Genomic DNA, 72,089 nt, shown 5'->3' with positions numbered 1-72,089 from the left:
ACATAAATGAGTATTTCTAAATGAAACTAAAACATGGCCAGCTCAGCATCCTGCTGTTAGGCCATGTTTGCCAAGCACACAGCTTAAGAACAGTATGCAATTACACAGTGCTTTTATTATCTCACGAAAAATATTGTTCATCATAGAGAATCCTACATTTCCCAATTTCTGAAATTAAAGAACCTAGAGGCTGGTTTCAATGTGATAAGAAAAATCCATGTTCTTCAACATTCATCTTTATATTTAATTACCTACAAAGCTATAATGTGATCACTTTATCATATTTCTTTTCAGTGTTCTACTAAATCTATATATTGTGTGTGTGTATGTATATGTGTGTGTGTGTATGTGTTCATTGTGATTATTTGGAGTATGAGATCATAGAAAGTCATCATTATTTGGGAGTTTTTTGATGAAAATATTTCCATCCTAAAAGTTGACCCTACTGGCATAGCTTTTCCCATCAAAGATTTCAGTTGACTTCTCACCGTTGCATGGAAAATTAGTAAATTGTCAAAGTAGCATGCTATTCTACACACTAGTGAATTTATGTTGTAATACACTTGCAACTGTGACTGACTTAGATCTTTAACTGTTCTCTATGATAATATTAAAACTGAGTTGTTATTTAAAGATTAGAGCAATTTTATGGCTGATTGAAATGTTTAGAGTAGTTATTTCTCCTTTCTTAGAAAACTATATTTGTTAGGCACACAGTTTTTTCCAAGTAATGAAGTTTCAAGACATTAAAAATTTATATATATATATATGTATATAATCTGTCTCTTTATATATGTATATAAAGAGACAGATTCAGCAAAAGAAAAACCCTAAAAGGTAGCCCATTATGAAATTTATATTAAAAAATTCCTGTTGAGAATAAGCTGAGAATAAGCTACACATAACATTTATTTATTAGCATGTGCTGACAAAAGGCTTTTTTCCTTGCAGTAGTGAAATTTAGGAACGTTTGTAAATTAAAATACTAATTTCCAAAATAGGGTGCATTAGTGTTTTTGAAAATTATTGTCATCAGCGCTCACTTATGACAGCTAATTCTTATCACTGTTTCTCAGACTAATGTTTTCATATTTGTTATTATAGATTCATATCAAGCTGTATGAATGAGAGAAAATGTCTTTTTTTTAGGTAAGAACATGTATTTATTTTATGTCTCCTCTGTGTCACAAAATTTTGATTTCTCTTTTAGTGAGGATCTGTTTTTCATCTTTCTGATGCTACACAGACCTTACAACCTCTTCTTAACTGAACCCTCTTTATAATCCTCCCTCCAAAAGTCATCTTCTTTATTACATAAGAAGTTCATATTAAAAGACATGATGAAAAAATTAACACACTTTTTTGTTGAATGAAAGTAGATTAGCACACTATTACAAAACAGAGTTTTATTCTTTGATTTGGGGGAATAATGTTAAATATTATGATTTAATGGATCAGAACTTCAATATTTTCCATAGTTCTAAAACATGCTCCAACTATGAAATTTGAAGACGATGATTCCTAAATCACTTATGTTCATCACATTCATATGCCTAAATGCACAGGTTCGAAAGCTCCAGAAAAGCTTCAGGTTAAATGATACCTCTTGTTCTTATTTTTGCCAAATGAATTAAGACTCTTACTGAGGTAATTAAAACTCTCAGTGAGGTGGGAAATAGCCACATTATCAAATAATCAGTAACATCCAACTGACTACTAAATTAGACCACAATCAGACTGGTCTCCAAGACACCCCAGAACATGGCCTCACCACAGAGATCCAGTGCCATCTGCTACTGTTCTCTTATCTGCAACTTAGGCTCCAATTGAATTGAATTATATTTGATTATCAAAATAATTTCCTTTGTGAATTGCTGATGCTCTCTCTCTGTTCTGTTGCCTCTTGGTATAATAATAATAATAATAATAATAATAATAATTCTTTAAGTTACTTTAATCAAGGCTTGTCTTAATCATATAGATCTTCCCACATAATCTGCTTCTCCCAAAATGCTCACATGGCATCCCAATCTTGAATGAAAATGTGAGATCCAGATCGTACAATGAATGCAAGGGAAAACTAAACAGTAATTACAGAGAAAATGACTTAAATGATAAATGTTTAAGTTGAAAATTTGGAAAAAAATCTGTGCTTTGTACAGGGGATTAAACTCAGGGCACTTAACCACTAACCACATACCCATCTCTTTTTTGCTATTTTATTTGGAGATGGAATCTTGCTAAATTGCTTAAGGCCTTTCTAGTTTGCTGAGGCTGGCTTTGAACTTGTGATCCTCCTGCCTCAGCCTCTGCTGGGATTACAGGCATGCACCACTATGCCCCCACAAACTTATTATTATTATTTTTATGACTGTTATTGCAACAACAGGCTAACTATTTGGGAAAAATAAATGAAGCTGCTTCTCAATTTATTTGTTATACTAAATAAGCTTAACGTGATGGAAACGTCAAAGGAATAGCCAACCAAATAATGAAGGAGAGGAATGAAGCTGGAGGACAACACTATTTGATTTCCAGAGTCAGCATGCAGCTACACCAGTCTGCACTGTGTGATGTTGAACAAAGATCAGACAAAGAAAGCAGTGGAACAGAATAGAGGACATAGAACAAGAACTATATGATCTGAAACTGGACAAAGGAGTAAAGGCAACACAAAGGAGAAAATGTGGACTTTTCAACAAATGGTGCCAGAACAACAAGAAAATTTTTGAAAGAACGGAATCTAGACACAGACCTTGGGCTCTTCACAAATACAAAGCCAAAAGGAATCACTGACCTAAATATAAAACACAAGAGTACAAATACCTAGAAGATAATATAGGAGAAAATCGAGATGATTTGTGTTTGGTGAATGACTCATCCACCAAATGAATTTGGCTCATGGACTATGAAGGCAAGAGTTGATAAGCTGGACTTTACCACAGCTAAAATTTCTTCTCTGCAAAAGCTATTATCAAGATAATAAAAAAAAACAAGCCACCTCTTACTGGGAGTAAATATTTATAAAAGATATCTATGATAGAGGACTTCTATTAAAATAAACAGAGAATTCTTAAAATTCAACTATAAGAAAACAATGTGATTTAAAAAAAATGGGTCAAAAACCTGAAACTATACCCCCATAAAGAAGATAGGCAAATGGCAAATAAACATATGAAAAGAAGGTCCATATCATAGAGTGTGAGAAATAGAAAGTTCAGTGGTCCATTTTCTTCAGAATATAGTATTTAGCCTTAACTGGAATGTAAGATCCAATTATAGCCATTTTAAATATAGCCCTTCCCTTTGCCCACCTCAATTTTAAATTTTGTCAATCACACAGATCGTAACTGGGTGCTCCTCCTATGAAAGCAAGGGCAGTGCTACCTTAGAGTAAAAGCAGGTGGAATGTGTGCCCAGGTGCCCCTGCTAGTCAGGTTCAGAAGCACACTCTTCTGGCAGAAATAAAGTTTGCCTTGCTCAGCTACTTTTAAGAGCAGGCACTTGATTCCTTGATTCCTTGCTGCACAGTATTATCAGAAAAATGAAAATTGAAACATCAACAAGATCCAATTATTCACTTAATCCCATGGTCAAAATCCAGAATACTAAAATCCCTACCACTGGTGATGATCTGGAGCAATAGAAACTAATTGATTGCTGGTAGGAATTCCAAATGGTACAACCCCTACCAAAATGGCACTACCAAAATAGGAAAAGCCAAACTGCCTATGGAAGGCAGTTTAGTTTCCTTCAAAACCTGTAACCCTGTTTCCTACAATATACCCTTACCCTGCAATCCAGCAGTCACCTTCCTTGGTATTTATCCAAAGGTTGTCAAAACTGAAGTTCATAAAAGCTTGCACACAGAAGTTTATAGCCACTTAATTCATGATTGCCCAATCTTGCAAATTGTAAACAAGATTTCCCTGACCAGATGAATGAATAAAAAAAAAATCATGGTATATCCACACAATGCAACATAATTCAATATTAAACATAAATGGTCTGTCAAGCCGTAAAAGACAGGAAAAAACTTTAAATGCTTATTAATCATTGAAAGAAGCCAATCTGAAAAGGCCACATATTGAATAATTACAATGATAATGATATACTTTCTGGAAAAGGAAACTGTGACAACAATAAACATTTTAGTGGTTGCCAGGTGTTGGACAGGAAGGTGGGAGAAAGAGGCAGAGCACAGGATTGCCAGGCTATGGAGCTACCCCTTATGGCACTGCAGTGGTAGACACATGTCATTTTACACTTGTCCAAACCCATCAAACTTACAGAATGGAGAGTGAACCCGAATATCAACCATGGACTCTGGGTAATAGTGACGTGTCAATGTATGTTCAGTTGGAACAAATGCTTCCCTGTGTGCCACAGTCCGGCTGCAGCAAAATAACCGGGGGGCGACAAACAACTTGTGTACATTGATACAGCAGGAGTGGGAGCTGTTTATTGTAGGACAGGAGGCATATATATACATTCCACACAGCTTATCTTAATTAACATAAACTCCATACAGCAGTCAACCAATAAGGAATCTCCACACTTAATGGCTCGCTGGCGTTACTTCACAAACCACTCCCTCTGGCAATTTGCCAGGTGCCATCCAGACTTGTTTACAGATTCTTAACATTCCCCTGGCAAAATACCAGGCGCCATCCTGACTTGTTTACAGACTCTAACATTTCCCCCTTTTGTTTAATTTAAATAACGACCATAGTGGTTTTTACAGAAACACCATAAATAACCTGCTACAAACAGAAAGGGAGAATACAAAATGCCACAATACCAAGCCAATTGATGGCTCCATGCAAGAAGCCCTTGGAAAATTATACCAGCAATGACACCGTTAGCAAAGATACCGAGTTACAATCTGTTGTAGATTACAGTTTGTTGTCTCAGTCCAGATAAAGCAGTGTCTCAATAGATTAACTCACAGTCCAGGTAAATCACAGTCCAGGTAAGCTCTGCAGGCAGCTAGTTTAAATCACAGTCCAGGTAAGTTCTGCAGGCAGCTAGCTTGATCCGAAGTCTCCTCCGGTTTTCAGCAACACTGGAAATTCTTCCATCCTCATCCTCACTGGCACTGGGACGAAAGCAGGAACTAGCTTCCAGGTGTGGGAGAACCATTGTAGTTACTGGCCTTGGAAACATCAAACTTCAGGGACGCAGGCGTCTTCTGCCTGCAGCGTCCCGGGTAGCCCCAGATGGCCCCCGGGAGAGTCCAGGGAGTGTCCTGGACACAAACTGCCACTGGGCACAGGGAGCAAGAGCCTGCGAGACTGTGCCTCCGGGTCAGATTTGGATTTGGGCTCTTGGCAGTAGCATCTTGCTCCCTGGGCAGGGGGCGGGGAAGAGCCAGCTGCCTGCTGCCGATGCTTGGAAATTCCTTGCTGTGCTGTGACCAGCTTGTGCATGTGGCAGCCACCATTGTACTGATTCACGCACCCTCCGGTAACGAAAAGTATTTAGTAGTAGCTTTTTGCAATTTTTTTTTTTCTGATAATCCTTCCTCCTCTGAACTTTCTTCTTTTTGACTAGAGTTCCTGGGCTTCCGTCAACACATGTCCTAACTATTCTTGGTTCCACTGGGGTGCCTCTTTCCCTTATCAATTTACTTCTCACCCCTTCCATATTTTCATCACAAAGACAATACAATACACTGAGACAAAACAAGACAAAAGCATACTGCATCAATCTTTTCCATTTTCTCAAAATGGCTATTCTTTCTCTCGCCCTATCTGCCTAGAGCAGATTTGCTCCCATCCTATCTATGGATTGGCAGCTTTTTTTTTTTGTCACTTACCCCACCACTCCCTCTGGCATTTTGCCAGGCGCCATCCTGACTTGTTTACAGACTCCAACACCTGTGGTCATGGATGCTGATACAAAAGAGGCTGTAGTGAGAGGCAGAAGGTGTATGGGATATCTTGGTACCTCCTACCCAATATTTATGTGAATCTGAATGCTTTTTAAAATCTGTGTTTAAAAAAAGTTGAAGATGAAATAAAGACTTCAATTTTGAAGAGTATGGAATAGAGCTACCAAAATGAAACATGAATAATGACTTCTATAGGTTTTGAAAAAGGATGGAGTTTCTAAATATGTTATATAGCAAAGAACACAGAAAAACAGATCTGAGTACAAAGATTAAAAAGAAGAAAAACTATGTAAGTACAAACATAATTGGCAGACAATGCAACAAGCAACCACAATCAAATGAAATTTGAAATGCAGAAAAATGTCAACTTGTAAGATCATCTTGTACCTACAAATGAGACAGTAGGAACATGATAATTCTTCCTTCAATACGGAAGTTGACATGTACATGTTTATGGACTTCAGTGTTTATGTAAGTAGCCTGCACTATAGGTGTCTATGCAGATTGTGTGCATTGGGCATTATTTATTACTTATAGCATTGGTATTATCTACACATTGTGGAATTTTAATGTAATTTTGACTCTTTTTGTTATTTTATTCTTTCCTCTACCCTACACACATATAAAAACCCAATCTGTTTTTATGATATATTTTCAAAACAAACAAACAAATGTGGATTTAATCACAACCAGCCTTCATTAGTGTAGACACAGAATCATTCATGATATTTAACACATTGAAGAAATCTATGCTGTTATTCTGTGCTAATCTCTTCTCATTTTTTGCCTGCTCTGGTGAACATCATCAAATTGCATTCCACTGGCATAATTGAGAAGGAGCCAAGATAAGGGTTTCTCAAGCAGGTTAGGAGACTGTGTTTCAAACTCAAGGAAACAGAAACATTAATAAATTTAATCCAGACAATAGCCATCTCCTAACTGAAACAAAAAGAATAGGCATTGGAATGATCTATCAAACTAAACGAGGAAATTACAGCTAAAGCTTGGGTGGAGAGGCAGAATATAACAATGTGAGATATCAAATTACTTCCTTCAGCTGGCAGTTGTGGAGATTTCCTGACATTACTTGATGACTTCTCTTGAAATGAGGAAATAGCATCATTATTGAAAAATTGTATAACAGTGTCAGCTTTTTGTAAAAACCAATTTGCAAACAGAGCTTTGAACTTTTAAAAAATCTATATTAATGTTACCATTGTTTTCATCTGCATGAGAATTAGCAGAATGTTGCTTTTGAAATCCTTGCCATTAGCTTGCCAATTCTTTCCTCCCGAAACAGGAATTTAAAAAGTGGTAGCCTGAGTAGGAGGGAGACAGAAATGCACGTCACATGTGTCCAGCAAAACTGTCCTCCTCCCCACATGTTGTCCTGTCTTCCTCTTTCTGCCTTAGGATGACCAAGCAACCAAGTGATGTCTGAGCCATGATCATCCTCCTGCTGTGCCCTCTGGTCCCCCCTCCCTTTGCTGCCTCATGCTCCAAGCCCTTTCCTCTCTGTTCTGCATTCCCACTTTTTCCTCTGTAGTACCCTGGGCAGCAACTAGGTCCTTCTGCCAACTTAACGAAGAGACAACACTCTCTTTATCAACTGAGCATGATAGTGAAGAAAGGGATTACTTCCGTTAGGCCTAGTAGAGCATCTTAGTGACAAAGAATGTGTTGATATTTTTAGACATGCAGACTGAAATACATGTAGGCACAATAGCATAAGATCAGAGTTTGCTTTACAATGTCTCAAACACTAGAAAAAAAAAGAAGATAAATAAAAGCAAGTGCAGCAAAATTATGATAATTGTTGAAGCTAAATGATGGGCATGTAAGAGATAGTCATACTGTTTTCTCTTCTTTGTAACAAATGAAAGTAAAAACAAATAAATGCAAAGATGTTTTCCCAGCCCACCAGCTTCTTCTCTCTCAAACTGCAGGGAATTTCTCCTGCAGATCATCCATGTACATTATCTTTAATTACTCTATTCCCATTCTCCCCAAATCCCACTTCAGCTGAACTCATCACCTCAACACTACACCAAAATTTTCCCTACGACAGCTTCCAGAAATATTCACACTGATACATTCAAGAGACTATTCTTGGTTATTTCCTGTTCTAGAGGAGCATTGACCACAGATTCATTTTGAAACATGATTTGAGGAGTGTGTTTCACTTTCCTACTCTGAGCATCTCATCTGTTGGCTTTTTTATGTCCCTGGATCCTGAAATGTGGGAGCATCTTGGTTTTTAGCTTGGATTATTTTCCTATCTATGGAAATCAACAACCTGAGTTCATTCAGGCTCCTGCTACTAAACTCTCTACATATCGATGGTTCTTAAAGTGATATTACAAGTCTTTGTCCTTGTCCTTCACTTCAAACCAATGTATTGAGTTGCCTACTCTGTGCCTCCGACTGCATATCAAATAATTATTAAAACACAAATGTGTCCAAAACCAAATGCCCTATTTTGCTCACCTAACCCCTTCCGCTTGAAATCTCCACCTTTCATAGCTTAGATCTTTGAATCTTTCACCTCTCCTATCTCCCATACAAATGCACAACAAATATTCAAAGCATTTTTTAAACTATATTTAGAAATTTTTAAGAACTTCATCCCCTACTCTCTGAGTCCTCACCTCATAATCTCCCACCTGGATGATTAGAATGACCCGTATGTGGCCTTCCCAATTGTGCCTGACCCATTATTCTGTTCCAGGGTATAGCCATCTCGGCCCTGAGCCAAACCCAGCCCACTACATATTTTGACTTGGCGCTTGAATTAATAATATTTTATGTATTTTTAATTTTTGAAAACTCTCAAAAGAAGAATGTTCTGTGGCATATGGGCAATATTTGAACTTCAAAATTTAGTGTCCAAAAATACAGTTTTGTTGCAACACAGCCACTGTCATTTGTTGACATATGGCCCGTGGCTGCTTTTTCTGCTACAAAACAGAGTCAAGACATTGTGACAGAGACCTTAGGGCTGCTGAACCTAAACTATTCATTACTTGGCTCTTGTAAGGAGCAGAGGCAAAGTTTGCCAGACCTGTTCTGTTTTCCACACATTACCCAGAATGTTCCTTCTCTACACATTTCTCTAAATCGTTCATCACCGCCCTCAAAAGAGAATTCTTACAATGGTGTAGGGGTAAGATGACTTTATGTCCAAATGGCTCAGTCTGAGAGCAAAACAGGGAATTAACAACCATGACCTCTGAATGATAGGCAGGAAGGGAGACCTGGGGCAAATTGATGTTGGATCTCCGTGATGACCCTCTTACCGCTTGGATCTTGGTTAAGTGTGGGCTACCACTATCTTCCCACAGTTCTGGAGGCTGGAATTTCAAGCTGCAGCTGAGTCAGTTCCTGGGGCAGAGACAGCTGCGTTCTATACCTGTCCTCACATGGCAGATAGTCAGGATGTTCTCTGGTGTCCCTATGAGTACACAGATCCACCCTGAGCTCCTAACATCCTTTAGTTTTTCTCTTCCCACAGCAAAGACTGTCACTGTAATACGACGTCCAGGCTGAATTTTACATGTTTTCTTCACTGCTGTTTACCTTGTTCTGAGACTAGTGTCCAGAGCTCATGGCTGCTCCAAATATGTTTATCAAAGAAGAGATCTAACAAAGTAATGAATGGGCCATGATCAGGTTACTTTGGCAGAAGGACAATAGCTGTCTACCAGTTGTCCCTGTGACAAGGCATTCACAGCAGAAGCCCTGAGAACATGTTTCCTTTGTCAATATTCATATGTGAATGTGGGCAGCGAGTGCAGGAAAATCAGAAAAAGAAAGAGTTGCAAGATGAAAAGGAAATGGATAATTTATTTCCTCTACAGTTTCAATGAACTTGGAGTTTGGCTGTTTCGAACACTTTAAGAAAATTTGATCATTCTGGATATATTTGTGATCATCTTTTTTTTTTTCTAATTACATACCAGAAAATATACTGTTATGTAAACCATGTATCCTAAAGCAACAGTTTTAAAGGATCATGGCTGTTTTTTATTTCATCTGTGCCCTTTCCCATTCTCAAGTATCATAAATAGTCCTGAGCATATGTAGACAAAAATAAGATTATATTATATATGGGACAATGACAAAAATTTTGAAGCTTTCTCATTGCTAATCCACGATCTCAGTATGCTCAATCAATACCCTTATGAGCATTTTATCATTTTGGATAAAATTATTAGTACATTTTATTTGGATTATAGATGGGAAATAAAACATCCTATTCACTCAGGACTTCTTCCAAGAATTTAAGCATGTTTTAACATTAAAAAAACTTAGCAATCATAGTTATTATGTTAAGAGACTAATGGAAAATAGAACTACATTCTTCTTCATTTATTTTTCCATGAATAGATATGACATTTATTTTACCAAAAAATCCATTAACTGAAAATTGATAATATCACATTTGCAAAGAAACTTGTGGTTGTCCTGATTCCTTTCCTTTAAATTAGTTGCAGAATTAAAACTCTTCAGTGAAATGATGAATTTTTTAATACAACTGAGCATTGAATGTTATAACTCTTAATAAATTCCTAACTCCAGTGTTGAAAAATCTAGTAAACTTTTAGTTAAAAGAGGGACATGGTCAGAGGAAACTGTTCATACTTTACAATCACAATAATTGTATGTACAAGTATTTAGAGAAGGCACATCATTTTACTTTTAAGAAAAATCTGATTTGTTTTTTCTTAAGAGTTAAGAGTTCTGTAACAAAAATGCAGTTTTCCACATTTTTTATTGGTGCACTATAGTTGTACATATTGATGGAATTTGTTGTTACACATTTGTACATGTACACAATATAACAATACAATTCAGTCAATTTCACTCCCTACCTTCTCCACATCCCTTCTGACCTCTTATCCCTTGATCCCTTTCCTATGCTGAGCTCCCTTTGATTTTTAGGAGCTCCATCCCACCCATGTTTTCCTTTTTCCACCCTAACTTCCACATATGAGAGAAAACATATGATCCTTAATCTTGTGAGTTTGACTTATTTCACTTAACATGATGGCCTCTAGTTGCATCCATTTTCCTGCAAATGTCATAATCTCATTTTTCTTTATGAATGAATTAAAAAACTCCATTGTGTATGTATACCACATTTTCTTTATCCATGTATACATTAATGGACACCTGGGCTGGTTCCTTAGTTTGTGTATTTGGAATTGTGCTGCTATAAATGTGAGTATGCGTGTATCACTGTAGGAAGATGGCTTTATGGTAAACACCAAGGACTGGTAAAACTTGCCTAGTCTTTTGAGGAACCTGCATACTGATTCCATAGCAGTTATACAAATTTACTGTCCCATGAAGTGTATAAAAGTGTTCCTTTTTCTCCACATCCTCTCCAACATTTATGTAGTATTCTGACTGGTGAGAGATGAAATCTCAGTGTAGTTTTGATTTGTATTTCCCAAATTGCTAATAATGATGAACCTTTTTGTCATGTATTTGTTAGCCATTGGTTTTAGTCAGTTTTTTCATTGCTGTGACTAAAGAATTTGACCAGAACAACTGTAGAGAAGGAAAAGTTTATTTGAGGGCTCAGTTTCAGAGGTCTTAGTCCATAGAAGGCTGGCTCCATTCTTCAGTGCTCAAGATAAGGCTGAAGATCAATGGTGGGAGAGGGTGGTGAAGGAAAGCAGCTCACATCATGGTGATTAGGAAACAGAGAGAGACTCCACTCACTAGATACAAGTATATACCCAAAGCCGCCTCCCAATTCCCACCTCCTCCAGCCACATTCTAACACTTCAGTTACCACCCAGTTAGTCTCTATCAGGAAATCAAATCACTGATTGGATTAAGACTCTTACAGTTTAGTCATTTCTTCTCTGAATTTTCTTGCATCGTCTCAGACACGAGCTTTTTTGGGGACACCACAGTTAACCATAACACCATTTGTATTTCTTATTTTGATAAATGTTTAGTTCATTCACCCATTTATTAATTGGGTAGTTTCATTTTTTTGGAGTAAAGTTTTCTGAGAATTTATATATTCTATAATTAATCTTCTGTCAGAAGGGTATCTAGCAAAGAATTTTCTCTCATTTTGTGGGTTCTCTCTTCACATTCCTAAATATTTCCTTTGTTTTGAAGAAGCTTTTGAATTCAATGTCGTCCCATTTATTAATCATTGGTAAGATTTCCTGAGCTTTAGGGGTCCTACTGACAAAAACACAATTTTGAGGACTAGATCCTTATTGCTATAGACTGGAGATCCAAACAGTGCCATATTGGCAAGGAACACCTCTGCTCTGACCAGTTCATTATGGAATCCCCAGTAAATGAATATGCGTGGAACATGGAATCATGTTAAGAGAGATGTTGACTACATGAGTAAACAAGTGGTCTAATGGTTGAAAGCCTGTGAAGTCTCTGTTCTAACCTGATTTTTTATGACTGTGCTCTTGGAACTCATGGGAATGGAATCACAATAAGTGTGTACAAATATTTAGAGTAGGAAAGTCAGGAAAGTGAAGGCTGATTCTTTTGGATACAGGCAGAGTTTAAAGCTGATGTTCTCTCCAGCTCAAGTTCTGTGGCCCTGTGGCAAGGTATAATATCATGGCAGGACTGCATGGTGGATGAAAACTGTTTCCTGCATGTTGGCCAGGAAACAGGGCTGGGGGTAGTGTCGCAGTGTCTCCTTAAAGGGCACACTCCAAGAACCCAAATTTCTTCCTTTAAGCCTCATCTCTTAAACATTCTATCACCTCCCAACAGTGCCACAGGTTGGTATCCCAATCTTGAGCACATGAGCCTTCAAAGGACATTTAAGATCCAAAACCACAATAAGCTATCACTTTAATAATGGAACTGCAATGAATTGGAGGAATTTTTATTAATTCACTGCTCACTATTTAATAGACAGATGTAACCAGTAATCTTTGAATCTTTAAAAATTAATGTGTAAGCCTGGCACAGTGGCACATACCTGTAATCCCAGCTACTTGGCAGGGTAAAGAAGGAGGATTGCGAGTTTGAGGTTAGACTCAGCAAATTAGTGAGACCCTCTCTCTAAAATAAATAGATAGATAGATAAAAGGTGGGTTTTGGCTCAATGGTATAGTGTTGCTGGGTTCAATCTCTATTACTGTAAAAACAATAAAATAAATGTGCCATTTATATAGTCAAACTCAGCCTACTAACTGGTGCAGTTTGTAAGTGTTGATAAATGTATGTAGTGATCAAGACATAGATTCCTTCCATCATAGCAAACATTCTCCTCCTTTGTTGTTAACCCTTTCCTAAGCCTCAGCCTCTGGCAACTGCTGCTCTTTTTTGTGTTTCTGCCATTTTGCCTTTTACAGAGCACACAATACGTTGAAGTCCCATTGTTCTTGGGGTGTGTATCCATTGTTCATTCCTTTTTTATTACTGAGTAGCATTTCATTGTAAAGAGTCACACTAACTATGGTAGATTTGAGAGTCTTTGGATTTCAAAGAAGTATCTTAAGCTACCTCGAGCAAAGGAATATTTTTCAGAAAATATCTGTTTCTCATAAGAGAAAAATACTGTCAGTATTCTACCTGTCCTGAAATATCAGAGCAGCATACTATGCCGGAAGTAACTTAATAAATGTGTGTGCGTCATTGCATCAGGTTGGTTAACTCAAGTACTACAGTCAGGTGGTGCTCAAATATGAACATGAAATCTGTGGACTATGGAGCTCTTCAAGCAGGAACAGAAAATATTGTGACCAAAGTTGACAGAAGTCACTGGCTGATGATTTATATTTTTAAAATACCAAGGAAAGGAAAATACTGGGAAGGATCAGGAAGACTGTAGTATTCCACATTCTAGATAATTCAGCTTTCCTACTTGAGTTTTGGACAAATATATCAACCTTCAGTTTTTACTCTGGAAACCCATGTAGACAAAATGATAACTCTCCCCACCTGCCAGTTCTAAGGATCCCCTTACCAGGGCTTGAGGTGACTCTGGATTGGGATATTCCCACTCTAGGTTGGACTTTATCAGAACATGATTAATTTGGAGGCTTCCTGCATGTGTAGGACTAGCTCATGGAAAATGCAGAATGGGAGATTTTTAAAACAAATTCTCCTCTTTCAGAATCTCAGGATCCTTTCTTCAATGTACTCTATAAAAACCTGCAGACAATAATGAAAGAACTTGCTATTATGTGTCCAAATACTATGATAAATGTTCTATGCTACAATGACACTATTTTAATTTTACTTCTAATTCTATGATTAACCAAGGATTTAAGACAAACTTTCAAACCTGATTTGAGAAGGAGCGTGTGGATGTGCTCTTACATTCACTCCTTCACTGTCTCATCTTCACAATTTCAAAACCTGTGGCACCCACAGGAGCTGCTTGTAAAGTGATTAATAATGATGTATTTGTCTGAGGCTGCAAATGCCAAATCAGAAACCGCAGTGGCTTTATCATTGAGCCACATTTTCTCCTGGTTTTTGATAAGCTCCTTATCTGCACCTTGAAGAACCTATTTGAATGTATGGCTCTAAAATTAAAACCAATTATCCTCGATCAGTATATTTATCTTTGTGATTATGATGTATTTCATTAAGACAAGATTTGTGTAAGAAATTAGTCTTCAGAAATAGAAAGAAAAATATTTTTGCATTTACTATATATATTCTAAATATAGGCATCAAGATGTTACGTAAGACGGTACTTATTTTAAAATGTCATAGGGATAATTAAAGTATTATTGTGTAATCTTTATTTTTATGTTACTAGTCTTGTACCCTTATGAAGACTGAAGCTTTTGTGTGTATGTTTGTGTATGTGTGTGTGTGTGTGTTTTTACATGCTAGAACATGTTTCAAAGTTGCTTTTTAGTATGTTAACTTATAAAGAATGATCACCATCTATGGACATAATAAATAATGCTTGGAGAAAAAAAAATATTTGGCCCCATAAGCCCGAATGCATTTTTTCTGAGGGGACAAAAAGGGAGTACTTTGTCATACAAGAAAAAAAGCAATTTTTTTTTTTTATAAAGTGAATAATTTTGGAATGAGCATTCTGCTTTTTTTGTTTGTTTTTTGTTTTGTTTGCTTTTTGTTTATTTCCCTACAGAGATTCATTCTTTACAATGAATGTTGTCAGAATGTTATCTTTCCCCCTACTAATGTGTCCTTTCTGTGACAGAAGGACTGAGTGGAAATAATGACATACTTATTTAGACCAGTGATTCTCAGATTGGGGCTTGCATTCTACTCACCTGAAGGACTGTTAAAACACAGTCTGTTACAGGGCATGTTCCAGGAGGCCTGGTGCTGCAGGCCTGAGACTGGATCTCCTATTGCATCTCTGATGAATTCCCAAGCTACTAGTCCAAGACCACACACTGAGAACCCCTGATTCAGGTATTTGTCAATTCTACAAGATGAAATCTTGTTTTTTCTTTCTTTTTTTTTTTTTTTTTTTTTTTTTGATACTGAACCTGTGCTGTGGCTGAATGTTTGCACCTCCTCCAAATTCACGTGTTGTAATGAAAAATAGTCTTAGAAAGTAGAAGCAAGCTGTCAAGACTGTGTTAGATAAAATGCTTATGTGCAAACAATGCATTGGAAAGTCAGTGATTGTTTAAGGTAAACTTGATAAATTTAGAGAGCTAATTTCATAGAAATAGCTGGACTTTTTTTTCTTTTTCTCTTGACCAAAGTTATTTGATTGCATGTGTTCTGAAGGCTTGACAAGACCATACATTAATATTTAATTCTACTTTATATTAATTTGCTATAAAAAGGAAGTACATCTGTACACTATCACAAATTGACTAAAAAAAATCCATAGCTCATATTATTTATCTCAAGATAAGTTATTGACAAAAAAAATGGAGTAGAAAAAATCATTTTGAATGTAGCTGATGACTGAGTTGATGGCAGTGGGATTTGAGGAGGCAGGAAGATTGATCAAAGCCCATGCTCAGATCTGATTATATTATGCAAAACATGAAATTTAGAAAAAAAAAATGTTTCTTCCTCCATAAGGCTTTTTGGTTAAGTGCATATAAAAGGGATAGAATACAGACTCTGCTTTTCCTATGTCTGAGTATCCAGTGTCAGCACACCTCAAAGGGCCAGGACCCACTTTGCAATGGTGAGAAATATTTATGTAAGACGGGCAGTTATCTACCTTTGCTATAGAGCTTCATCTTGGTGAAGAAAGTCAGGAGAGTAAAGCAGCTTGGTTAATTATACTTGATAAAGTTACTTAACCTCTTCATCTAATAGTGTGTCTCCCAACAAACATCAGTGCCAACCATGGGGAGGTTCTAGCCTCAGGAAAGATACTGGCTGTTCCTCCCAGTGGCTGAGGCCGAGCACACACCATCTCACCCACATGTGCACCAGGGTTTTCTAACATTTTTTCCATTTTGTTTCTGCTCATATTTCTTTTCCAACATGGAATACTGCAGACTATTGTAATAAATATTTATGTTTTCATTCTCACATTCTTTCTTTATACTTCCAGAATTGGTTTTTCAAAAAGAGCCGGGAATAGGGAAGAATGACCTAGAATCCCAGCAGCTCAGGAGGCTGAGGCAGGAGATTCTCCAGTTCAAGGCCAGCCTCAACAATTTAAGGAAGCTCTAAGCAACTCAGTAAGACCTTGTCTCAAAATAAAAAATAATAAAAAAAAACCAAAACATTGGGGATGTGTCTCAGTGGTTAAGTGCCCCTGGATTCAATTCCCAAACTAAAACCAAATCCAGAGATTTTTCCCTTTTCCTTAAGAAAATCTGTGATCACTCTTGCACTATAGAAGAGCATCCAATATGTTTAGGATGCAGTAAGATTACTGTACTAACAACACTTGATTCATCCTCAAGTGACTTTCTAGATCTGTTATGAGAGTTAGCTGTCTTGAGTGTTTGTTTACTTCACATGCTCTTTCCTTTAGTCTGGAAGACCTTCCTTATCCATTATTTTTCCTACATTTCAAATGGTATTGGGTAATGGAAAGCATTTTCATTCAACTACACGTGAGCCATGAGTTATAGAGAGAGGATTATTAAGTACAAAAGATAATTCTACACAATAAGAGTTTAATAAAACTCATGTCAATCATTATTCTCTTTACTCTGAACTTTTAAAATGTAATCCCTTCCTGACCTCCCCGTATTATACTTAATACTTAATGCTATGATATTTATCATACAACAATTAATGAATATTATTATTTTATTATTATATTTATCATGAGCATTACCACTGAGTGTGGTTTTCTGTCTTGGGATTCAGAAGCCTATTAGTGTCAGAATTAAATGCAATATTGAGCTTAATAAAGAGGTGACAGCATAGAGAACATAGAATTTTACTTGCTATTTCAAGAAATATGGAGTTCATCAGGCCAGGAGTGGAAGCTGCTAGGGAGATCTATGTGGAAGAAGATTCTGGTATGGGACTTACTGAATCTGGTAGTGTAAAGAGATTTCTTTTCACCCTTCACTTTGGGAAAGTAAATTCCACAGCACTCTGCAAAGAATTGAGCTTATTATCTCCAAATACCATTTGAAAATAAGTGATCAGCACTGTAGAGTCATTAAATATACACAATTGGAATATTGAGCTTATAATCTATGAGAACGACTTGGAATATATTGCCTCATTATTTTATTTTATAGCTAAAGACATAACTTGCATTATGTTTCAGTGAACAATGAGCATCAAACCCTGACAAAATTACCTCATTTCTTTTTTATGCTTTCTCACTATAGGCAAATGCATTACAAACTCTAATTTATTCCGACCCAGAAATTGCTCTGTGGCATATTTCTGCAGGCCCTTCTGTTCGTGAAACAGGAAGTCATTCAGCATAAGAATTTTTTTCTTATGATTTTGAATCATTGTTTATATTTCCAAAAGTTAAAATAAAGTCAAATTAGCTAGCATAGTCAACTTGCAATGTAACATTTCCCAAAAGATAACACAGTTACCTAAGATTAATGCCATTTTATAATCATTGTGAATAAGAACAGCTAATGCCCCAGATAAACAATCAAGTAAACAATATGAAATACTTTACTTTAGTCACATAAGTTGATCCTCTATATCTGAACTCATCCTGAGGTGCACAGTGAATTAAATTAAAAGTGGTAACAGAGAAAAGAAGGGATTTCATTACCTATCAGGACTGAGGGCAGAGAAAAAAAATGGAAGGATAATCAGTTGGAGAACATGAGATATGTTTCTTTGTCATCTACCTCTGTACACCAGTCTCTGCTCAATAAACACTTGGCTTCTATAGCAGAATGTTGTGTTGGAGCTCTTAATTAAACATTTCTTAATAAGGAAAAGTCCAGACATTGTCATTCCTACATCAAAACACCTTAATAATTAGTCACTGAGTCAAGGAATCCAGCCACAGAGAGGACAGGTTGCGTGGCCTCCCTTGTGAAGTCTGACACAGATAGAAACAATCATTTGTGGCAGAGATCAGAACTGGTCACGAGGAAAAGGGGAGCATGAGAGAGGTTTTAGAAGCTGGAAGGGTCCCAGAGGAGGTTGTAAGCATCAGTCATGGTTACAAAGACGTGTGCATTGGTGAAAATTCCTTAGAGGTACACTTAAGATTTGTGCTGTTTACTGCATGTATGTTATGCTTACAGAAAAAAAAAAAATCAAAAAAGGTTTTAAAGGAAGTAAAAATTAAAAGGGAAGGAAGATTTAAAAATAAACAGCTTATAATGCATCCCACACACTTCCTTCAGGCCCAAACAGAACAGAACAAGACAGAAGGCAACTGCCTCAGAACCTGAAGCAAAGGAGTGTGCAACAATCTTTCTCTGTTCCTCTTGAATTTCTCTCTTCCTTCCTGGGTCTTCCATGTAACCCAAACAAAATTGACACATACTTTCATACTGTGGTTCTCAAATTATACTCCTATGGATCTTGGATTTCTGAGAGCTAGACTGAGGGTATTCTGCCACTAAAATTGAATAATGGAAGTCTTTTCCCCATTGTACCGAAAACTGAATAGGTGACATTTTCTTCTTTTGAAATTTTTCTTCTTGAAAAATTCCCTAAAATCTCTGTCACCTACTGTCACCATTCTTCTATTGAGATTTTTACTCAAAATGAAATTGGTGAGCAAACAGTAAATTTATAGTAGAGAAAAACGTATAAACTGGGGGTCATGTAGACTCTTTTCAAAGTGGGTAAATGTGTAGGTCATGTATTGATGGTTGCCAGGATATGGTGTAGTTCACAATATCAAGAGTCCAAGTTGCTTTGTAAAATGCCTAAAGTTCTAACAGTAACTTGGGGGCTAGTTTTGGAGGTGTCTGAGCATCTCCAGATCATCTAACCCAGGAAACAGTTGTACCTCATAAGGGTGGAAAAAGAGCAAAGTCTGTCTTGTATTATAGAACCACAGGAAAATAGAAGTATTTCATTTCTTCAATCAAAAATGATTATAATAATTAGTCCCTCAAGAAAACAGGCCAACACTGGCTGCATCTTTGCAGTGGGAACTCTCTAGTTCATTTCTGTTGCTAAAAGCACAGGACCACAAATTGGGTATGTTATAAATAATAGTTAAATATATAAATATTTAAATATATAAATAAAATTTTGTCTCACAGTCCTGATCCGAGATCAAGTCACTATATCTGGTGGTGACATTCTTGTTGGAAGAATACCAAGAAGTGCAGGCTTTCATGTGGTGAGAGAAATGGAATGTATGTGGATATCTGCATTTTCTGCTTTCTCTCTTTCTTCTTGTGAAGCCACCAGGATTCATTCTGGGCCCTTCTCCTTGATTACATTATCTGATCTTAATCACTTCCCAAAAGTCTCACCTGTGAATGCCATCTCCAGGTTAAATTTCAGTCCTCCTAATACCTCACCATTGAGTCAACACATGAGTTCTTGAACACATGAGTCCTGGGGCACACTCTCAGACTGTATCCAGACTGTGGCAGGGTCTTGCCTTCAACCTTTCTACTGTAGGCTCAGGGAAGGTGAGTAGAATAAAATACATACAGAGAGCAAACTGAAGTGGCTGAATTGTTTTTCACTTTTATTTTTCAATTTCATTTTTTAAATTAGTCTTTTATTATTCTTGAGCAGTTACTACCAACTTTGTTTTACATATTTTAAGAAATGAATGTTAAGAATAATTAATCAAACTATCAAAGTATATAGGTCTCTTGATCAAGTGGCCCTTATCCAAGATATTTGGGAACAGAATTATTGCAGACTTTGGATTTTTTCATATTTTAGAATATTTGCATATGCATAAGATTGCTTGGGAATGAGACCTACGTCTAAACATAAAATTCAGTTATGTTTCATGTTCACCTTATACATAACCCTGAAGCTTTTTACATGGTATTTTTAGTGTACCTGTGTTTTAGTGTACCTGTGTTTTAGTATACCTCTGGCCTGTCACATGAGGTCAGGTATGGAATTTTTCACGTGTGGCCTGGGGTCTACAACTCAAAACCTCTGAGTTTTTGGAGTATTTTAGATTTTGGATTTTCAGTTTAGGGATCCTCAGAGTTTAGTTTGGAGCCAAAGCTAAATCTCAAAGCTAAAACCTAGAGCCCTGAGATTTGTAGTCCAATCTTTAAATTAAAACGTGTAACATTTGTAGAATGATCCTCCATGAGTTTTTCCTTAGGCTGAAATGTGCCTCCTGTGATGGATTCTGGGACTTTAAATAGTTACTCAGGACACAAGTTTTAAGTGATTTTACCAAGAGTTTAACCCCAGTGTTTGTAGAGACCTGGGCACTTTTGTCTTGATCTAAACCTAAAGGACATGAGTTCTATTGACCTGCCAGCAACACAGGAAAGAGTACATTCAGTGGTCTCCTCATTCTGAAATCATTAGGGTTAAAGTGACTAAGTTGAAAGGAAAGAGACATAGAAACAAAAAGAAGAGGGAGAGAGGGAGCCGCTGCTAAGGGGCTAGCTGGCACCTCTGATCCATCAGCAAGGTCTGGGGCAACTTCCAGAATGGGGGGAATCTCACTTTGGTGACAGTTTATATTTGTAGATAGTAAGAACAAAAAAGCACATAATTAAAAATTCCAAAGATTGCTGTTCACAAAAGGAGCCCTGACATTTTGAAAACTATTTTCAATTTTGGGTTTAGGTAAGTGAAAACTCAGATGCATGTTGAGGTGACTTCAAAGTGACTGTCTTCCTCTTTTGAGGAGAAAAATGGTTTTCAAATCCTCTTATTGATAGTATCAGCATCGGCTAAGCCTGGCTCTTGGATGTTATCAGATCCTGTGTCTACTTTCCCTCCAGGGGAAAGTCAGAGACTTCACTCCCTCTTTCCTGGCTCTCGCCTCTCCTCTCCTCATCAGTTTCTCATTTTGCTATCTAAGGAAATGAAAAGGGAATTTATGAAGAGACACTGAAACCTCAGCCACTGAAGCCTCCTTGCAGCCCAGATACGTGTTTGGCCAGTGAAGATACAAATTCCAGCCTGGGGTCTTGAAGACCCAGTTGTTGCGCTGGGCCAGGTCAGTTTTATTTTCTAGAATCAAATCTTTGCATCGAATAAGGTAAAGGTCACTTAGCCCTAAATTCAAGTCAGATATATAAGTTCTTTCTTTCTTTTTCCTGTGGAATCTCTCTAAGTAAACTTACTAATTTTAGTTTCCATTCTTTTATGCTTTCAAAATTCCAAGTAGTTATATATCCTTCCTAATGCACATGACTTACAAGGAGGGAATATTCTGAAAGAGACAAAAAGCTGAGATTTGCTTTAAACAAATATAGACATTCAGGAAAACTGCAAGGGATCCTTCCTGGGTAAAGAGACTCTCACATCTCCTGCATCAGGCATCCCAGCCCACCCAACACTGCCATGTGAGGAGCAGGCCCTGCCTTGTGGTACAGAGCTGCAGTTAAGCAGGAGTGGGTGGATCAGATTGCCTGGGCCAACTCTTTGCTCCAGTATATGCAATAGAAGTGAATTTGGAAGGTTGATTTAACTATTCTGTGTGTTTCCTGAAGAATACAAATGAGTCTAAAAGTAGAATTTCATTTAACTGGCACTACAGCCCATATTAACCCTCAGTCATCTTTATTTAATCCTGTGAAGATCCCCAGCTTAGTGTTTACATCTCTCTCTTAAGAAGGAGAGGAAGCCGCTCAACCATCATCATGTGCCTCTATAAGGCTGTCCTAAGATCTGGAGGGATAAGCATGTGATAGTAGATTTCCTACTCTAAGGATGACAGCTTGTGGTCATGTTATACTTTAAACAAATGTCAAACATACAAACATAAAGCTGCTACTGTGATGATGATTCTAAAAAAGAGCTCCAGTGAGCTTTTAGGGCCTGGGGTCAATCCTGCTGAATGAGATGCTCAGGCCTGCATCTCCCCTTCTTGAAATTACTAAGTTAAGAAATAGTAGGTCTGTCTCTGGTCTTGTAATGCCAGGCTCAGCATTTCTCTCATTGCACCAGTTCCATGGGTATTTCTCCAGAAAATGGTCAATTCATGATTTGCAAAACTGAACTGTGAGCTCTGGAAACCCATTCTGCACAGCCAACAGCATCCTCTTTATTGTGCTTTATTTCCCAGCACAGTGTCTGCTCACCAGGGGCACATGACAGGCCTTCTAAGAATCCCTTCTTTTCAGCAAGCTAAGTCCTTAAGACTTTAATACATTTATATCATAACAGTTGCCATTTTAAGCACACACTTTTACATATTTTATGTAAGTTTGCAAAGTTTTTCAACCATCATTTCTATCACCCTAAGAAATTCCTAAAACCTTGTCTGCATCAAACCTGTGCTCCTGTCCCCAGCTTCAGGCACCCATTGATCTTTTGGGGATTATAAATATATCCATTTGTCTATTCCTGATCTATTACATAAGAGGAATCATGCAATATATGATTATTTGTGTCTAGCTTCTTTTCATTTAGTATCGTTTTTCAGAGTTTATCCATGTTATATCTGTAACAGTATTTCATTAATTTTATTGCTTAATAGGATGAAAAAACAGTATGTAAGAAAATATGACTTTTGTCCATTTATTCAGCAGCTTTAAAATCTTTGTGTTTATTTCAAAGCTTTGGTGACTGCAGATACGGGTGTTTTAAACATTTGCACATCTCTTTAGTTGGACAGACTTTTCTTAATTTCTCAGTTGGGTTGATGTGTAGACTTTCTGAAAGATATATATATATATATATATATAATTTAAGAGACTGCCAAACCTGTTTGCAAAGTGGCTCCACTGTTCACCTCCCCACCATCAATGTAGGAGGGTCCAAATTGCCCCATGTTCTCATTAGAAAGTCATGTTCTTTAATCTTTTGGATGTCAGCCATTCCACTGTGCCCATAGCACTCTGCCTGGTGTTTTAGGTGACACACAGAATTTTCACATGTAGTGTTTTTATCTTTTTAAACTTTGTTTAATCTCTCCCTTCAGCATCTAGCCTTCTGGAATGGGTCCTTGTAATGTGAAGAGCCTGCGTTTTAACTTCCCCATCCTCTGTCTTAGAGACACACTGTCTTAAAGGCAAGGCACTGTGTCTTTGTCATTTGATTGATTATTTTTATTTTTAAGCAATTTTATGCTAAAAGAGGAATAAACTTTGTACAGAAAATTGCATAGATAATTCACATAAATACTTCACCCAATCTCCACTAAGTTTAACATCTTAAGCTTAGCACAATTCTAAAATTAAAAATTTGACACTGATGAAATACTATCGACTAAGCTCCATTTTTCATTTGAAGTTCATCCATGTTCCCATGAATGGCTATTTTCTATTCCATTATCCAGACTTCCTTGAATCAAGTGTCTTTAGTCTTCACATCATGGCTAATATATTATTGTTTTTCAAAATTATTTTAGCTCATCTAGTTCCTGTGGTTTCTTATTTAGACTTTAGAGAAACTTGCCAATATATTCCTAAAGGAATGTTGGGATTTCTTTAAATGTAGGTTTGTTTCTAATTAACACATAGTGATTACACATATGTTTTGGGTACAGTGTGACATTGTAGTACAGGCATTCAATGTGTAATGATCAGATCAGAGTAACTGGCGTGTCTAGCACCTCAGACATATCATTTCTTCTTGGCAGAGATATTCAAAATGCTCTTTACAAGCTAATTTGAAATATTCAATTAATTGTTATCCACCATGGTTGCTCTACTGACTTACAGAGAATTAGAAATGGTTCTTGCTCTTCAACTGTACCCCTAACTCATTACCAGTTCTGTCCCGATCTCTGCCTCATTCATGTTTTTCCCTGGTCTGGGAGCCAGTAACCTCTAATCCTCTAAAAGCAATTACTTGTCTTCCACGTATAAGTGACCACATGTGGCATTTGTTTCTTTCTGGTTTATTTTACTTAGTATAATGTGCTCTTGTTCCATCCATATTACTGCAAAGGATGGAATTTCCTTCTTTTTTATTATTGAATAGTATTTCACTATTTATACTGTATTTCTTTTTGCATTCACCCATTGATGACATATTTCTTTTTTCATTAATCCATTGATGAATAGGTTTATTTAATATTTTGTCTATTATAAATAAAGCTGAAATAGGCATGTGAATGCCAATGTATCTTTGACATACTGTTTTCAATTCCTTTAAATAAATACACATTGCACACTAGTGGGATCGCTGAGTCATCTGATAGTTTGAGTTCTAGTTTTGTAAGGAATCCCTATAGTGCCTTCCATAAAGACTTCACTAACTTAGGCTTCCACCATAGTTCCTGGGCTTTTCCCTGTCCTTGCATCCCAAAAACATTTGTTTTATTAGTCTTCGTTATAATGGTCACTCTAACTAAGATGGCACGACTTCATTGTGCTTTTGATTTGCATTTCCCTGATAGAGATGTTGAGCATTTCTTTTTATGCTAGTTCATCATTTGTATATCCTCTTTAGAAATGTCAGGAAATGCATCCCTTATAAAATAGGATTATTATTATTATTATTATTATTATTATTTACATTATTACTATCATTATCATTATATTTGATGTTCGACTTCCTTTTATTTCCTGGAAATTGGTGCCTTATTGAATAAATTATTTGAAAATAATTTCTCCCATTCTGTAGGTTTTCTCTTCACTCTGTTGATTGTTTACTTCACTGCACAGAAACTTTTTCATTTCGTGTAATCCTGTTTGTCAATGTTTGTTTTTCTCATCTGTGCTTTTGGAGTCAGATTCAAAATATCTTTGCCTAGACCAATGTTCTGAAGCATTTCTCCTCCTGTATTTTCCTTTAATAGTTGCATAGTTTTGGATCACAGGTTAAGTCTTTCTTTAATTTTAAGTTCATTCTTTGTACATGGTGGAGATAGAAGTCTAATATCTTTCTTCTGTGCATACTTATCTAGTTGTCCCTGCACCATTTACTGAAGAGACTTTCCTTTCTCCAGTGTATATTCTTACTGTCTTCGTCAGAAATCAGTTGGCTATAGTTGGCTATAAAAATGGGGCTTCTTTTCCCTATATTCTCCTCAGTTGTGTTCTATTTCTCTGAATGTCTGATTTTGTTTTTGGTTTTTGCTACTACTGTGCTGTCTTGGTTGCTATCACTTGGCAGTATGTTTTGAAGGAGTTATTGTAATGTCTCCAGCTTAGTTCTTTTGGATTTTGGGGGAATTTTTGTAGTTCCATACAAAGTTTAGGAGTTCATTCTCTGTTTCTATGAAGAATGTTTTTGGTATTTTGATAGGAATTACATTTGAGTCTGGAGATCACTTTGGGTAGCATGGACATTTTAACAATATTAATTCATCCATCTATGAACATGGACTGTCTTACTATTTTTTAGTGTTCTTTTAAAATTGCTATCAATGTTTGGTAGTTTTCATTGCAGAGTTCGTTAACTTCCTTGGTTAAATTTATTCCTAGATGTTTAACTAATTTATTCATTTATGTGGAGCTATTGTGAATGGAGTTGTGTTCTTGATTTTCTTCTCAGCAATTTCATTATTGGTCTAAAGAAAAACTACTGCTTTTTATGTTTTGCCTTTGTATTTATATACTGAAACTTTACTTAATTCATTTATCAGTTCTAACAGTATTTTGATAGAGTTTTTAGGGTTTTTTGTATATAAAATAATGTCAGTAAACAGGTATAATCTGATCTTCTTCCCTATGCAGATGTCCTTTATTTCCTCTCTTTAGTAAGACTTCTGATAATACATTGAATAAAAGCAGATAAAGAAGACATCCTTATTTTATTGATAATATTAGATGAAATAGTTTCAGCTTTTCCCCATTAGAGTGATATAGACTGTGGATTCATCATTTAGAGCCCTTATTATGAAGTATATACTTTCTGTACCTAGTTTTTGGTGGTTTAATTTTTATCATAAAGCCATGTTGAATTTTATTGAATGCATTTTATGTGTCTATTGAAGTAATCATATGGTTTTTATCTTTCATACAATTGATGTGATGCATTGAATTTATCAATTTTCATAGCCTGAGTCATTCTGCTTTCCTAGGATAAAACTCACTTGATTCTTTAGATTGAATTTTTTGATGTACTGTTGGATTCCATTTGCTGATATTTTCTTGATATTTTATGCTCATCCGTATTGGTCAGCTTGCTGGTATTCATAGCCATTTTGTTTAATCTATAGGTTAAAAGGGAGAAATTTATATTAATAAATTGATATAGTATGTATTGCCAATTGTTGAGGTCATCTTTGATTTTTTCATCATTATTTTGTGGATTTTAGCATATGGAACCTATGCATTCATATTCTGAATATATTGTGTTAAATTTGTATGTAAGCACTTTATTGTTTGGATGAATAAAATTTTGGTGCTAACTATTCATTTCTAACAAGTATAGAGTTGATTTTCTTATAGTGTCTTGTATTACCTTGTTTTCTGCAATAGCTTAATTCATCACTCATTTCTAGAAGGGTTTTTTTTTGACATTTTTAGGTAGATGATCATTGTTTATATAGAGACTTCTAACTTATAGTACCATGTTGAATAGTAGTGGTAAGAGGACACCCTTGACCATAATTCAAGCTCAGCTTTCATCTTTAATTTAATGCCAGTTTAATGTTTTCTATAGATAGCATTTAGTATATTAAAAAAGATTCCCTTTTCTTCCCAATTTGATGAGAATTTTTTTTATCATGAAAGAAGTTTGTCTTTTTATCCAAGAAATTATTTTCTTGGATCTATTTTTATGTATTCCCTTCATATGGTGAACTGTTTTACTTGATATCCTGATATTTAGCCAACCTTATATTTCTGGGATGATGCTACTTCCTACTAAGGCACTATCCCTTTTCTATGTTCCTGGGGTTTTGTCAATGGTTGGTTTAGGATAGTAATGTTCATATTCATGAGTGATATTATTCTGTAATGATTTATCTTTGACTAGTTTGGGGACTAGGATTATTTTGTTCTTGTCTTCTATATTCCACATATTTTCCGTCTTCTTTAAAAGATTGTGGAAAATTGCTAAAAATTCTTTCTGGAAGTTGTTTGTTTGCTTATTTGCTTTATTATTCTCCAGTGGAAAAAATTGGGTCTAGATTATTTTTTGTTGCTGCTGAAAGAATTTTAACTATAAGTTCAAATTCTTTAATGGATATAGGATGATTTGATGACCTATTTCTCAATTTGTTTCAATAGTTGTGTTTTTCAAGGAATTAATCCATTTTAACTAAGGGAATGCAATTTTAGGCATATTTGTTTTTCAATTGCAGTATTTTTTTCTGCAGTGGACTGTCATTAGTTTCCCCAAATCTGTAGTCAGGAGCAGCTTTCTGAACTCCCTTTCTAACTTTTTGGACATTCTCTGGTTTGATTAAGAAGACAAATAAATGCATGGATGGTGCAGAGATGGTAGGTGCTTTATTCTCAGGACCAAGGGCTCCTCTTTCTTGCCAGTGCGTCCTCAGCCTCCTTAATTTTCCATGTGCCTTCTTGGAACTTCTCTTGTTGTGTCCAGATACATTTTTTGCAGACAAGCCAGTGTCCTTACATTGTCTCCTTTCTTCCTACAGGTACCTGTCTTTTCTTGGATTTAAGGCCATGAAATTATTTCTTGACATTCTTTCACTGAAAGCATGAGAGTGATGCATCTCCTATCTCTTAATGTACCCAAGCAGACTCTGGGAGCCAGTGGTTACTTTTTGTATCTCAAAAAATCTTAGTTTCTTCATTGTAAGCAGCTCTTGAAAGGGTTTCTCATAAGAAATAATAAAAAAATACCAGTAGCAATAGTATGAATTTCAGTATTAACAATAATACTTTAGTAGAATGCCAAATATTTATTTCACATTTGATTTGACTAGACACTGTGTTTTATACTTTACATAACATCTAGCTTTCAAAACAGCATAACAAGATAGGTGACATTCTTATTATTTTATATTTTCCCAACTCATATAATTAAGGTTCAGAGTCATAGTTTCATCAAGTCACAAAACCAAAATAAGAGAAGCATGTGGTACTAAAAAGTTGTTATGTATTATTTCCATTCATTTAGGGCATAATCAGTGTGTTTGCAGAGCATGATGATAGCATGCATGTGTGCATACAAAATGATCTTAATATACACTATGATATTCATATATGTAGACCACAATTCAGAGCCTTGTGGGTGAACCAAAGGGAACTTCTACTATTAGGGTACCAAATGCTTAAATGTACCAGTTTCCTAGATAAAAATTTGCAAGGAATAATAACCAAGAATACCATTATTTTGAGAGGCCAACATAATTCATTATTATTCAAATAAAGAATATGCAATTTCCCCAAGATAATAACTTAATAACAATTAGCTATTAATTAAAATAGCATGATGACACCCTGAACACAAATTTCTAATAATCACACTAAGTTACTAATGAGATCTATGTTTTCATTAGAAGAAAAACACTAAATAAATGTAACAACCTAATTCTTGGTACTGTATTACAATATTTATAGTATTGGGAGAGTTTAAGTCTTGAGTGCTCCAGTCACAATTGCATTTTACATAATTCAAACATGCAACTAATTTATTAGAAAAGCCTAGAGACCAAACCCATCTTAGTCAACACAAACAACTTAATTAGGGGCTAGAAATATTTTATTATAATTGGCATATAAACACCCCCTGACAAATGTTGACTTTTATCAGTTTGACCTCAAGAAAAAATTAAGTAGCTAACACTCATGATTAATTGGGTTAGTTACCTCTTTGCATAATTGAAAGAAAGGAATTGTACTGCTTACTTTTAAGAAGAAAATTGAATTTATTCAGTAATGCAGGATAAGCATGTGAGCAAGCCAACAAATCATTTCCTGATTTGCATTTCAGCTGTTTGCTCCAATCAGAAAGAGGGAATCTTCGGGAAGTGGGATGTCCTTAAATGCAGTTTGGAAACATTGCTGCCACACCCAGGTGCCTTCCTACTTCACACACTACACAGTGCTTCCTGGCTAATACAACCCAGTTGGTCCACGGTTCATGTACTTCCTCAGTGTTTTGTGTGTGTTTCCTTTAAGTTTTCTCTTTTGGAATGAGAACTCTATTTCTCAGATCCTCTTGCTCCCTTAGGTCTAGTCCTGTTTGTGGTCTACTCTAGCTGAAAAGTGGAATTAGATGCTCCAGGAAGAAACTGCTAACCTAAGCTTTGCTTGTTCAAATATAGGACAGAAATTTGTGGCTTTGTTGTCTCGTTCTGTCCAGCTGAAGTCTTTGAAAGAAGCATCCTTTTGGTTTTGTCAAATTTTCTCCATTGTTTTTCTATACTGTTTCATTATTTCTGATCCAACCTTTTTTTAATTATCGTACTTCTTTTTTGTTGTTGTTATTCTTAGTTTGCTTTACTTTTTTTCCTAGCTTAAAATGAAAAGTTGATTTCAAATCTACTATTTGATAGCTATTATTTTGATTTTATTATTTACAGGTCTCAATTTCCTTCTGAGGACTCATTTCGCTGCATTCAGTAAGTTCTGGTATAATGTGTTTTCATTCATTGCAAAGAATTTTCTTTGTGGTATCCTCTGTGTACTATTGATTATTTAGGAACATGTAAAGGATGTTAGCATATTTGAATTTGGAAACTTTTCCTATTAGTAGTAATCAATTTCATTTTCCTTTGATCAGAGAACATACTTTTGAGTATGACACATTTTTAATGATGTTATAGCAACATTAAATTAAATAATAAAAAAACCTGAAAGTTTCCTTCTTAATATCAGGAGTAAGACAAGGAAGTAACAGCTTATTATTCTTAAGCAACATTTAGTTACCAATCCCAGCTAGTGCTTTATGAAAAGAAAATTAAATGACGATTACACTGATGGGAAAGAATGAACTGAAATTGTCTCAGTTCACAGAAGAAATGAATGTCATGAAAAAACTTAACAAATCATCCAAAATATCCTGCAATTAATAAATAGAGAAATATTTTGGAGTCCTTGGAACAATAAAAATTTAAAATTTTGAAAGTCAATACCATTTAAAGAGTACCAAATTAAATGAAAAAATATACATATAAATCTAACAAGAAGCACATGAAGAAACACAGAATATAATATAAGAAAGCAAAGAACTAAATAGATGGAAAGTTGTTCCACATGCATAAGATGGAAACTAAACTACATTGGGATCAGTTTGTCCCTACCTGATGGATGAATTTAATGAAACCATACTCAAATCTCACTGAAGAATTTTGAAAATATCAACTAATCAACTTTGAGATCTAAGTGGCAAGAAGAAAGATTTAGAATAGACACCACAATAACATAGAACAAAGTTGTAGAACTCATATTACCTGATTTTGAGATTTATTATAAAGCTACAGTGATGAAGACCTTTGGCAATTTTCAAAGAATAGACAAACCAACCAATGAAGCAGAATAGAGAGCCCAGGAGTAGACCTGCAGAAATAGTTGATTATATTTACAAAATAAGCAAAAATAATGCAATAGAGGGAAAAACCTAATCTTTTCAATAAACAGTGCTAAAACAATTACACATTTACATGTTAAAAAAAGATCCTAGACAGACACTATTAATGTTATGGATCAAATACCAAACTATAAATTGCAAAAGTTGTTAAATTTCTCAAAGAAAATCTAGAAAAAAAGGCTAACTGAGTTAGGAATTAGTGAAATTTTTATTTTATTTTTTTAAGATACAACATTACTAGTTAAATTCATGAAAAAAGTCTTACTTATTATATTGTGTTAAAATTAAGAGCTTCTGTTCTGTGGAAGACATGGTTAGAAGAATGAAAAGACAGCTACCAACTGGGAAAAAATACTTGAAAAATATACCTGTTAGAAATTTTGCATTCAAATTATACAAACAATTATTTAAATTGAACAATAAGGAAACAAACAGTCCTTGTGAAAATTCACAGAATATAGGAATAGAGCCCTTACTAAAGACATACAATACAAATAAAAACCGTATTAAAATGTTTATCATTATTCCCCATCAGGAAATACCAAGTTAATCCAAGAGAAACAGACCTATTAAAAATGTACATGTGTATCAGAAAGGCTAAAAGGCGACATTTGGCAATACCAGCTGTTGGTCAAGATGTGGAGTAATGAGAACTTCCATTCATTGGGGGTGGCCCTAAAATGTACTGCAACAACTCTGGAGATGATATTGGAAATTTTACACAAGTTGCCACTTAGTGTTGTGTGATCCTGTGTTCATTCTTGCAGACATTTGTCAGGCTTACTTGAATCCTCATGCATATACAGACCCCATGTATTAAAATATAAGTAGTTTTATTTGTAATAGCCCAAAAGCTATTACAACAGTTCTGGATCCCTTAATAAAATCTTTATTTATTCTTGTTGCCCTAGCATACAATTTAGTATTATATTTAGGATAGATATTTCAAGTGTAATTACTTTTCATATTGGTAGTTGTATTATGATAAATCAGAATGGAGCTGAAGGACTTCCCATTTGTTCTTTCCAAATCTACCACTGAAATCCATATGCAGAGAAGTGTTCTCATTTGTTATAGACTAAATGTCTGTGTCTCCCCAAATCCATATTTTGAAACCCTAATCACTTGTGGGTCCTTTGTGGGGTGGTGATCAGGTTGTAAATGAAGTCCAGAGGGTGTGACTTAAAAGTGTGCCAATAAAAAGAAGAGACTCCCTCTCTCCAACATGAAGTACGCAGGACGAAGGCACCTTTTGGGAACCTCAAGGTGAGCTGAATCTACCAGAAAGAACTTTGATCTTGGAATTTTCAGGCTCCAGAACTGTTAGAAACATGTCAAATGTTTTTGCCTCCCAGTCTCTGGTGTTTTATTATAAAGCAAAGCAAACTGACAGAGGCATCATGTTAACATATGGTAAAGCCAAATGATAGCATCAAAAACCACTTACTCATTTGTACTTCATTTGCTGGTGCCATATTAATAATGCCATGTTTTGAGAAGGATAAGCAGAATCTTTACAGCTAAAACAAAATATTCCCCTACATAAGAAGTTTGGCCTCTTGTGAGAAAGTATTCGTTCCCAACAACTTTGCTGGCTGGCCACTTGAGCAACACAGGGTGCACAATCTTTCAGGCCATTGCAGTAATAAACAGTGACACTAAAAACTAAGGAATTATAAGTTGGTTGAATATGACCTACAGGTAGGAAATAGTGTGTAAATATGCATAAAGGAATACTAAAACTTTCTAAGTTTCCTACGTGGTATTTTTCTTCTTCCTTTCCTCCTCCCCTTCCTCTTCCTCTTCCTCCTCCTCCTCCTTCTCCTCCTCCTTCTCCTCCTCCTCTTCCTCTTCTTCTTATTATTACTATTATCATTATTATTTTTGGAAACAAGAAACCTAATTTTCAATCAATTGAAAAAATGTCATAAAAATCAATTCTTTTATCAAAGTATTCCATGAAATAACTCCAAAGACTTTGGTGTTCGAAGCTTTCAGCCAATTGCAATAAAATTCAAAAATCAAACCTTACCAAAAAAATATTTTCTGTAAACAAAAGCAAAGTATGAGTTATATAAGCTAAATATGAAAGTTTAAATATATACAATATTTAATTTTGAAATTGCATTTTATTTTATGATCTAGTTATGGAAAGAACTGGTAGAAGGTAATTCCATTTTTAATTAAATATATTTATATTTTGATCACTGTGTATTCTGTGCTGGAATTGAATAATATTGAGAAGGCCTATGAAGGTCTTTGAACATCTGAATTGTCTGAAGCTTTCAAAATAATCATACATAGAATACATCACTTAGATAATTTTCTCTTATTAAAATAGTTTATTAAAGAAAGTTGCTATAATAGCAAACAAAAACAGAATACTTTTGAAAAATTTGTTCTGATATATAACAATTTTTCAGCAAAAATAATTTAGCATTAAAACTCTTACTTTTACCATAGAAGTTCTTTGAGCTCACCTGGTGCCCTAGAATTTTGAGAATATTTTCTCGGTAAAAATTACAATCTACTAAGAAGGCTAAATGGAATGTATAAACCATTTTAAATGACATTTTGAAAATAATTTCAGGTAATTTCATAAAAACATAAAAATAATAAGGCTATATTAAAAATGAAATCTTTAGACTACTCTCATGACACTATTAGACACAGATATGAATAAGAAAGTAATTAACTTAGTATGACAATTTTGGTTCTCCTCATTACTTTAATATCTAATTTAAATATAGAAAATTTATGTATCTTATAATTTTACGGGGATATATTTTTGTAAGAATGTCATTTGTGAAAATTGCTCTTTATGGGCCTACCAATCTAAAACAACAGTTTATTTGTCACTGTGTATATTTTGAAATGTAGTTGTATTGGGTTTTCTGCATTCTTGCTGTGTCATGCTTTGAATAATTGATTGTGTGACCACTCCACAAGCCCTGACCTCTATGGGTACCATTGAAGAGCGGATGCGGGGGCAATATTTCATGGAAGTGTTGTGCCACAGCACACAAGTCAATTTCCTGAGATAAACTTTTGAGATAATGTGTCTTAGTTACACCTTTAATTAGAAATTCAGTTTAGGAAATATATCTTGTCAGTCTTTAAGCAAAATTCTGTTTATTCTGTGTGAGGAGAAAAGATAAATATTTCACATAAGAAGTGAATATGCTACTTTGGGGATGGCTCTTTTCTTTGGCAGGAGAATGAACTTGAGGAGAATTGAAATGAAAACAGAAATGCTGTGATTTGGGGTATTCACACATGTAGTAAAAATAACAGGACTTGCATTGTGGTTATATTCTTTAAATATTATGCAAATTGAGGAAACGTGATAGCAAAGGATTTTTTTTAAATATGATGAAAGTTTTGAAAAGTTTTGATAAATTTAGTTGTGTGTGTGTGTGTATGAGAGAGAGAGAGAGAGAGAGAGAGAGATTCTATGATGTTCTTTGTGTATACCTGTGTGTCTATGTGTATGAATATGCTTGTAGGACTTTGTGCATATCTATGTGTGTCTACATGTTTGTGAGTGTTCCCCACTAGAGTTGTGAGTGGATAAAGGTCCTGATGGCAGGAATTGTCATTGTATTTTGATTTTCTTACTTATCATTAATTTCTGCTGTTAAACACAGTGCCTAGAATTGCTCCTAGAACAAGAGCAAAGAGACAACTCTCCATGTATATTTGTTAAACGAATGAGTGGATTTGGTTAAATATCTTTATCTAATACTCTAAGGTCAGTAATGCTCAAATCTTTTACATGTATGTAAAAAAAGTCTACAGGTACTAATTTGTTGTACTTAATAAAGCTATGAGTTGATTTCATGGTCCTGGAAAATCCTACAGCATAATAAAAAAAGAACTTAAAAAGTCAATATTGATATATACCCAGAACTCTTCAAGGTTTCTAGATACTATAAATCATAATGTCAGGCAAGTGGGAGAGAAAGAATGGTGCTTGCATTAAATATCAATTCTTAAATATATAAAATATTGTTGGATGATACACACACACACAACACACACACACAATTTCAGCAAAATTCTCCCAAGTGTCTTTGATTTTAAGGGCAGATCAAGTGATGAAAAATGTCATGATATTTTCTTCTGATTAAGTTTGGGGTCACTATATCACATCATATATATATATATATATATATATATATATATATATATATACACACACACACACACACACACATAATGAATATATATATATATATATATATATATATATATATATATATATATATATATATATATATATAATATGGTGCTGAGGATCAAACCCAGGGCCTCACACATGCTAGGCGAGCACTCTACCTCTGAGCCACAACCCCAGCTCAGTGTATTCTACTTTTTATATCTTTTTTTAATATTTATTTTTAGGTTTTAGGTGGACACAATACCTTTATATTTATGTGGTGCTGAGGACCGAACCCAGTACCTCATGAATGCTAGGCGAGCACTCTACCACTGAGCCACAACCCCAGCCCCAACTTTTTTGTATCTTATATATTCTATAGTATAGATCTGGCTTTCAAAATACTTGTGAAATACTTAAATACATAATAAATTATATATTGAAAGACCCCAATTTGAGTATCAAAGTTTCATAACTAGGCACATTGGGTAAAACATATCCACGAACTGATTTGTACAATGTGTCAAATCAGAATTTAAGGCAGAGATTGAGGGCATTTGGGGGTTATATGTACATGGCAGAGAAAATGTGAAAGTTCTGTGCCTCTGACTTTCTTTTTTTTTAAATTTCTTACATACATGACAATAGTGGAATGCATTGCAGTCATAATTATCTATTCACAGCACAATTTTTTGTAACTCTGTATATAAAGTATATTCACACCACCTTATGCCATTATAATGAGCTCTCTTATTCTTTTTTTTTTTGCATTACAATTCTTAATACACCTTTATACCACAATTTATCATATCTTTGTATATAAAATATGTTGACACCAAATTCACATCTTCATACATGTATTTTGTATAATGATGAGGGTCTTGAGATGAGTCTGTCCCACAAAGGAAAGGCCATCTCCTGAATAGCCATCCATGGCCTGAGGTGTTGTCCACTGAAGTGTGCTGTCTTGCAAAGCCCTGAGAGGAGTTATAATCTCCTGCTGTGACTTCCTGTAGCATACTGTCCCTGATTAGATTTTGTGTAGCAGGCCATGTGTAACTGGATGTGCCTTTAAGCTGTTTGGACAACAATTTCCTGGCCATTCTATAAAGAGCAAGTTAAACCTCTTTGTTTGGGCTAGAGCAACACATGCCTGGGAATCCTCTGGGAGATTTCTAACTACAGTGCAGCTCTTGCCTGTAGCTTTACAACCCACTCTCCTTTCCATTCTTTTCAGGCTTACGTGTGCATGAGCCTCATTTTCACAGAGAGAGCAACACAGACCCTCTCCTGAGGCTCCATGGGAACCCATTGATCCTGGGTTCAGAGCTACAGGCTAGTTATTTGTGTCTGGCTTTTGACTCTGGCTGTAGGCTGTTCAGACCTGTGTTTGTTTCTGTAAGCACTATTAAATTCTCAGTTAGTGGTACTTGGCCTAACTATTACACAAATGATTATAAGAATGATACAAAGCATGCCAAAGTCAGATAAAGTTGATTAAGGAAAATCAACCCTCCAAATGGACAAATGATTTTGCATCCAAATACCTTTCTCTAATAAATAGACTCACAGAAACAGAAACAGAAATGTGCATGCAGATGTGCATTTTTATACACTTAAACACACTCACAGTTTGCTGTATTCTGTGAAGAGTAACTCACTGGTAAAAAATGGAAAGCTATAGCAAAACTGGCAAATTAGCGGAATGTGCTTAAGTAGAAAGTGAGGGAAAATAGAAAGGGAACTGATAGCAGCAGCAGTGAACAGCAGTGACCATGGCCTTCAGGATGTGGCAGAGTTGGAAGGATAGGTGAATGGCCAGGGATCCCTTCTACTGAGCATGGACCACATTACCATCTCCCTCACCAACACATTCCTCATTCTGCTCCTTTCTCTTCCTGTCCATCACTGTGCAGGTTTGGCTTCTGAGACTCTAACTTGGTACTCTAAGGGTCAGCCTCATGGTCAGTGTGGCATCTGGTGATGAAGATGGTGTAGTTTATACAGCAAACCTGTATAACAGACACAGCTTAGGTTTACCAGTTGTCTCTGTGTGAAGTTTATGCTATGTGACATGATTATTGCTGATAGAATGTAAATGGAGAAAAAAGTGATGCAAGTTGGTTTTAGATTTTTCTCCTACAAATTCTGAGATATATTATATGCCTATGCTTTTCTTTTTGTCACCCCTAAAACTATCTTAAAGCAGTATATGTGCGATCCCAGAGTTTGAGTTTAAGGCCCTCATTCATGGCTCCATACACCTGCATCCTTCCAAGGCATAGTTCATATGTAACATGTATATCCATTTTTTTACTTATTTCCCTCCTTTTGTGATAAAACATAATCATACCATTCACTTCTTCTAACAAAATAATAGTGAAATTACATGAACCCACAAGTAATATATACTCATAGAGAATAGAGAAAGTCATTCAATTTTCTAGGTACATTATTATTGAAGGGCAGCAGAGAAAGCGTAGCTTTAAAAAAAAATATTAGAAATCAATCATTCTTTATGACTTAAAAATATATAAATTGCTTAAAACTTTTTCTACAGAAGAATAATATTTTATTAATATTTTAAATGTTATTTCACTTTTTTATATTTAAAAATCCATCTAAAAAGGCAAAAACATTGCTTTTCCTTCTTTTTTGATTTAATATCTTTGTTATTATGAATCAAGCATCTATATTCTTAGAGTGCATGAATACACAAAGAAAGATAAACTTCATGCAAATATTTTATTTCTGTAATTCACATAACTGTTCCATTATTTTGAATGTTTTATAAATATTTGAATCACAGATAGACATAGGCATAGGTCATTTGCTCTTGAATTGATATTCTCTCACAATTTCAAATTTTGATAATTTCTTCTTCATGATGGAGGAATTCATTTTATGAGGGGTGAATTTCAAACATGCAAAATTTCATGAAAAAATGCATAAAACAAAATATGAAAACACACACAAGATAGACTGGCCAGAAAAATCTTATAATAGAACAAGTTTGGGTAGTATAACACAGAGGAAAGCCATTTTATTTTATTAAATCACACTTTTTGTTAAAGAGTGTGACTTTGGGAATTGTTCAATTAAAATACAAGAATGTTCTCAAGGGTTTGTTTGAAGCAACCTCCATTCTATATGTTTAGCAAGAGGTGACATATTCACAATATCTGCTCCCCTTGGGCCCCTTCTCTATGGTAATCTCATTATCAACATGACATGTCCAGTAGCAGATTAGCAACTGGTAAACACTACTGATTTCAGTATATTTACCTAAAATAACTATGAGATTTCCTTAAAAGAGCATTAGAAAAAAAATAAAATATGGCACAGTGAAATTCACATGATTTTTAATATAAAAATATATGCCTATTTTAGTCCATATTTTGTGACTATGACAAGATTACCTGACAAGAACAATTATGAGAGGAAAAGTTTTGGACTCAGAGCTTCAGAGATTCAGTCTATGTTTGGCTGACTCCATTGCTCTGGGCCTGAGATGAGGTTGAATATCATGGTGGAAGAGACTAGTAAGAGAAATCTGCTGATCTCAGGTCAGCCAGAATTAGATAGAGCCAAGCAGTAATGTAATCCCAAAGGGCATGCCCCCAGTGATGTACTTCCTCTTGCTTACACTTACCACCCAGTAGCCCATTCAAATAAATTATCAATCCATCAAACAGACGAATCCAACGATAAGATTACAGCCCTAATCCCTGGAAGCTGCACTTCTTAACATCATTGGAGATTATGAGCTTCTCAGAAGACATTTCTAGTTCTAAACCATAACAATAACTATGAAAATTATTTACAATGTAGTTTAACATCAGTAAGGTAAGTTTAACCTTAGGTCTATAGTTTAAAAGTGGTATTGCTTTGATACTTTACAAAGAGTTTTCAAATCTTCTTTACATTACATGGTTTTATGCTTCTCAGTGGTCCTTTAATGTGTATATTAAGCAACATGGAATAATGCAGCTGTGTTGGAAAATGCTATCATTATCAAAACTAAGTATCTTCTAATAAAGATTACCAAAAGCTTCCTGATGTACACAAAATTGCTGTCTACATCACTGCTGTGTGAACACACTGCTTCAATATAAAGATTGGGAGCTCCATGCTATTGGCAGGAAGATGCTCATGATTCCTTACAACCCCTGCCTCCTAGGACTCTTTGCTTTCTCTCTTCTTAAGATCCCACTGGCAAGTTTTGATATTTCCAGGAGATCAAATGTTGCCTTCACCAACTCTTTGAGATGCCATCTATAATGTGAGCTGTGCATACACCATGGAGAACCCTGTTCTTCTGCTACCTCAGGGTGTTTGGGTTTTTTTGAATCCTAACATGAATAGACAGGGGTGATCTATAAGTGCTGTGCCTGCTTTTCAAAAGTAAAACCTGATGGTGGCCCACAGTATCTCCAGGGGAAGGCATGGTCCTGAGGTAGCTGACATGTTTTCCCACCTGTATGGCTCCTGCCTGCCCTCATCTCCTCAGAAACAGCTTTGCCTTGTTCTTGTGAAATCAGTTCTCCTCTTCATCTTCTATTTTTCGTGAGATCACCCAGTCTCCACCATTGGCTTTGGCTGGGGATTCATTTTGAGGCAATACCCACTTGGAATTCTATCTTTTTCAGAAACCTTGAACTGGTTTGCATGACTGTCTTCTAGAAGATGTGTCAAAGCACAAAGTGTTGATCTTTTCCCCAGAGTGTCTGATACTGCAGGTCTTGGATGCGGCTCACCAAAATCCAAATTCTAATGCTGGTGGTTCCAGCACCATCTTCCAGAAAGAGACACTCCAGCCCAGTATCCATTGTCTACTGTGGTTTGTACAAGGTATTTTGGTAACAGATATTTAAAATAATCCTTTAAAACAGCTATTGGGCATCAATTCAATGGTAGAAATACCTTTTCTTCCAATTTCAGTGAAGAAAACACTGATTTTTTTAAAAGGATGCCCACTTTCAACAGTATACCAACCAAATTCAAAAGCATGAAATTCTAGGATTAAGTTCTACTTTTTCACTGACCTGCTTCAAAGGGTAAGATGCTCCAGAGCCCTAAACAGTGCTACCAGCACCAACACAGAAAAATAGAGGAAGCTGTCTGGCCTTTGCCGTGAGTACATCATCAGTGTGTAGACTTCTCTTAGCCCTCAGTGTTCCTCATCTTCTCCATGGTGATGGCTTTGAGATGAAGTAGGCATACAGAGGGATCTATCACGGGGGATAGAACTATTGCTTTATTCAAAACATTTAAAAAGTAAATACAATAAATCAGTTCTTTCTCCATTCTGAGTATTAACTACAGATGTACTGAATGCATATGAAATTTTTGATTAAAATGTTTTTCAGCAGTCTGTCTCTTTAATTAAATAAAGCCTGTTTGGTATTAATCAAGGCACAAAGAATTTATACCCCAAATCCAGATTAATTAAAAGCCTGGGAGCTTGAAGAACAGACTGTGTACAAAGACAAAAATAAATCAATCCAAACATGATATTTATGAATATGGACTGTTTGTGAACAAAATATAAATAATTTAGAGTAATATATGTCAGATATAGGATGGGATTATTTATATTATAGAATGTATTTAAATGCAAATTTGAACCCACACTTTGAATTAAGGCTTCTATTTTTAACTTTTATTGTTCATTACAGAGTGATGATAGCTCTCAGTGGTTAATCCCTCACAAATCCTGAAGCTTTCAACTACCTGCTCAAATGCATCAGAAAAGTGCATCTAACATGGAACCTCTTTTGGTGGAGTTTGTTTTGATCTTATTTAAAATTACCGTTAGATCTCCATTTGGAGCATAGTTTAGGTACTCTGTCCAGAGTCAGGGGAGGCCACCTGCTGTACAGAATGTAAAATTGGTTATGGATGACTCATCAGAACTCTTCACCAAATTGAAAAAATAATTAATCTCTAGCTAGTTTTAAAGGGCAAGAAGATCATTATATTTGATTATCATTAAAACTGAAAAACAATTTACTGCTAATTTACATGTAGAAATTTTCTATTCATATATAAGAATTATAAACATATTCTATATATTATAAATGGAGTATTATACATATTTATTCTATCACATCATATAGGAGAAGAAAAGTGATTTATCTGGTTGCTGTTCTCAATTATCATGAAGGAAGAGCTTTAAATATTTGAAATTCCTTCACAATTAGCAAATCTCTCTTCATTTTCTTTACTATCTTCTTCTCTTCTTCCTCCTTTTCCTCATGCCACCACTCATCTTCCTTCTAATTTTTATTTTTCTTTCATATTTCAAGAGGAAAACAAGGACAAAAACCTGTCATATGAAATGGAATGAGTGCTGGATCAAACAATGTTTTTAATCAGTTGGGGACGAAGTGGGTCATTTGGCAAAGATTATGGGTATCCATTTAGGCAAAAATGAGAGAGCCTTGCCAAATACAATTTGCAAAAGTAAATATCAAGAACAGTAATGAATGCCATAAGTGTTGCAAAGGAAAACATAAAGAATATTCTAAAATGCTGTTTCTTGTAAGGCCTTCTTAAGCCAGGGAGCATAGAATGAATTACAATATTGACCTTAGTCACTAATCACAAACCACTCCATATGCACATGTATAAACACACACACACACACACACACACACACACACACACACACACTCTCATGCATGCACCAAACTTTTGTATTAAAACAATAGCAACATTTAGCATTTGGAAGAAATTTTGACACACGTTAACTGTCAGTTGTTAGCAGAAGCACTTTTATTATTATTAAAAAGCAGGTCAAAAGTATTTAATAGTGACATAAAAGTCAGCTTAACATTTGCCTACTTTTTACTATGAATTATAGATTCTACCGATGATCTTAGTTTTAAAGAGTTTAAGGTTGTTTAAGCCCAATATTATTTTTTAGCCAAATGTATAAAATAGTCCTACTTTTTTTTACCAAGTGTAAAATACCAATATTATAAATTTTTGCAAAAATTATATGTAAATGTAATTTTTATTATGGCATCCTAATTATAACTATTTTTGGCTTAAAAATAATGAATTTTTCAGAATAAATAATTCTCTATGTTTTACATGATGCAAATGGTAATAATTGCATTTCCAGATTTAAGTAAGAAGCAATAGGCAAAAATGCTAAAGGGCACACAAATTCACCTTCCAAATCTCTCACCAAAATGTTGAAATAGTTTTCTTTCTAAAAATAATGGGAATCCCTCCCTGGTGGATCCATGCTCTCAATTTAACCCTTGATCAATGGCAAATTCTGTCAATAATTGGCATCATTTTGTAGTGTTTGTAAATGAAAAATGCATTTTCAACAGAAACAGTTTCTGTGTTTTCTTTTGCTTGTTAATATAGAGAAGACAAGTTCCATGCATTGGTGGAAAAGAACTTGTAGTGGTATTTTGTGTTATACACAGTTTCCCACAACTAACTTTGAAGCACTGATACAGCTGGTCCTTTAGCCCCTAGGGATGTGGGGAGAGGAAGGAGATCTCCACCATATTTAGCTTCTAGTGAAGCACTCAGCCTCAGCCCGCTGAGTACAACACAACCAAACAACACAACCATCCATCTCAGAAAACTAGGAGGGTGAGGAGGTTCAGCAGGCAAGGGAAATGGTAAAGATAGAGGGTGCTCTCCAAAGAGGCAACCTGGCAAAGTTTCACAGAGAAGATGGAAGTTCACAATTAAGTTCCCAAAACAAGGCAATCTGTTCAGTTTCTCTTAGTTCTTGCGCCTTTAACTCTTTTGATTTTACCCATGGACATTCCAATTAATAACTGTCTTCATTTTGTAATTATTAAACATTGTTTCTTTTTATTTTCTGTAAATTATGGATAAAAAATTAATCACTGTCAGGTGTTAACTACATAGTTACCATAACCTATTTTCAGCATTTTATGGTTTTAAGAATTTTTGCAGCAATGTTTTAATCTTGTTTTACACTGACTAAAATCTATGCAGTTAAGGGTGTGGATGTGTGCATATACGTGTTATGTATGTGCATGTGGAGGCTTCCGACATAGCCAATTCCTCATTTCTGGAGAAGTAGAGGGTAGGGATGAAAGTACTTCTTCCATTAAAAATAGTGCATGATATATCAGAAGTCTGTTGAAAAGTTTTCTACTTTGTAGATTTCCATTCATAAGGAATCAATTGTGATTGACCTCACTTTATCCTCTGATTTCTTTGCCAAGGCTCCTGCCCGTCATATTTTCCCATAAGAGACTCTGTGATACTACTTAACACCTTGCTCTATTGAGCAGAGAGACTCCTTTCAAGGAATGTGCAACGTGCTTTACCCTGGCAAGAAACTCAATTTTGTGAGCTGCAAAAGAAGACTGTTTGATACTATGTCTTCCTGTCTCTCTCTCTTTTTTTTTTTTGAAGGCCATTCTCAGTGGAGAAAATATTGAGCTGTGAATGATAGATACATTTGTGAGTATTTTTAACACTACTCTAACTCCCACAATGCCATTGTTTCCTCAGATAAAGAATGAGTGCCGTTCCACACAGCTGGGGAGACAATGGGTACTTTTGTCACTGTTCCTACATACCAAATGTGCTTGTTCCTTACCAAAGATGAGACACTAAACATTGTTTATCTCTAGAGACTGGATCAAGGATACAAAAAGTTTCCTAAAATAACAAAAGGTTCTTATTATCACAGTTCAACTTAATAAATTTTCCTTCCCTCATTTCAGCAAGGAGGGCAGATGATGGCATGTTGAAAATAAAATCAGTTTGTCCCCAGTAGAATTGTCCCAGGAAAATTCTGAACTACCATCCCACACATTTGCAGGTTCTAGGAAACCCAGGTCTCCTACCTCAATGACATTTGTTTCAACATCTGCACGTTCCAGCTGGTAATGGTTAGTTTGCATCCTATCACTTGTGATTTTGAATTAGGCTTGTTAATAAGGATGGATGGTAAGCAGGTGTGGTAGTCTCTGAGTGGCTATTGGCATGTAATTGCTTTAGGCTATTGTTTTAAGCACTTTCCATTTGTACATTGTTCCAATTGCAGCTGTCAATAGCAGCTAAGCTAACAATACACAACCACTCCATTTGGGCTACATTTAAAAATTTATGTTATTCACGGAAAACCTCCAGATCTTACTTTTTAAGCAAACATTTTTAAAAATAAAACCAGAGTTTATAATAGCTGACCTTGTGAAAAGAAAAAGAAAATTCTAATCTTTTTAGGAATTTTAAGGATATAACTTTATATACATAGGCTACAACTAACATATATCTTTAAAGATCTGAATATTTCATTACTATTTGTGGTAGTAAAATGCAACTGAGATTAAAATTCATTTTAGAAACTCTCTCCTAATATTTTATATTTTGCTACATAAATCTCAACTTATTAATGAAGAAGGACTTCCAGTGATCACCAAGGCAATGGGCTTGTAAAGTCATCATAAATTAGTAAATTGTGTGGAAACTTGCCAAGCGAAATTCCCAGGATAAATTTCATGTCTGCCCTATATTATTGGGGAAAATATTGGTGAGATTAATAGTTTGGGCTTTGTGAATATTTTGAGTATTCAGGTTTTTATCTGATACTTTCAAATATCACAACGGATATAAAATAGGTTAAGGTGTGAAAGGGGTATGGTTTGAAGTCTCTGTGCTATTACAGTGCTTTTTCAAAGGTATGTTTTACTCAGCTTTTTGTCACTGTGACCAAAATACCTGTCGAGAACAATTTAGAGGAGGAAAAGTTTATTTTAGTTCATGGTTTCAGAGGTTCAGTCCATGGTTGGCTGATTCCATAGCTTTGGGCCCAAGGTGATGCTGAACATCATGGCAGGAGTGTGTGGTGAAGAAAAGCAGCTTAGAACACAGAACCAGAAATCCAAGAGTGACAAAGTACAAGCCCCAAAGGTGAAATGCTTCCTTCAGCCAACCGTACTTGCCAAAGTTACTACCCAGTTCATCTTTATCAGAGGATTAACCCACTGATCAAGTTGTAACTCATAATCTAATAATTTCACCTCTGAAAATTTTGGCATTTTCTCATACATGAGCTTTTGAGGAACACCTCATTTGTAAAGCATAACAATATTAAAAAGGGAGTTAGGATTAGTCACTTTTCAAAATCATTTCATGGCTTAGTTGAGCTTAGAAGTTGGAGATTGCCTGCTTCTTTCCGTCCTCCCCAGACACTATTGTAGCTCTCTGTTTTTGCCTAGATGCTACCATTCTTTCCTCCTAAGGCTTCTTGATTTGCCAAAATGACTTCAAAGACTTGGACTTTACTCCTCCAAGAGGGTGAATTTTACAAAGTTCCTTGGCCAAAAGATTTTGTTTTATCAAAGCCTGAAATAGCTATTTAACAGATATTAGGAAACACCAAATTTGCATCTCTCACAATGGCAAGGCCAAGCCCTCCTAATGTGTCATAGGTTGGTATTTATAGAAACCAGACACCCACAGAGGAGTCAATAGAGGCTCTCTGAGTGTGGGTGCAATCCATCTGCTATTTGGATTTTTGTACTTCCCTAGAAGTGGTAGTTTTCTCTACCGGCTGTGCGTAGGGCAATTTCCAATGCTCAAAAAACAATGTCAGGAAGATATACTTGCTTTCAATATTAATCTAATATTTAAGAATACCTAAGAATACTGCATATGCAATTACTATATTTGAATTTCTTGATGCTAATTTTTTTAGGAAATGCATACTACATTTAATTTGGGGGAATAAATGGATTTGACAACAACTGTCCACTTACATTATTTTGATAGCAAACTCATGAAGATCAAATCTAATTCATGTGAGTTAATATGCATTCACCTGATTACCAAACTTACATGAATATTATCAGATTCTACTTTTCTTAAAAAAATGTTCTATTTAGTTGTACATGACAGTAGAGTATATTTTGAAATATTTATACAAATAAGATAGAGTACATCTTATTCTAATTAGGATCTCAGTCTTGCTGAACATGATGTATAGACTAACCTTCGGTGTATTTATATCTGTACACAGGAAAGTTAAGTAAGATTCATTCCATTGTCTTTCCTATTCCTGTTCTCCCTCTCTTCCCTTCATTTTTCTTTGTTCAATCTACTAAACTTCTATTCTTCCCCTGGATTCTTGTTGTGTGTTAGCAGCCACATATCAGAGAGAACATTGGACTTTGGTTTCTTGCATTTGGTTTATTTTGCTTAATGCTGATATTTTGTTAAAGTATTCTCTCACATTCATTAACACTAAAAATATAACTGTGTGTGGAGGGGCATTTTCTTTCAGCACAGAAAAAAAATGTACTAAAAGAAAATACTCTAATTTTATGTAAGAAATCATATGCCAACTTAATGGTACCCTATAATTTCGGAACTTACAGGCTATCACAAACATTCTTAGGCAATATTCTTAGGTATTCATGAGAACCACTCAGGTTCAGAGTAAGGAACAGATTTGAGAGGTGCACAGACATGAGTCTGAATTCCAGATGTCATCTTCTACATGTGTGACCTTGAAAAATTCACCTTCTCTGAGCTACTATTGCATATCTATAAAGAGAAGATGCATAAGGATTTTTCTGCTGTTCTTTTATTGGATGATTTATATAAAGTTAACATATACTGAACATTTTTACTAGGTGTTTTGCTAAGCTTCAAATTTTTCTCATTTACTCTTTTCAAAACACATGATTCTAGCCCTGCTGACACCCATGGAGCCCAGGCAGGTCCAGGACAGACCCCCTGAGCCACAGGAGAGCACAAGCAAGTGAAGGACAGTCCTGCAGACACCCACAGAGCCCCACGCTGGGCCTAGAGACAGCTGACAGCCTACACACTGCATGCCACAGAGCTTCATCTTTGAATGCCTCCTCCAACACCATTGCCTCCTCCTCCCACCTGACATTCCATCACTGAAAACAGTTAACTCTGTCTTGAGACATCTTCTTTAGTTGGTGCAACTCTCAGCTTGGAACACTGGCTGGGCAGGTACTGATAGCCCCCTAATCCCCCTTCTCTCTGGCAGCTGCTAACTCCACACAGTGACTGCCCAATACAAATAGCTCTCCAAGATAGGTGTGCAGCCCCCAGAGTGCAATATACAAGACCTCCAGAGAAAAGGTCCCTGATTAAGAAGTAGAAAGGGAGAGGGTGAGTGAGATACAGTTTAGAGACTAAATTAGAGACCAGGAATTGTGAGGTCTACAGGAGATATAAGGAGATAAGACCAGGCTCCCATATCACACAAGTTTGCCCCAAAGGAGATCCTTGGGGTGCAGTCTCCCATCAGGTACCTGCTTGTGCCAGACCCCACTTTTAGGTGCCCTATACCCAAGACCAACCCTCCCATTCTGGTAACCTCCACCATCCTGAGGGTGGAGATACCGGCAAACAACAGACAATCCCACATATTGGAAGAGAAGGGAAGCAGGAAAGATACTGATCTCCAAGCAAAACAATCCTTGTTTTTTCCTTGGAGACTTTTTTTGTTTTCTTTTTTCTCCCTCTTTCCTCTCCCACCCTCACATCCCCAACATTTGTGAAACCAAGTACTTTGCATGAATTAGGGTACTGTGGACAGGTATGTATGAATAGTATGTTACAATTGTGTTGTATAATCTTTTATTTCCTATTTTTACATTTTTATTTTTCTTAATATTCATGTGTGTGCGTTTTATGTACTCTATTGTCTTACCACTTACTTGTCTTCCAAAATCACTTCCTCTCTCTTCTCCTGCTACTAACCATCTTCTTTAGATTCCTCTTTCATACTTCCTAAGGTCTAATAACTCTATCCTCACCTCCTCCACCCTCACCATCTTATTCTACACTTCAACCTTGGCTCTTTGTCCACTGTCAGAAACTATAAACCTTCTTGGAAACTTACTGTTTATATTGTAGATCATAACCGAACCTACCATTTCTGTATATTGTGACAAAACTATAAGTTTCTTAATAACAAATATTTTTTAAGGTTCTACATTGCTTCTATTGAGATCCGTTAACATTGTCCTTCCCTTTAAAGGGGCACTATAAGCATATAGGATAAAAACTATAATGCTTCGGATCTGCAGTGCTATAAGGGAAGACACACAAACAAAAATGAAAAAAAAAAAAACAAGGGAAAAAAGTGTTCCAAATAAATCAAGAGGTTAAGTATTTTGCCCAGCACATAACTGGTACTCAGGTGACTGGAAGACAGTCACCGCACCTGCTTACCTCTGAGCTAAGCTGCTAAGCAGAGTTCATGCCCCCTAAAGCAGAGCTCCAAGAATTGTCAATCATGAGGAATCCATTAAAAAGTATTCACTACTTTTTTTTAAATGACTATTCCTATTCTCTATTTCTGAAAGACACTAGTGTTCAATGAACTAGATTGAAGTGTTTATCAATCAATAGAATAATATCACCTTCAAACCAATTTGTAAACGTAGCTGAACTAATAACTATTAAATAATTTTGTCTGCATTTTACATTTTCACACATATTTTTAACATGTGGTACCTTCTAAAAATGGTAGAGAGAATCAACAGATGATGGAATAAACTAGGCTTAACCAAAAATCTTAGGAACAGATGAACACATTTAAGCAAGGAGCCTGGACCTGTGGTTGTAATTTTGATATCATATGAACGTTATTTACTCATATTCTCAAGTAATTAAATTCTTCTTAGTTCATGAGGTGACATTAAACATGCCAATACGTCAATGTTAGGCAAAATGTCATGACAGCCAGTGATTCTGAGTGACTCATCCTTCTGAAGACGTTGCTGAATCCCTCATGTCTACGTTCCTGGTGCAAGAGGGAGGCTTAAACCTGTCCTTACTCAGAACACAGTGGTGCTTTTCTTGATTCTTGATTTAAAAAATGTTAATATGTGCTACTCTTCTGAAAAATACATCAACATTAAACAGTTGGTTTGACATAGGGTTTTAAAATTTTTTATTGGTTCATAGTAGTTATATGTAACACTAGGATTTATTATGACATAATTATGAAGGCGTGGAGGATAATTCGATCCAATCAGGTTCCCAGTACTTACCCTTCCCCAATCCTTCCTCCCTTACTGTTCTCTTCCCTCTACTGATCTCTTTATTTACATTTTTAAAAATTAGCATCTTGTGAATATATGTAATGGTAAGATTCACTCTAGTGTATTTATATATGTACATTGGAAAGTTAGATCAGGTTCAGATGTAGGGTTTTGACTCACTTTAATATTTGGCTTTTAGAATGGGTTCAAGCTTGTCTCTGAGCTTGATGGGAATTGAGTATTAATGCTTTCAAGAGGGTACCTTATATACTTCATCTCACCAACTGCTTCCACTGTGCACTGGCTTTTAAATGGTTAGGGAGTGTCACAAATTTCTGCTCTGTAAGGATTCCATTCTATTGCAGGCTCGTCAAATATCAGAATTAGAATTCTGGTATTAGAATTTGGTACCGTGTATAGATTGTAGAGGGCTTGCCAGAAGTCAGAAAGCTTTCAAACCAAACCGCTTTAGACAATCTTAAGACTGTAATGCTCTTCTGCATAGGAGATAACTCAAGAGCTGGCTGTCTGCTTCTTCATTATATGTCTTTTGCAATGCATCTGTTTCTGAGTAATTATATTGGTGACTTGTGTTTGTGTGGCTATTCAAAGAAAATCATGCAGAAGTGCATTTTCATACTAAAATAGAAGTCTATGATGCATCAAAAAATCACACCAAAAAATAAAGTATATAAGGATGTTATATTTCATAAACCTCCTTTATCTATAAATAAAATGTAATTTTAGGACAGGTAAGAATCAGTATAAATATTCTTATTTCTTTGAAGGAACCATGTGTAAATATCAGCTTTCTAGGTTAAGGGCCCAGTTGTGTTTACTTTTGATTAGAGAGTCAACTTTGACTTGCATCTTTCAAATTTAATATGTTGAAAGCTAAATTATTGATTGCACTCACCAACTTTCTTTCCCCTTGTTCTTCTCTATCTTAGGAAATTACAAATCCATTCTTGGTAGGTGTACATAACATCTACATAGGTGACTCTTCTGTCACACCACTCATTTTAAACATTTGTTGACTAGAGTACTTCCAAATCCATTCTGTTGGAACAGAATATTACAAACTTAGGGGCTTAAACAACCCTTTATTTCTCATGGTTCTGGAAGCCCAAGGCCAAGGTCCCAATAGGTTTGGTGTCTGGTAAGGACTCCTTCCCTGGTTTGTAGATGAAGACTTTTCACTATGTCCTAGAAGAAGTAAAGAAGCTCTCTGGGGCCTCACTCGAAAGGGTACAACTCCCACTTATGAGGGATACAAACATATGACCTCATCTCACCTTAATTGTCTCTCCAAGGCCCAACCTCTAAACGCCATCACATTAGGGATTAGGTTTCAACATATGAATTTTGTACAACCCAAACACTCAGTGAGTCTGTGGTAAAGATACAGAGCACCTAGAATCCACCCACTTCTCACTACTTTTACTACACAATCCAGCTACATCTGCACCTGCCTTAGGCTGTTTCAATAATCTCCTAACTCATCACCTTCTTTTCCCCAGGGTTTTTTCCCTAAAGAGCCTTTCAAAGCAAATCAGAGGATGCAATCCCTTCACTCAAAATAGGAAAAAAAAAAGGGTCCATCACTCTTAGAATAAAATTGAAATACTTACCATAGCCCAAATAAAAAAACAGCCCCTCTGATTCTTACTCTAGTATCATATGGGGATTAATCTGGGGGAATGTTTAAAAATGTACTGATGCTAAGCAAAAATTACAATTGAATTAAATCTGAGTATTGAGTCATGGGGACTGGAAACTGTTTAAAACATAAAACTGTTTAAACTATTTTAAAATATTTTTAAATATTCCTTGGGAGATTAAAAGGGAATCTGATGACCACCCAGAGCTCCCTGGCAAACCTGACTTCCCAACAATTCCCAGCATTCTCTCCTGCCCATCCCCCCACCCCGCTTCCCATCCCTTCTCTTCTCTTCTTTTCTTTAACCTATGTAAATATGCTTCCTCTCTGCATCTTTTCTTTGGCTGGAACACTCTTGTCCCTTAAATCTTCAAAGTTTTCTTACCATCTGCATTCCTACTACTGTTTCACAGCGGTCTCCTGTGTCCACCAAATAAATTAATAAATAAATACATAAAATAAAACATAAATTATATTTTTCCACACTTTTCCTTTGTCTCCTTGCCACTGTATATTTTTCTTCCTAGAAATTGTTATGATCAGAAACTCTACCAATATTTCCTTATTTGATTGATTTCTGTCACCCTCAGCTGAAGTCGGAGTTCCAAAACAAGCAGAAACATTGTCAGTTGTGTCCACTGTTCTGCGCCTGTAGCTTCGCAAAAGGCCTGGCATGTTAGAGGAGCTCATGATCATTTGTTTAATGAATGGATTAATAACACAAGCCTCAGAGCAGAACACGGAACAATCTGTAACCTCTGAAAGCTTTTGTGCAAATTGGGAAAGGGGACAATTTTAAGAAGACAAAGAGGAGAGGTGCTGGTTATGTGTTCTATTCATTTTTTTGAAATTTTTGCTCTTCTTTCTTATTATTTATTAGTATCTTCTGTTTACATTTTTATAGTTTCAAACTTAGAGCTAAAGTATGAAAATAGTAAAAGAAAATACAAAATGTATTCTACCCCAATTCACCAAAGTTTATAATTTCTCTCACTTGTTCTCTCTTTCCATCTCTGATATGTGCACCTTTCTCCCTCTTCTCTCTCTCTCTCTCTCTCTCACACACACACACATAATGTACAGTTACTATTCAAATGTCACCCATTGTCCCAATGTTATAATTTATAGAAAAAAAAATTTCCTGATTCACAGGACAATCCAGGTGGGTATTATTCTTTCCTGTCCTTCTACTTCCTCTTCTTTTCTTTCTCTTTCTAGACCATGAGTTTTTCTGCATTGCTTTTGGGCTGATGAAAGGGTGTGACCCCTTCTTAGTCTATCACATTGCTTGATACTGGGCCCTCCTCTCACCGCTGACCTTAAATTTGAGCATCCGGTCTGGCGGTTGCCTGCCAAGTATCTCCACTGTAAAATGACTCTTCTCCTATGTTAAAATCACTGAACGATTTTTGTGAAGATCCTTTGAGAGTGCGAAAGTTCTGATCAATTGCACTCCCTCAAAATCGGGGGCCTCCCTTAGCAGGTCAAGTGCCACTCCTATTCTACACAGACCTCGTCTGAGCAGTTAAAGGCATGCTGAAAAGGTTCCATGTGTCTACCGCAGGTGACACTTGCAGCTGCAGTCAAGAAACTGAGTTTTATGTTGGAAACTAATTAATGCAGAAATGGAAGCCGTCTACTTACTTCTTTGTTTCTCTTCCTTTTGCATCTGTCAAAGAATTGCTGGGCAATAATTTATGTTATTAGTTTTAAGATAAAATCCATCATGTCCAAAAACAATGTAGCTGAGAAAAAACGCTGAAAGTGCCCCTACTGCAAAACACCTAGAACTGTCAGATAAAATATAACAAAAGTCTTTCAAATACAAAACTCAACTTGGAATAAACAGGGAAATTCCTAAGGGTAAAAATTCAACAGGAAACAAAGATCAGATCTGATTTTCCCCCAAAGCTTTAAGTTAGCTCCCAGGCATCTGCTGCCCTGGGTGACTTAGAGGTCTAGCTTTTAATAGACCAAACAAAGCACACGGAAAAACACACTGAGACATGTAAGTTGGGAGTGAAAGTGAGACCACACCATAGCTGGGATCTCAAAAGAAAATCACTCCAGGAAAAAAAAGCAAGCAGGTCTTTTTCTAACCAGACAGAAAAGAAATGTCTCTGGGTTCTGTATGTTCAAAACAAAAAGAAAGAATATTCTCTCAAGACATTGTAAACAAAGAAAAACTGTCTCATGGGCTTTGGATTCAAATTTTTACTGATGTACCTGGTTCGGAAAACCTCACTTTGAGACCCACATATTGAATCTGGGTTTATGAAATCCCTAGACTCAGAATTACTTCATGTTCTACCTGGGAAAATAAACCTTTATCACACGCCACTTAGCCCTCCTACTCAAGGAAACAAGTCATCATGCTAAAAATTGAAAAAAAAATCAAATTAGCAGATGCAAATACAACTCTGAACAATTCAGATGACTGAATTATCAGGATATGTTTTAAAGGTCAAATTTAAAAAAGAAAAGAAAACATAAAAGAACTAAAAATATTGGAAATAACATGATAGTATTAAAATAAAAATTAGACTGTTGAAAATAAACCAAATGTGACTGATAGATACAATAAAAGAAATGTGTTTGATAGTAAAAACAAAAATAGATGGACTTCTGTTTATGGCAATGAACAAGACATAGCAGAAATCCTGATGTCTGTAAGGAGATCCAGGTTAACAGAAAGGATTTCAAAGCTATCCTTTCAGTTACATAGGTACCAATAGCCTAAGTGGAATTTTCTGGGTCTGGGAATCAAGGGTGGCCTCACATCCCAGAACAAAGGTACCTGATGCTGTGCATACTCTGAAGCATCCCTGCAGCCAAAGTCTATGTCCCAAGTATGCATATCTCAAATTATGGAGATAATTTTAGGAGTGGATTATAAACTAATAATTGGCATGCTCTGAGGTGTTTGTTTATTTTCTTTTGTTTTATTTTTAACCAAAGGTAGGTGACACACCTGTGCCTAACTCACGAGTCTGTTAGTGAAAGGCTTGGAAACCAAGTCATTCCTGTGCTCCTTCCTAGAGAAGCCAATGTTACTGCCTCTCCTTTTGATTCTGGAGTTACTTCCTGAACAGTTGTGGCCTCCTGGAGTCACAGCACTCTCTACGGAAAGCACTGCCTGTGGGTAGGTGGCCCTGCACTGGTGTTTTCCATGTTGGCTAGATTTGACAAGCTGACTTCCCCATCACATAGTGCAGTTTAATCTGAAATAGTCTAGAACTATATAGACAGACGGAAGTTGCTCACTTGTTATAAGGGAATACTTTAGTCAGACATTATGATATACTTTAAATTCCCAGTAATAACATGTTATATGATATGTTTCTGAGTGCTCTTAAACAGATTCCTTGATGTTAGTTACATATTAAAAACAACCCTGAGTGCTGGAAAGTGTGTCCTGGGCACATGTAGCTCTCTGCTTCTCTGCTGTGGCAAATCTCTCTCTGGAGTTACTCCCTCTCTAGAGCTAATGGAGTCACTTAGGTTATGCCAGGAGATGCTACAGAGGACCATTTCATTGCCATTTTGCCCATTCAGATCTTTGAGAAGATTCCCAGGATTTATTACATTTGTTTAGTTGTTTTCTTTAGCAAGAATCTCAAAGTAAAACGAAGGTGGTTTTTTTTTGTTTTTTTTTTTTTAATCAAACTCTGAATCACCATGATGGTGAGAGATTTTCAGAATTATCACTTACTTCAAACTTGGCCTCTCCCACAAATTTAACTTATAAATAATAAGGCAAAAGAAATAAAATTTTCAAACTGTGGCCTGAAATGCTATTTTTTATGTTCTGAGATGGTGAATATGTGACTCTGTGGCTTTGTCAAAGCTTGAAGAATTTTCACTGCAAAGATTGGACCTTTATGGGTGAAAATTATAATACTATAGAAGGTTAGGGAATTCCAGAACATGATAAAAAAAACTAAGACACAATCAACTGCATATTCATGTTACAAGCCATCTCACTGCAAGGTTAAAAACAGGCCAGTGTGCAAGTAATTTGGAAATAAGTAGAGTCTGTAAGACTAAAGGCAATAGATATTGCACTGTTCTCCAGTAGATAAAGGCTGCCAGGCTGCCATTACCACCTCTAAAGCTAATATACTTTTTTCTAGAAATGAATGGTAGATGCTAATGGTTAAAGTGAGAATGTTCAGATAAAGGCACAGCACCTGAGTGATCCATGTAGTGATGGAATAGAATTGGGGACAATGGAATGAACTAAAATTTACTTGGGTAAGATACAAATTGGTAGGTACTTATAGATATTTGTAAATACATGTATTGGAATCTACACATGCATTTCATTTCTTTAATAATCAGGAAGACTCTAGAAGGAAGGAGTATGGGTTAAGCTCACATCATGAATTTTGATATCATGTTCTAGTAAAGGAACCACAGATTCTTGTAGAAATGGCTGATCCCAAAACCAGGGTAGGGAATAGACAAAATGAACATGTTGTAGGGCTGGAAGGAAGTATTGAACAATCAGATTAGAAAAAAAAATGCCAAGTGAAGTTAGCCAATCCCCCCAAAACAAATGCTGAATATTTTCTCTGACATAAGGAGATTGACTCATAGTTGGGAGGGAGAGAGAGCATGGGAGGAATAGACGAACTCTAGATAGGGCAGAGGGGTAGGAGGGGGAAAGGAGGGGGCAGAGGGTTAGCAAGGATGGTGGAATGTGATAGACATGATTATCCAAAGTACATGTATGAAGACATGAATTGGTGTGAATATACGTATGTACAACCAGAGATATGAAAAGTTGAGCTCTATATGTGTAATAAGAATTGTAATGCATTCCACTGTTATGTATTTAAAAAATAAAATCAAATAAATATTTTTTAAAAAGATTAAGTTTTCATCACAGAGGCAAAAGGGTTCAAAGAATGCCTGAAGCTGACTGTGTGTCTTAGGTATGACCTGCTAGAGGACATCTGGCAACTTCATGCACTTGAGCAAACTTCATCAATGGACATGACCTGCCTTGGCTGGTTACTCCTGAAGACAGCAGTAATTGAATAACATCTAAGTATCCACATTGGACCACTGGGAAGAGGGCAATGGCTTCATCCTGAAAGATGAAAAATTGAAAGTATTCAAAAATTATGTTTTATGTTTATTTTTAAATAAATCAAAGTGAAAAATAAAAAAAGAAAAGAAAAAGAAAACACAATAGCAGCACAAAAAAAAAACAGGAAAGAATGTCAAAGGGACTTCTGAGTCAATTGTGAAAACTTTCAGAATAATCTGGAGTAATTTATTTGAGCAATAAAATAAACTAGTAGTATAGTCAAAAGAATAACATCACAAGTGCCTACCAATGTAAATAAATGATTAAATATATAATATAAATGAGTAGGGAAAATATATGCCTCATGAAGAATTCAAATAATTATATAGGTATTCCACTCTATAACTGTGGGCTATTAATATTAGCTTTCTTTTAAAATGTAGAGCATGGTAAAGGAGAATAACAACATCAAAATAACCTTAAATGAAGAAATCCTATTTAAAAAAAAAAAACAGATAGGTTATCAAGGTCAACATCAACAGTGAAAAGTCATGTTGGCATTTCATATGCTTGATATGAGGTGATAAGAATGTCATATTTCACAGTTTGATTCAAGTGGGTTATATTTAGAACTATGTAAAGTTTTGAACGACCAACAATTAAAAAAAAGTGAAAAAAAAGAATGTCACTTTACCTTTGTGATCTTTCTCCCAAATGTTTTAACTCCAACTTCCTCATGAAAAAGACATCAGAAAATCTGAATTTGAGTGACAGTCTACCAAGTACCTGACCAGTCCTCCTCTAAACTGTCATGGTCATCAAAAATTAAAAAAATAAAATAAAATCTGAAAAACTGTCACAGCCAAGAGCAACCTAAAAAGACATGACAACAAAATGTAATGTGGTCTCCTAGGAATCTGAAACAGAAAAGGGTCATTAGAAGAGAAAATGACAAAATATAAATGGTATATGGACTTTAGTACACAATAATATATGAATATTCCCTACTTCTGACAAAGATAACATCATAATATATTATCAATAAGAAAAATCTAGATATGGCATGCATGGGAACTAGCTGTAATGCCTTCAATTAATTATCTAAAACTATTCTAAAATTAAATTTATTAAAAATATGGGTTATATAGATTCATAGCTGACAGAGTAGATGCAGTAAGCAAATCTGAGTCAGGCTCTGCCTTATGAATTTATCTATGCCATGCAATAAAAACTTTACTGGACACACTGAGCTTATTAATTAAGGTACAGATGACCAGAGGAAAAAAATTCCTCTGTCTCATGAAGAGTCTCAGTTATAGAATAACATGAAAGTGTCAAGGTGGGAACAACATATTTGTTTTCCCCAAGGGAGAAGGGGTCTGAACAGTAAATCACAGAGAGCAGCAACCAACACTCCAAGATATTTCTTATGTGGCATCTTGAATCCCAGGGAAATGCTAAATGCCTTTGAGGGATGTGAGTCTAACACATGGGCACACAGCAGAAGATGAATGATAACCACACGAACCTCAGAGCACCATGGGCCTGCAGAATGACCCCCTCCCGATGCCTGGTAAAGTATAGTCAATTACTTTTATAATTGCTCCCCCACTAATGTCGATGTCCTAAGGAGATCAAAACCATTACACTTTTCTTTCATCTGTTCTTCCCTCTTCTGAAGTGGGGGGTAAGAGGTATTTGTTTGCTATAAGAAACTATTTTCAAATTAAAAGGATCTTGATAATGAGATAAATAAAAGCTTCCCCTAAATTTAGGCCTCTGTGGTTCACTTTTGTCAATTTGCAATCAATCCAAAGGGAGGAAATCTGGTGATCTGAATTTTGTTTTTATGAAATTGAGAAATCTCTCCACTATGTCAGATCACTGCTTTTCTAAAAGACTCTTGAACACAAAGGGTCAACTCCCTCAAAGTCAAAGCAATTTGACCTCTCCTCTATTGAAGAGTGGGACTCAAAATGCATATGTCACATTCTGTAGACATAGGACTCCAACCTATGGCAAATATGTACACCTACCAGGCTCCACCATCTTGGTTTTACTGGCTTCATGCACAACAGAATTAATGATATGAAATGATGGACCATTTCATAATCTATTTCAATTTCAGTGAATTTTGAGCATATTGTTCTAGCAGAAGGTCATTAAGATATAAAAGGTGTGATTCTTTTAGCTTACATATTGCATTTGAAGAAATTTAATTTTTTCCTTTAAGTTGGAATATCAGTCAAAAAGAATTATTCTCATGCACAGATATCTTCAAAATCCTACAGGAGAATCTAAGGTAAAATATTTCAGAGTTCATTTTGATTGGATCCACAACTGATTTTGAATGCTGCTTGAAAACCGGAATGCAGAAAGAAAACAGGGAAGGTTTGCTGTCATTTCAGATCTCTTTCTGTAAAAAAAAATGCTAATTAAAGCAGTGGGTCAGATCTTGCAATGTCAAAGAGATATACTGTTTCCTTTCCTTGGGAACAATAATGTGCTGCTGGCTGCTACATAAGTACAAATCTGACAGCTGCCAGGAAAGGGCAGAAAAACCACATGCTGACAAGATTTCCACTTGCTCAGTGTTATGATGAAGATTTGAGGAGAATAAGCATACCACTGATGAGAGTTGATCTACTGCAGTAGAATCAAATACTATTCAGATGATGTTATGTGGTATAGGCCATGGCCAATAATTTAAAAATCCTGAGGGTCTTATTTACTAAACTGGTAGAAATAGGCCAAAGTGTTCATTCTGAAATAAAAACATAATTTGCATTCACTTTTTCTTGTGGAGTATAACATGAAATTTCCTTTGATCATATCTGGGACTTTTTGTTCTATTTACAGTTTTCTTTTCCCACAGTGTTTAGATTTTCATGGCATCACGATCACATATGAACCATCTCTGTTGGTTTGAATAATATTTAACTGCAGGTTTCTCTCCCCTTGAATTTTTCTCTAATACATCTCGAAAGAGCTGGCTTTAAAAATTGATCTTTAATATAATATTCATTCATTTAAATTAAATTTAGTTTGAAAATTTCAAATTACTAGCATCTTATTTTGGGTAAATATTTATAACACTTTGGAGTTAATTGTGCACTTTAAGGAAGATGATTTATCTGAACTGCTGCTAACAATTGAGCTGACAGTGATCCATTTTATAAAAGAATAATCCTCTTATTGCTGGCTCATTTTCCTGGCATCGAGAGTTCAGGCTTTGTGATAGAATAAGCTAAAGTAGAAAAATAATATATAACAAAATTTTAAAAAGTGGGTCACTGGCATGGTGTGGATTTCACCCCCTTACTGGGCTGCGACCTGGGTGATATTCCTCTGGGTCATAAATGGTCATGGTTTTAAAATCACCTTGTTAATTTCTTATTAGGCTATTCCTCTATTTTCTCATCTGTCTCTATTTACTCAAGTTTCTCACACTTTAGAAGGAATTTGTTTCCCTTTTGTGTCTTTCCAAGTAGGAGTGTTGATTGTGTACACTCCAGTGCATGTGTGATGCTGCTGCATATTGATATGCTGGAAGGAGGAATCCTTTAACAAAGTATAATGCACACAGAAGTTGGTATGACTTTGTAGGGAGAAAGGGGAAATAAATGTCTTCAAATAATCTCCACATTTTTTATTTCGGTCATAGCTTCTATGTATATTCTTTGGCATCTTTTGAAGTATACCAAAAATACTTTGTCATTTTAACCTAAGCACATGATTCCATCTATTTGGTATCTATCTCCAATAGCAGAATTTCAAATGCATTATAATTATTTGTCTGTAAATAGATCTTTCCTATTATACTGACATCCTTAAAGGCAGAATCATCTTCTTTCTTTATTCTTATGACCAGTACCTTGCAAAATAGCTGATAGTAAATGCATTAAACCACACTCAGTTAAAGATTATCTCAGAAAGCAATCTGGAGTGGGCCACATACTTTGCTTATTTCACATCATAAATGAATGCATATATTCTACTTATTGCATTGTTTTGATTGTACACATGAGGTTTTTAAAGGTTTAACATTATTTGAACACCTATATAACTCAGTCCCTAAATTTTAAAAAGGCTTTCATAATTAAAAATATTATGTATGTAATTTGGTGAACATTTTCAACAGTCCACAATCAAGTACTAGTTGTATGTTTTAAAACTAGTTGTATGTTTTAAAAGAGCAGTGGAAGCTCTCAGGGAGTCAAAAGTAAACATAGCGCATGGCATTTCCACCACACTGATTTTCAAAGGTTTTCTTGACAAATCTAATTTTGCCTAATTTTTTATCTCTCTCTCTCTCTCTCTCTCTCTCTCTCTCTCTCTCTCACACACACACACACACACACACACACAATGCATATGTGACAACCCATGCGCAAAGTCAACCAACTCTAGTTAAAAAAAAAAAAATTTGCAATGAAATAACAAGGTAAAATGGATATAGGAATGATTAGTCAATAGGAAGGTATCCAGGATACCCTGCAAAATTTTATGTATAATTAACTTCTTTTGATAATATTAAGCAAAATGGTGAATTATTGCAAACAGTAAAATTTCTGAAATTGTGTTTAGGGTAGCTTTTAGTCGAAGACTTGTTTATGTATAGGCCATTTATATAGTCATACCTACACTCAACATCATCTTTGGGATATGAATGTCCAGTCTTATTTCTAATTATCTCCTTACATATTCTTTCTGTTCCAATTTTCTGTAAATATCCACAGTGAATATTATTTATAATTCTGTATGTATTCACTCAAAGTTGTTTTTTTCTCTGTGCCTAAAACCTTTAATCATAACTCATTTTTCCTTTCTAAAATAACATTCCTCTCAATTTCATTTAATAATACTGTAACACTTTTTCTTTGAACACTGTCTTGGAAATTTCTGTATAAAATCTATTCTGCTTTTGATGGTTCATTTTCATATGATTTCCCATTCATTTGCCAATTATTTTATTTGTCTCCTTCTTACAAAGCATTTATTTTTGAATGGGTTACATTTCTATATATTTAAATTGTTAAAAAAATACTTAAAGAATGCAATGAAAATCTCGATAAGGATTCATATCGCCCTGTGTTGTGTTATACATGTGGTGTCCCCCAAAATCTCACACGTGAGACAATGCAAGAAGGATTGGAGCAGACCTGATTAGGTCATATCCTTAACCTAATCAGTGAGTTGATCCCTGATGGAATTAACTTGAGTTGTGACTTGAGGCATGTGTAGTGTGGCTGGAGGAAGTGATTCATTGGGGCTGGGGCTGGGGGTATACATTTTATATCCGGAGAGTGGAGTCTCTGCTTCCTGACCACCATGTAAGCTGCTTCTCTTTGCCATACTCTTTCACCATGTTGTTCCTGGATCCTTGAGGAATGGAGCCTGCTGTCTATGGATTGAGACCTCTGAAACTGTGAGCTCTTAAATAAAATTTTCTTCCTCTACAATTGTTCAGGTCGGGTCTCTGAGTCACAGCAGTCGAAACTCTGACTAAAACACCCTGTCAAAATTTCTCTCCTCCAGATGCAATTGATCTTTTCAATGAATTTGTATTTGTCCATATGCATTTTATATATATATATCTAAGAACATGTGTAAAATTTGCTGTTTTCTTGTCTTTTCACACAAATGTTATCTTAGTACTCACACCTCCTTAACTTTGTTTTTCTCCTGTTTAACAACATACTTGGAGAAAGGTTCTATATTAATACCTAACTTGTTTCTTTGTACTCTTGCCTGGCTATAAGTATGTTTGTTTATCTATCACTCTACCTATTATTTGCTTGTCTATCTGTCTTTCATCTATTTATTTCTTTACTTGTATCCTGATTGTCAACAATGTCATTGTTTGCAGTATTTTTCCCATAAAATGTCGCAATGAAAATCCTTGTATTAAAAAAAAAAAATTATTCTACAAATGTCATGAAATATGTGAACATATTGAAGGCAGATTCCTGGAAATAAAGTTACTGACCCAAATTGTATTTTCATTTGTCATTAATGCTTTCAGTAAATTTACCTTACTTTGCTAAATGTGAAAAACAAAGAAGGCACATGGTGAAAAAATCCAAAGGAATTAGATAAAAGTATAAAAACATAAATCTACTTCAAGCCTATCCCTTCAGCTACCTCATTTATCTTTCTAGAAACAACTAATACCATAGTATCATGTCTTTTTGGATTATATGCATATGTGGGCACATATGTATGTATAGGAGAATTTATTTTCTTGGAGCAAGTTTGTGCTTTCTTCTACATTCCATAGAGAACAGAATGTTCTTGGAAAGAAATTGCTTTAAAAATTGAAAACAAATTTTGGAATAAAGCACTGAAATTCACATCAGTCAGGCACTGTTCAATAGAAGATCTGTGAAACTCAAGTAATGACCTATTTATTTTCACTCTGACTCTCAGTTGTCATTGGGTAAAACACAGTCATGGTGCAAGCCTCTGAGCTTTCCCCAACCAGTAACTTCTAGTCATTCCAGTCTGGGCTGACAGTTGCCCTCTGCATTTTCTCAGGGTTATCATCTTCAGAATTGTCTTCATGTTGGGTTTCTCTTCACCTCCTTCCTTGAGGATCTCCTGTTTTCTCTGTTCCTTATATATTTCTTTCTTGATTTATGCCCTTGTTTTTATTAAACATAACCTCAATTAGCTTCTATAAAAGATGCATAGAAATATATATTTTTAATCATAAACAATACTAGTTTATTTCATTTAACTTTGCAAATAGTTTAGGTGTAAAATTTTGTTAGAAATAGGTTTTCTCCAATGTTATGGGATTCTGGCTTTAATGTTTTCTGACTTCCAATGTGGCTATTGAGAAACCTAAAGGTATTCTGATTTCTATTCCATTAAGTAAGATCATATCTTATTCTTGCAACTTTTCATTTTGATATTGAGTTTCTATTCATCCATTTTCTTTTCAATTCACAGTATTGAAAAAAAATTGCTTTAAAAATTGAAACCAAATTTTGGATTGGTTTACAGATTTCTGCTCTCCTGTTGATCTCAGGGTCTAAATTTTTATTATAAATTGTCTTTTTATAGTCCTGAGGATTTGGAAAGAGGACCTCTTCTGTGTTTTCTTTATTTAGAAGGGTCCATTTCTTAAGTAGTAAGTCTCTTATTCAAAGAACTAAGTATCATTTTGTTATATTATCTATGCTGCCTGTGCTCAATAGATATTTGATTAATGGCATTTTGTGTGTATGTGCATATATTCAGCAATTCAGATGCACATCAAGTAGGTGTACTGATCCATATATAGATATTAGTACATGTTTGGTATGTGATCACATTTGTCTATATGAGTTGGTAAGTACTCTAGCCATCATGCCCTTTAGAGGCTGAAAACTAAGTATAGTGGGGAAGGTGGAATAGAGAAGGTCAGTGGGTACGAAGTTGTGCTCAGAGAAAGAAAGGAGTTCCAGGAGCTATGGCTCTGTTGGGTGGCTATAAATGACTCTGTATTTCATAAATCAGGAAAAAATATTTTAAGTTTTCATAAATGGAAACACTTGAGGAGATAGATATATATGACTGTACTGAAACATGGCACGGTGTATGTATGTAAGGAAATATTACCTTTATCCCCTTAAAATGTCCAATTTTCATGTCCCTACATGTTATTTATAATGAATTTAATTAAGAATTATTTTTAAAACCAATGAGATTCTTTGATAAAACTAAAGTATGTTTGAATAGTTATAAACAAAATATGTTAATAAGGAATATTAGAGGGTATTTTTGTATTAGGATTAGAAAAATCTCAGAATATATCAAAGTTCTTTGAGTCTTACATGAATTATTGCGGTTTTATTGACATGTCTAATTTTGTGCCTAATTTAACCGAGTCAAATTAGTAAGATATTTTGATGTTTAAAAAAATGATTATAAACCCGGCATGGTGGTGTACCCTGTAATCCCAGCAGCTTGGGAGGCTGAGGCAGAGGACTATGAGTTCAAAGCCAACCTCAGCAAAAGAGAGGTGCTAAGCAACTCAGTGAGACCCTGTCTCTAAATAAAATGCAAAACAGGGCTGGGGATGTGGCTCAGTGGTCAAGTGACCCTGAATTCAATCCCCTGTACCCCCCCACCAAAAAAAAAAAAAGAAAAAGAAAGAAAAACAAAGACTGTGTCCTGAGAACTGAGGATAATGGTAGGTAACATTTCCTCTGAAATTTTAACTTTACAGGTGTTTTTTATATGTGATCCTGTCTGGCCCTGGTGTTCTTTGGTAAACATTTTGCACATTGTGTTGTACATCAATGTGAACTAACGAAATCCCACTTGTTTCTGTGGTTAGACTTCTACAGTGGGCTGCTGCTTATAAGACTAAAAATCCTACATAAGCACATACAGAATTCTCTGTACTTCTAGAGAGGTATCCTAAGGTACCATTAACTTCTTATGATGTCCTTTACACAATGAAATTCAGATATCTTGAAATTAGCTCATTGCTTTAATCTAAATTATTTGTACTGGCCACCTTATTGGTACTTTCTCATGAAAAACTATTTTTGGTGTGGATCCCTTTTTGGAATTAGCTGATTAAATTATAGACTCTTATTCTGAATCACTTGACTACTGTCAAAACACATTTGTGTCAAGGTTTCAATCCCTGTCATCATCTGAGAAGCCTTGATTAGTTCACTTTGAAGATTTTCTTTTTATAATGAGAGCATTTCTTAGCATCTTGACCTTTCAGATCATGTACATCAAAATTAATATACCAGAATTTATGTTTTAATGAATATACAGTTGACATCACTTTCCATCTCCTATTTAGACTCTCAAACAAGCCACTTTTAGTAACTTAATTTCCTCCAATTAATTTTTACAAGCAGATGGTAAAAGATAAATAATGCAAGTTTTTACAGTTTTATTATTGATATTTCAGGGTTGAGTTTGTAAAAGTATAATGTAAAGTAATTACTATAAGTATAGTAATACAAACTATATGAAAGTTAAGAAACATAATGATAGAACACATACTCATTACTCACCATAAAAATTTATAAATAAAATACTAGTGGTTTCTTTAAGCTACTCATGAGCTCCTTCCAAATCCCATTCTCTTACCTTGCCTGGAGGAAATAGCACTATTCTGGATTTTGTACATCTTTCCTTTGTTACTTTTAATTTTTATTACATTATATAATTTAGATTTTGTTGTTTTTATCTTGTATGAGTTTTTTGATGCTATGAGTGGTCATCTACTACAGAGACAAAGTAACTCTTCACATGTATGAGGAAATGTTTGCTCTACTTTTCCTATATGCTCATGGAAATAAAAGGTCTCATTGAGAAACTCAATGGAGAATTGGAAACTCTAAGAAATAAATGGAATTGGAATATGACAAACACCAACAACAAAAAGGTACTTGAAATGTAGAACTTGGACTTTGATTCAGTTATAGTAGAGATCATCAGGAATCGTAGAATAGGAATCTCCAAAAATCATCCTTTTCATAAAAAACAATGAGGAAATTTTCAAAACTTGTCAAAATAAACCTCTTAGGAATTCTCAAAAATACCAAAAGGCTTACAACAACTTGCAAAAACTTATTGAAAATAAAACAATACAAACAAATAAACAAAAACAGCTAAACCCTGGCAAAACAGCAAGCTGATATTTTAACTTGTCCACAACTCTCCCAGCTCTATGATAGTCTTTATAGTGCAGCCTAAGCCCAGCAGCCATTGAATAGCTACAATAGGGCTGGAACTTTTTCAGAGTGGCATTCTCAGAGAGGGTTATCATTTGGCCCCACTGGAGGTGCCTTGGGAAATCCCATTTGTAAGGCTTGTCTTTCTTACACTTAGCTCAGGTGTGGCTCAGGGTGAAGAATCTTTTCTTAGAGAGTATTTGTGAAAACAGAAAAAAACAAAACCAACAAACAAAAACAACAAACAAACAAAAACACCACAGTGATAATTGTTTAATATTGTAATTGCCTGAGATTGGAAGATTACTTGAAATAAAAGCGAGCTAGGTAAAAGTTCTAAAACTAAAATACGAGGGATAGGACGGTATAGGGAAGTTTTTCTGGGAATCTACAAGACCCTACACATGCTTGGGACCTGTACATACCTGGGGCTGTATGTGAGCTCCAGAAAGAACTGAGAAAGATGCAAACTCTCCCCTCAGGTTCTGCAGAAGTGTGCCATGGAAACCGAGGCAGAGCTGCTAAGACATGTGCACGGAGATACATAGTCTATGCATCAAAACCACAAGACAAAGAAATACAAAATAGCAAAAGAGAGAGAAAAAAAAGAAAATAAATAATTCTATTTGTAGCCTAACTCTCCTCAAAATCTAAGGAGATGATGTGGAACTTGGCTTATTTCACTTAATGCAATGATCTCCAGTTTCATCCACGTTGTCACAAATAGCTGGATTTCATTTTTTTTAACTGAATAATATTCTATTGCAAACGTTCACCACATTTTCTTTGCATAAATATATACAATTTTTTATGCTTTCCCGTGTCAGTTAAAAAATTAAAAACCACTTAAAAATGAAGGAGAAAATAACATTTCAAGATTTAAAAAGAAAAAAAAGATAACTGAAAGAATTAATCACTCTATGTGTTCTGCAAGGAATAGTGAAAGTGTGGAAATAAAATAACTTCAGGTGATAACTCAAATCTACATGAAGAGATGAAGGGCACAGATACAGGTAACCACAGAGTGAAATGAAAAAGACACAAAACTTTTTGTTAGTAAAAATTGTTTTCTCATTTGATTTAAAAATAACAAGACAAAGCAATAATCATAAATCTGTATCAATGTGTACAAAATGTAAAACTGTTTATTTTGCTGGACAAATCATAAAAAAGGAAGATGACAGAAAAGAGCCTAATGAAATACCTAACAATAATCTCAGCAAAACATTTGAAAATAGATCCAGCAACACATTTAAAGGCATGTAAACCATGGCCGAGTGCAATCCGTCTCAGGAATGCAAGGTTGGTTTCACATTGGAAAATTAAATTAATACATTAAGTCAATAAAAATATGAATACATTATCATCTCAAAAGTCACAGGAAAAGCACTTGTTAAAAATCCAACACATCTCTTCCTGGTGAAAACACTCAACAACCAGGAACAGAAGGAAACCCCCAAACCTGACACAGGGCATCTCAAGACATTCACATCTAAAGTCTTTCTTAAGGATGGAATGAAAGACAGAAAGCCACTCCCTGCCCACCCTGCTGAACCCAGCAATGTCTTAAAACTTTCCTATAAATTGCATTTTATTTCTAGCAAGTACAGTTAGATAATAACAAGAAAGTAAAGCATCCACATTTAAAATAAAACTAATTAAGTCTATCTCCATTTGCAGATAACATGATTTAAAACATTACAATGAAGCCACAAAACCTTTAAAGGTTTTTTAAAAATGCTTTCATTATGGTTGAGAATAAAGATCAATAATTCTAGACACTTGGGATGAATAAATCCAAAAATGAAGAAAAAAATCTTCCATTTACAATAGCATCAAAATAAAACATTTAGAAATAAATTTAACAAAAGAAGTGAAGATTTGTATAAGAAAAGCTTGAAAGCATTATTGAAAGAAATTAAAGGCCTAAATGAAAGACATATAAACTTTGCTCATTGATTAGAATATGTTATATTGTTGAAATGACAAGATTTCCTAAATTGATCTATAGATTCAACATAATTCCTATCAAAATCCCAGCTTCTGTTTTTGTAGAAAGTGAGTGGATGTTTTTAGGATCCTTTAGGATCAAAATAGCAAAACTGTAGTGAAAAATAAGAATAATGTTGGAGGTCGCATATGTCATTTTCACAGAATTAACTACAAAAATAGACATAGACCATGTAAAAATAAAAAAAATGGAGATATGTTAATTTTCTGTTATTTAAATTTAGATGAGGTGTACAAATACCAAGAAAAAAATGTTTAGTGAAACTCACAAAGAAATAGAAAATCCTTTCAGATTTTCTAGGCCTTTCAAAGTTAAATTAATAATGCCATTTAAACTGTCATTAAAAATATTCCAATGAAGAATTTCCCAGGGTTTGACTTCAACACAGTTCAAAAGATATTAAACATCAAATAATTCTAAATTTATAAAACTCTTCCTACAATTAAAAGAAAAAATCACCATGAATCTTATCATATGAGGCCATCATTATCTACATATATAAATCAGGTAAAGAAAGAGAACTATAAAAATGCTAATTATCCTTACAAAACAGACTCTGTTAACAATATTAATGAAAATCTCAACAATGTGAAACTTGACAAGCAGTTTCTAACATTTATGTGAAGATACAAAGGTCAAGAATAATGAAGATATGTCGCGTCTACCCGCCAGCAGGAATGATGACAACAAAACAGGATTCTTCTTTAGCACGCTTTATTGGGAGCATCCATTATGGTTCATTGAGAGAAAGGACCCTGAGCCCGAAAAGACCACCCCTAATATACTAGAGCCGCGGCCTAAGTCTCACGCGATTGGACAAAAGCGCATAGCAACACAGCAGCAGCCAATAAGGCAAGGAATTCAGCACTGGTGCCCAGAGCCAGGAAGTACAGGTCAACTGGTTCTTACCAGTTTTTGCCGGTTCTTAGAACACTCAGCACATTATCATATCGGCTTGCTCCGGAACTGGCCGACCACAAAGAACTGAGTCATTGTCCAAGAACTAAGCCAACACCCACACAAGGCAGCGCAGCAAAATGGCTCACCACAAAGATATTTATTTATTTATATTTTAAAATTTTTGTCAGTGCATTATAAGTATAAATAGTATTTGGTTGGTTATGATACATTCATACATGCACACAATGTAGCAATATAATTTGGTCAGTTTTGTCATAGAGTGCCTTCTCTTTCGCTCCCCCACCCTTCTCCTTGACCTTTCCTCTAATCTACTAATTTCCTTTGTATTTTCAGGAGACCTTCACACACTTTTTTCTTTCTTTCTTTTTCTCTGAACTTCCACATATGAGAGAAAATATACATTCCTTGACTTTAACAAGGTTAGCCAGACTTTAACAAATGAGAAAATTATGGGAAAACTTGTTTTGTTGGATATTAAGAGTTTTAGTTCCGATGATTAAGATTGTAAGTTATTTACTCAATGATAGGAAAACGTTAACATGAAATAGAATAGAGAACCCTGAACTATGCCCAAACATATAAAAACATTAGACTTAAAATATATTGTTATTATAGTCATTGAAAAAATATGTTGTTTTCAGTAAACAGGACCTGTTTTGTAAGTTCATATTAAATATTTATATGTATGCATACATATACACACATATGATCTATACATATGATAAAATAGCCCCTTTCTTTATACATACACAAAATACAAGAAGTGTTATTAGATGTAAATAAGAAATAATAAACCTAGATTCTGTAATATTTTCATAAACTTTTGTTAGAAAAAAATACATCGAATAGCACTTAAAGAGCATTAGCTGCAAAAAAAGACTGATAAATGTAATGAGATTATAATTAAGAACTTTTGTTCATCAAAGGACATCAGTGAGAGAATGAAAATGTGCACTGTAGGGAGGAAAATATATTTACACAATATATACCCATAAATAGGTTTATCTACAGAAAATAGGGACTGTAGAAAATTTATAAGCACTTTTGAAAACAATTTTGTATAATCTGATGAACTTGAATAAATTCATCTTCTATGACTCAGAAATACTATTTCTTATAAATTTTTAGTAGAAATATATGCACATATACACCAAGATATATGTATGAGAATGCTAAAAACAGTATTTGCTGTACACTAGAAAACATCACATCTAAAGCATAGCAGATAAATATATATGCACGTATATATATATGAATAGGTACTTTTATTCATGTCATAGAGCAATAATAATGAGAAAATAATAGTTCATATAACAAAATGTAAGAGTTTCACAAAAGTGAAATAAGGCAAACTAAAACAGCATGTAGAATCACACTTTTATAAAAGAAAAATAAAAGGGAAAAGTCCATGCTTTTGTTGCAGCACTGGGTGGGAAGCACACCCAGGAAGGAGAGGAACTTCCACCTCCTCAGGGGAGAAGAGAACTTTCAGGGAGGGAAGGAGGCAGCCCAGAGGAGATCGGTCCCCAGGGCCCAGGCACAGGACTGTGTGGCCATGTGGGCTGTGCTGACTTGTGATGATGGATTGAGTGATTGAGTTGTACTCTGTTTTTTTTTTTTTTAAATATGTTACAATTGACAAGTAAAAATTATGAATATTTATTGTGTACAGCCTGATGTTTTCACACACGAGTGCACGTGCGAACACACACACACACACACACACATATACACACATTGTGGAATGGTTAAATTGAACCAAATAACATGTAACTCACAGCACATTCTATCCTTTCCTTTCCTTTTCTTTGTTTCTTTCTCTCTCTCTCTTTTTGGTGTGGGGAGAACTCTTAAAATTTACCCGCTCAGCCATTTCCTTTGTTTTCTGTGCTGGGGCAAGAATCCAAGGTTTTGCATGTGGTAGGAAAATGCTCCCCCTTTGAACTGCACCCCAGCCCTCTTTGAGCCATTTTCATGTATATGTATACAATACAATGTTATTAACCACACACCTTGACATAATTTAGATCTCGTGACTACGTTTCTTTTGTGTAACTACCTTTTGAGTACTTTCAACACCATCTTCAACACCCTTATCCCATAGCTCTGCATTGTGTTCTGATGTGCCTTTCTGTTATGTGTGTTATAATTTATCAAACAGGTTAACAAACTAAAGTAAAATAAAATATGTCATAAAACTCATCTCTATATTTTTTAAAAATTAGCACATTAAAAAATAGAAAGGGACTTCCCTTAGTTTTATAAATTATGGTCAGCAAACACCCCAAAACATTTACACATTTAATAGTTAAATACAAATAGCAAATCATGTGTTACCTGAAACAAAAAAAATGATGCATAATATTTACTGAAGATAGTAACAAGAACAGTAAGGCAAAAGCAAATAAAAGCCATATAATAGCACCTTATAAAGGTACCTCAACAGTGTCCTTAGAAAATAATATTTATATCAATAAGAGATATTAGCAACATATCTGGCTGTAATATCAATATGAAAAATTATTTAAATCCATACACTAACATCAATTAGGAAAAAACATTAATAAACTAAGCTTTGTACTCAGGGGGAGACAAAAATGGATCAATAAAATAGAATATATGACTGGAAACTAGATCTATATAGAGATGGAAATTGACAGAGGGATAAAGTTAGTATTAGAGAGAAGCTGAGAAATAACGGACAATTTTAAAAAATGGGACTTTGGTGTAATGATTTCCTTATGGAAAAAGAGAGACTAGTAGAAAGAGAAATGGGGGTGGGAAGTGCAGCACAGAGGTATAGACAGAGAGTGGGGGACACAGAGAGATATCAAGCAGAGAGCAAGGGAGGAGGAGAGGCTGATTGAAGGCAAGGTTAAAACGAAATTTATGAAACATTTAAAGGCTAATAAATGATTGTCTTGTTCATGGATTTGAAGTTGCAAGAATCTTTCAAGACTCAGAAAATAGTTATAAATTTTGTTTAAAAAATAGATACAATTTCTCTGTATTAATATGCTCTCTTTATTCAAGGGAATCTAAAAAGGAGGAAGGTCTCCAGAAAGTGTTGTGGTAAGTGTTTGTCTTTTAAAGCCCTCCTGGAAACAGGCACACTGACTAGACCTACACGCTTAGGGGAGAGGGTCTGCCCCAAATCTCAACTGTGGTTGTAGAGGATAGTACAAGAGCTGGAAGGTGTACATGGCAGAGGAACTAGGCAGGAGGGAGTGAGTTTTGCCCAGGGGCTGAAGAAGGTGTTCAGCCCGGAAATACCCAGAACACCACAGGAACAAGGAAGCCAGAGGGTCATCCCACAACAGCATCAGCATGTGGAGGCTCCCATCAATTAGATGGACAGCTGGGGTGTCTAACACTGTGGAATTTTCTAGAACCTCCCAAGGAAATAGCTGAAGTGCCTCTTCATGTAAAATCCCTCACTAGGAGAAATTGCTAGAGCAGAAGCCAAAATGAACCAGACAGGAAAATAAAAGTTCCAAAGAAAGGAAAAAAAGCTCTTGCCATTCATCCTAAAAGTTTGGGAAATTAATTTTATTTAAAATGAAGACTAGGAAGAGTTTGTCTGGTCATTCCAACATGGCGGCCGGCGCGGAGAGATCAAGTCTCTGACCTCTTCAGCTGTGCAGGCATAGGGAGTCGTAAACAACCTAAATCTGTTTGCTCAGGATCACTAGGCAATGCTGAGCTGACATGGATCTGGTGCGAAGAGTCTGGGCCTCTCAGAACACACACTGAGCCCG

This window comes from Spermophilus citellus (assembly GCF_964194105.1).
Source record: "Spermophilus citellus genome assembly, chromosome: 6".
Classification (NCBI taxonomy): Eukaryota; Metazoa; Chordata; class Mammalia; order Rodentia; family Sciuridae; genus Spermophilus; species Spermophilus citellus.
Note: the sequence above shows the minus strand (reverse complement) of the source record.